The 72,089-nt window shown below is 44.6% G+C and overlaps 2 long non-coding RNA genes across 2 annotated transcripts; both read right to left on the bottom strand.

Annotated features, from left to right (window-relative positions):
- Positions 1-33,190: 33,190 nt before the first annotated feature.
- On the bottom strand, positions 33,191-34,865 carry LOC141627848 (uncharacterized). Its single transcript, XR_012537072.1, has 2 exons — positions 34,761-34,865; positions 33,191-33,403 (listed from the first exon to the last, which is right to left on the bottom strand). It is a non-coding gene; the product is annotated as an uncharacterized LOC141627848 (long non-coding RNA).
- Positions 34,866-40,107: 5,242 nt separating this feature from the next.
- Positions 40,108-41,623, bottom strand: LOC141627850 (uncharacterized). Its single transcript, XR_012537075.1, has 2 exons — positions 41,503-41,623; positions 40,108-40,320 (listed from the first exon to the last, which is right to left on the bottom strand). It is a non-coding gene; the product is annotated as an uncharacterized LOC141627850 (long non-coding RNA).
- Between the last annotated feature and the right edge of the window lie 30,466 nt (positions 41,624-72,089).

Consider the following 72,089-nt stretch of genomic DNA (forward strand, 5'->3'; position numbering starts at 1 on the left):
CACCCCCCAAATGTCTTCCGTTCGTGCTAAATATTTGCGTGGCCGCTTTATCTGATCCGAGGAGCTTTCTATGTGATTTCCGGAGAATTTTGTTACGGGACCCCAGAATTCCGAAAAACCGTGTATTATACACTTCAATTTCAGCCGTTCGGAAGGTCGTAACGAATCCTGTTTCTTTTTCTCCCTCGTTTTCAATCACGTGTCCGGGCTCATTTCGGGAATCAACCTGTTCGATATCAGCCTCAAATAACTAGCTTTAACACATTTTTCACGATAATCCGAGTTTCAAATGAATCTTTGGTTTGTGGCACACCGGCACCCCCCAAATGTCTTCCGTTGGTGCTCAAACTTTGCGTGGCCGCTTTATCTGACCCGATGAACTTTCTATGTAATTTCCGGAAAATTTTGTTCCGGAACCCCGGAATCCCGAAAACCCGTGTATTATATACACTTCAATTTCAGCCGTTCGGAAGGTCGTACCGGACCCTGTTTCTTTTTCTCCCTGTTTTTCAATCACGCGTCCGAGCTCATTTCAGGTATCAACCTGTTCGATTTCGGTCTCAAATAACGAACTTTAACACATTTTTCACGATAATCCGAGTTTCGGCGAATGCTGGTTTGTGGCACACCGGCACCCCCCAAATCTCTTCCGTTGGTGCTCAAACTTTGCGTGGCCGCTTTATCTGACCCGAGGATTTTTCTATGTGATTTCCGGAGAATTTTATTTCGGGACCCCGGAATCCCGAAAAACCGTGTATTATATACTTCAATTTCAGCCGTTCGGAAGGTCGTACCAGACCCTGTTTCTTTTTCTCCCTATTTTTCAATCACGCGTTCGAGCTCATTTCAGAAATCAACCTGTTTGATTTCAGCCTCAAATAACGAGCTTTAACACATTTTTCACGATAATCCGAGTTTCGGCGAATGCTGGTTTGTGGCACCCGGCACTCCCCAAATGTCTTCCGTTGGTGCTCAAACTTTGCGTGGCCGTTTTATCTAACCCGAGGAACTTTCTATGTGATTTCCGGAGAATTTTGTTCCGGGACCCCTGAATCCCGAAAAAACCGTGTATTATACACTTCAATTTCAGCCGTTCGGAAGGTCGTAACGAATCCTGTTTTTTTTTCTCCCTCGTTTTCAATCACGTGTCCGAGCTCATTTCGGGAATCAACCTGTTAGGTATCAGCCTCAAATAACTAGCTTTAACACATTTTTCACGATAATCCGAGTTTCAAATAATCTTTGGTTTGGTACACCGCACCCCCAAATGTCTTCCGTTGGTGCTCAAACTTTGCGTGGCCGCTTTATCTGACCCGATTAACTTTCTATGTAATTTCCGGAGAATTTTGTTCCGGGACTACGGAATCCCGAAAAACCGTGTATTATACACTTCAATTTCAGCCGTTCAGAAGGTCGTACCGGACCCTATTTCATTTTCTCCCTGTTTTTCAATCACGCGTCCGAGCTCATTTCAGGAATCAACATGTTCGATTTCGGTCTCAAATAACGAACTTTAACACATTTTTCACGATAATCCGAGTTTCGGCGAATGCTGGTTTGTGGCACACCGGCACCCCCAAATGTCTTCCGTTCGTGCTAAATATTTGCGTGGCCGCTTTATCTGATCCGAGGAGCTTTCTATGTGATTTCCGGAGAATTTTGTTACGGGACCCCAGAATTCCGAAAAACCGTGTATTATACACTTCAATTTCAGCCGTTCGGAAGGTCGTACCGGACCCTGTTTCTTTTTCTCCCTGTTTTTCAATCACGCGTCCCAGCTCAATTCAGAAATCAACCTGTTCGATTTCAGCCTCAAATAACGAGCTTTAACACATTTTTCACGATAATCCGAGTTTCGGCGAATTTTGGTTTGTGGCACACCGGCACCCCCAAATGTCTTCCGTTCGTGCTAAATATTTGCGTGGCGCTTTATCCGATCCGAGGAGCTTTCTATGTGATTTCCGAGAGAATTTTGTTACGGGACCCCAGAATTCCGAAAAACCGTGTATTATACACTTCAATTTCAGCCGTTCGGAAGGTCGTAACGAATCCTGTTTCTTTTTCTCCCTCGTTTTCAATCACGTGTCCGGGCTCATTTCGGGAATCAACCTGTTCGATATCAGCCTCAAATAACTAGCTTTAACACATTTTTCACGATAATCCGAGTTTCAGCGAATGCTGCTTTGTGGCACACCGGCACCCCCCAAATGTCTTCCGTTGGTGCTCAAACTTTGCGTGGCCGCTTTATCTGACCCGATGAACTTTCTATGTAATTTCCGGAAAATTTTGTTCCGGAACCCCGGAATCCCGAAAACCCGTGTATTATACACTTCAATTTCAGCCGTTCGGAAGGTCGTACCGGACCCTGTTTCTTTTTCTCCCTGTTTTTCAATCACGCGTCCGAGCTCATTTCAGGAATCAACCTGTTCGATTTCGGTCTCAAATAACGAACTTTACACATTTTTCACGATAATCCGAGTTTCGCGAATCTTTGGTTTGTGGCACACGGCACCCCCAAATGTCTTCCGTTGGTGCTCAAACTTTGCGTGGCCGTTTATCTGACCCGAGGAACTTTCTATGCGATTTCCGGAGAATTTTGTTTCGGGACCCGGAATCCCGAAAACCGTGTATTATACACTTCAATTTCAGGCCGTTCGAAAGGTCGTACGGACCACTTTTCTTTTTCTCCTGTTTTTCAATCACGCGTCCGAGCTCAATTCAGAAATCAACTTGTTCGATTTCAGCCTCAAATAACGAGCTTTAACACATTTTTCACGATAATCCGAGTTTCGGCGAATGCTGGTTTGTGGCACACCGGCATCCCCCAAATGTCTTCCGTTCGTGCTCAAACTTTGCGTGGCCGCTTTATCTGATCCGAGGAGCTTTCTATGTGATTTCCGGAGAATTTTGTTACGGGACCCCAGAATTCCGAAAAACCGTGTATTATACACTTCAATTTCAGCCGTTCGGAAGGTCGTAACGAATCCTGTTTCTTTTTATCCCTCAATTTCAATCACGTGTCCGAGCTCATTTCGGGAATCAACCTGTTCGATATCAGCCTCAAATAACTAGCTTTAACACATTTTTCACGATAATCCGAGTTTCAGCGAATGCTGGTTTGTGGCACACCGGCACCCCCCAAATGTCTTCCGTTGGTGCTCAAACTTTGCGTGGCCGCTTTATCTGACCCGATGAACTTTCTATGTGATTTCCGGAGAATTTTGTTCCGGACCCCGTAATCCCGAAAAACCGTGTATTATACACTTCAATTTCACCGTTTGGAAGGTCGTAAATCGGACCTGTTTCTTTTTCTCCCTGTTTTTCAATCACGCGTCCGAGCTCATTTCGGAATCAACCTTGTTCGATTCTTGTCTCAAATAACGAACTTTAACACATTTTTCACGATAATCCGAGTTTCGGCGAATGCTGGTTTGTGGCACACCGGCACCCCCCAAATGTCTTCCGTTCGTGCTAAATATTTGCGTGGCCGCTTTATCTGATCCGAGGAGCTTTCTATGTGATTTCCGGAGAATTTTGTTACGGGACCCCAGAATTCCGAAAAACCGTGTATTATACACTTCAATTTCAGCCGTTCGGAAGGTCGTAACGAATCCTGTTTCTTTTTCTCCCTCGTTTTCAATCACGTGTCCGGGCTCATTTCGGGAATCAACCCGTTTCGATATCGACCTCAAATAACTAGCTTTAACACATTTTTCACGATAATCCGAGTTTCAAATGAATCTTTGGTTTGGCACACCGGCACCCCCCAAATGTCTTCCGTTGGTGCTCAAACTTTGCGTGGCCGCTTTATCTGACCCGATGAACTTTCTATGTAATTTCCGGAAAATTTTGTTCCGGAACCCCGGAATCCCGAAAACCCGTGTATTATATACACTTCAATTTCAGCCGTTCGGAAGGTCGTACCGGACCCTGTTTCTTTTTCTCCCTGTTTTTCAATCACGCGTCCGAGCTCATTTCAGGAATCAACCTGTTCGATTTCGGTCTCAAATAACGAACTTTAACACATTTTTCACGATAATCCGAGTTTCGGCGAATGCTGGTTTGTGGCACACCGGCACCCCCCAAATCTCTTCCGTTGGTGCTCAAACTTTGTGTGGCCGCTTTATCTGACCCGAGGATTTTTCTATGTGATTTCCGGAGAATTTTATTTCGGGACCCCGGAATCCCGAAAAACCGTGTATTATATACTTCAATTTCAAATAGTTCGGAAGGTCGTACCAGACCCTGTTTCTTTTTCTCCCTATTTTTCAATCACGCGTTCGAGCTCATTTCAGAAATCAACCTGTTTGATTTCAGCCTCAAATAACGAGCTTTAACACATTTTTCACGATAATCCGAGTTTCGGCGAATGCTGGTTTGTGGCACCCGGCACTCCCCAAATGTCTTCCGTTGGTGCTCAAACTTTGCGTGGCCGTTTTATCTAACCCGAGGAACTTTCTATGTGATTTCCGGAGAATTTTGTTCCGGGACCCCTGAATCCCGAAAAACCGTGTATTATACACTTCAATTTCAAACCGTTCGGAAGGTCGTAACGAATCTGTTTTTTTTCTCCCTCGTTTTCAATCACGTGTCCGAGCTCATTTCGGGAATCAACCTGTTAGGTATCAGCCTCAAATAACTAGCTTTAACACATTTTTCACGATAATCCGAGTTTCAGCGAATGCTGGTTTGTGGCACACCGGCACCCCCCAAATGTCTTCCGTTGGTGCTCAAACTTTGCGTGGCCGCTTTATCTGACCCGATTAACTTTCTATGTAATTTCCGGAGAATTTTGTTCCGGGACGTTTGAATCCCGAAAAACCGTGTATTATACACTTCAATTTCAGCCGTTCAGAAGGTCGTACCGGACCCTATTTCATTTTCTCCCTGTTTTTCAATCACGCGTCCGAGCTCATTTCAGGAATCAACATGTTCGATTTCGGTCTCAAATAACGAACTTTAACACATTTTTCACGATAATCCGAGTTTCGGCGAATGCTGGTTTGTGGCACACCGGCACCCCCCAAATGTCTTCCGTTCGTGCTAAATATTTGCGTGGCCGCTTTATCTGATCCGAGGAGCTTTCTATGTGATTTCCGGAGAATTTTGTTACGGGACCCCGAATTAGAAAACCGTGTATTATACACTTCAATTTCAGCCGTTCGGAAGGTCGTGCAGGACCCTGTTTCTTTTTCTCCTGTTTTTCAATCACGCGTCCCACTCAATTCGTAAATCAACTTTGTTCGATTTCAGCCTCAAATAACGAGCTTTAACACATTTTTCACGATAATCCGAGTTTCGGCGAATGCTGGTTTGTGGCACACCGGCACCCCCAAATGTCTTCCGTTCGTGCTAAATATTTGCGTGGCCGCTTTATCTGATCCGAGGAGCTTTCTATGTGATTTCCAGAGAATTTTGTTACGGGACCCCAGAATTCCGAAAAACCGTGTATTATACACTTCAATTTCAGCCGTTCGGAAGGTCGTAACGAATCCTGTTTCTTTTTCTCCCTCGTTTTCAATCACGTGTCCGGGCTCATTTCGGAATCAACCCGTTCGATATCGCCTCAAATAACTAGCTTTAACACATTTTTCACGATAATCCGAGTTTCAAATCGTTTGTGGCACACCGCACCCCCAAATGTCTTCCGTTGGTGCTCAAACTTTGCGTGGCCGCTTTATCTGACCCGATGAACTTTCTATGTAATTTCCGGAAAATTTTGTTCGAACCCTGAATCCAAAACCCGTGTATTATATACACTTCAATTTCACCGTTCGGAAGGTCGTGCGGACCCTGTTTCTTTTTCTCCTGTTTTTCAATCACGCGTCCGAGCTCATTGCGAGAATCAACCTGTTCGATTTCGGTCTCAAATAACGAACTTTAACACATTTTTCACGATAATCCGAGTTTCGGCGAATGCTGGTTTGTGGCACACCGGCACCCCCAAATCTCTTCCGTTGGTGCTCAAACTTTGCGTGGCCGCTTTATCTAACCCGAGGAATTTTCTATGTGATTTCCGAGAATTTTATTTCGGGACCGGAATCCCGAAAACCGTGTATTATACACTTCAATTTCAAATTCGGAAGGTCGTACTGGGCACCACTGTTTCTTTTTCTCCCTATTTTTCAATCACGCGTCCGAGCTCATTTCAGGAATCAACCTGTTCGATTTCACCTCAAATAACGAGCTTTAACACATTTTTCACGATAATCCGAGTTTCGGCGAATGCTGGTTTGTGGCACCCGACACTCCCCAAATGTCTTCCGTTGGTGCTCAAACTTTGCGTGGCCGTTTTATCTAACCCGAGGAACTTTCTATGTGATTTCCGGAGAATTTTGTTCCGGGACCCCTGAATCCCGAAAAAACCGTGTATTATACACTTCAATTTCAGCCGTTCGGAAGGTCGTAACGAATCCTGTTTTTTTTTCTCCCTCGTTTTCAATCACGTGTCCGAGCTCATTTCGGGAATCAACCTGTTAGATATCAGCCTCAAATAACTAGCTTTAACACATTTTTCACGATAATCCGAGTTTCGACGAATGTTGGTTTGTGGCACACCGGCACCCCCAAATGTCTTCCGTTGGTGCTCAAACTTTGCGTGGCCGCTTTCTCTGACCCGATGAACATTCTATGTAATTTCCGGAGAATTTTGTTACGGGACCCCGGAATCCCGAAAAACCGTGTATTACACACTTCAATTTCAGCCGTTCGGAAGGTCGTACCGGACCCTGTTTCTTTTTCTCCCTTTTTTCAATCACGCGTCCGAGCTCATTTCAGGAATCAACCCGTTCGATTTCAGCCTCAAATAACGAGCTTTAACACACTTTTCACGATAATCCGAGTTTCGGCGAATGCTGGTTTGTGGCACACCGACACCCCCCAAATGTCTTCCGTTCGTGCTCAGACTTTGCGTGGCCGCTTTATCTGACCCCATGAACTTTCTATGTGATTTCCGGAGAATTTTGTTTAGGGACACCGGAATCCCGAAAAACCGTGTATTATACACTTCAATTTCAGCCGTTCAGAAGGTCGTACCGGACCCTGTTTCTTTTTCTCCTGTTTTTCAATCACGCGTTCGAGCTCATTTGAGGAATCAACCTGTTCGATTTCAGCCTAAAAAAACGAGCTTTAACACATTTTTCACGATAATCCGAGTTTCGACGAATGTTGGTTTGTGGCACACCGGCACCCCCCAAATGTCTTCCGTTGGTGCTCAAACTTTGCGTGGCCGCTTTTTCTGACCCGAGGAACTTTCTATGTGATTTCCGGAGAATTTTGTTTAGGGACACCGAATCCCGAAAAACCGTGTATTATACACTTCAATTTCAGCCGTTCGGAAGGTCGTCGACCACTGTTTCTTTTTCTTCCTGTTTTTCAATCACGCGTTCGAGCTCATTTCAGGAATCAACCTGTTCGATTTCGGTCTCAAATAACGAGCTTTAACACATTTTTCACGATAATCCGAGTTTCGGCGAATGCTGGTTTGTGGCACACCGGCACTCCCCAAATGTCTTCCGTTGGTGCTCAAACTTTGCGTGGCCGCTTTACTGACCCGAGGAACTTTCTATGTGATTTCCGGAGAATTTTGTTACGGGACCCCGGAATCCCGAAAAACCCGTATTATACACTTCAATTTCAGCCGTTCGAAGGTCGTCTGGACCACTGTTTCTTTTTCTCCTGTTTTTCAATCACGCGTTCGAGCTCATTTGAGGAATCAACTTTGTTCGATTTCACCTAAAAAACGAGCTTTAACACATTTTTCACGATAATCCGAGTTTCGACGAATGTTGGTTTGTGGCACACCGGCACCCCCCAAATGTCTTCCGTTGGTGCTCAAACTTTGCGTGGCCGCTTTTTCTGACCCGAGGAACTTTCTATGTGATTTCCGGAGAATTTTGTTTAGGGACACCGGAATCCCGAAAAACCGTGTATTATACACTTCAATTTCAGCCGTTCAGAAGGTCGTACCGGACCCTGTTTCTTTTTCTCCTGTTTTTCAATCACGCGTTCGAGCTCATTTCAAGAATCAACCTGTTCGATTTCAGTCTCAAATAACGAGCTTTAACACATTTTTCACGATAATCCGAGTTTCGGCGAATGCTGGTTTGTGGCACACCGGCACTCCCCAAATGTCTTCTGTTGGTGCTCAAACTTTCGTGGCCGCTTTATCTGACCCGAGGAACTTTCTATGTGATTTCCGGAGAATTTTGTTACGGGACCCCGGAATCCCGAAAAACCGTGTATTATACACTTCAATTTCAGCCGTTCGGAAGGTCGTCTGGGACTGTTTTTTTTTTCTCCCTGTTTTTCAATCACGCGTCGGAGCTCATTTCGGGAATCAACCTTTTCGATTTCAGCCTCAAATAACGAACTTTAACACATTTTTCACGATAATCCGAGTTTCGGCGAATGCTGGTTTGTGGCACACCGGCACCCACCAAATGTCTTCCGTTGGTGCTCAAACTTTGCGTGGCCGCTTTATCTGACCCGATGAACTTTCTATGTCATTTCCGGAGAATTTTGTTTAGGGACACCGGAATCCCGAAAAACCGTGTATTATAAACTTCAATTTCAGCCGTTCAGAAGGTCGTACCGGACCCTGTTTCTTTTTCTCCTGTTTTTCAATCACGCGTCCGAGCTTATTTCGGGAATCAACCTGTTCGATTTCAGCCTCAAATAACGAGCTTTAACACAATTTTCACGATAATCCGAGTTTCGGCGAATGCTGGTTTGTGGCACACCGGCACCCCCCAAATGTCTTCCGTTGGTGCTCAAACTTTGCGTGGCCGATTTATCTGACCCGAGGAACTTTCTATGTGATTTCCGGAGAATTTTGTTACGGGACCCCGGAATCCCGAAAAACCGTGTATTTATACACTTCAATATCAGCCGTTCGGAAGGTCGTACCGGACTCTGTTTCTTTTTCTCCCTGTTTTTCAATCACGCGTCCGAGCTCATTTCGGGAATCAACCTGTTTGATTTCAGCCTCAAATAACGAACTTTAACACATTTTTCACGATAATCCGAGTTTCGGCGAATGCTGGTTTGTGGCACACCGGCATCCACCAAATGTCTTCCGTTGGTGCTCAAACTTTGCGTGGCCGCTTTATCTGACCCGATGAACTTTCTATGTCATATCCGGAGAATTTTGTTACGGGACCCCGGAATCCCGAAAAACCGTGTATTACACACTTCAATTTCAGCCGTTCGGAAGGTCGTGGCGGACCCTGTTTCTTTTTCTCCCTGTTTTTCAGTCACGCGTCCGAGCTCATTTCAGGAATCAACCTGTTCGATTTCGGTCTCAAATAACGAGCTTTAACACACTTTTCACGATAATCCGAGTTTCGGCGAATGCTGGTTTGTGGCACACCGGCACCCCCCAAATGTCTTCCGTTCGTGCTCAGACTTTGCGTGGCCGCTTTATCTGACCCGATGAGCTTTCTATGTGATTTCCGGATAATTTTGTTCCGGGACCCCCAGAATCCCGAAAAACCGTGTATTATACACTTCAATTTCAGCCGTTCGGAAGGTCGTACAGGACGCTGATTCTTTTTCTCCCTGTTTTTCAATCACGCGTCCGAGCTCATTTCGGAATCAACTGTTCGATTTCACCTCAAATAACGAGCTTTAACACAATTTTCACGATAATCCGAGTTTCGGCGAATGCTGGTTTGTGACACACCGGCACCCCCCAAATGTCTTCCGTTGGTGCTCAAACTTTGCGTGGCCGATTTATCTGACCCAAAGAACTTTCTATGTTATTTCCGGAGAATTTTGTTCCGGGACCCCGGAATCCCGAAAAACCGTGTATTATACACTTCAATTTCAACCGTTTGGAAGGTCGTACCGGACCCTGTTTCTTTTTCTCCCTGTTTTTCAATCACGCGTCCGAGCGCAATTCAGGAATCAACCTGTTCGATTTCAGCCTCAAATAACGAGCTTTATCATATTTTCACGTTACTCGAGTTTCGGCGAATCTTTGGTTTGGGCACACCGGCACCCCCAAATGTCTTCCGTTGGTGCTCAAACTTTGCGTGGCCGCTTTATCGACCCGAGGAACATTCTATGTGATTTCCGGAGAATTTTGTTTCAGACCCCTAATCCCGAAAAACCGTGTATTATACACTTCAATTTCACCGTTCGGAAGGTCGTACCGGAACCCTTTTTTTTTTCTCCCTGTTTTTCAATCACGCGTCCGAGCTCATTTCAGGAATCAACCTGTTCGATTTCACCTCAAATAACGAGCTTTAACACATTTTTCACGATAATCCGAGTTTCTGAATCTTTGGTTTGTAGCACACCGGCACCCCCAAATGTCTTCCGTTGGTGCTCAAACTTTGCGTGGCCGCTTTCTCGACCCGATGAACTTTCTATGTAATTTCCGGAGAATTTTGTTACGGACCCCGAATCCCGAAACCGTGTATTACACATTTCAATTTCAGCCGTTCGGAAGGTCGTACCGGACCCTGTTTCTTTTTCTCCCTTTTTTCAGTCACGCGTCCGAGCTCATTTCAGGAATCAACCCGTTCGATTTCAGCCTCAAATAACGAGCTTTAACACACTTTTCACGATAATCCGAGTTTCGGCGAATGCTGGTTTGTGGCACACCGGCACCCCCCAAATGTCTTCCGTTCGTGCTCAGACTTTGCGTGGCCGCTTTATCTGACCCGATGAGCTTTCTATGTGATTTCCGGAGAATTTTGTTCCGGGACCCCCAGAATCCCGAAAATTCGTGTATTATACACTTCAATTTCAGCCGTTCGGAAGGTCGTACAGGACGCTGATTCTTTTTCTCCCTGTTTTTCAATCACGCGCCCGACCTCATTTCAGGAATCAACCTGTTCGATTTCAGCCTAAAAAAAACGAGCTTTAACACATTTTTCACGATAATCCGAGTTTCGACGAATGTTGGTTTGTGGCACACCGGCACCCCCCAAATGTCTTCCGTTGGTGCTCAAACTTTGCGTGGCCGCTTTATCTGACCCGATGAACTTTCTATGTGATTTCCGGAGAATTTTGTTTAGGGACACCGGAATCCCGAAAAACCGTGTATTATAAACTTCAATTTCAGCCGTTCAGAAGGTCGTACCGGACCCTGTTTCTTTTTCTCCTGTTTTTCAATCACGCGTTCGAGCTCATTTCAAGAATCAACCTGTTCGATTTCAGCCTCAAATAACGAGCTTTAACACATTTTTCACGATAATCCGAGTTTCGGCGAATGCTGGTTTGTGGCACACCGGCACTCCCCAAATGTCTTCTGTTGGTGCTCAAACTTTCGTGGCCGCTTTATCTGACCCGAGGAACTTTCTATGTGATTTCCGGAGAATTTTGTTCCGGGACCCCCAGAATCCCGAAAAACCGTGTATTATACACTTCAATTTCAGCCGTTCGGAAGGTCGTACAGGACGCTGATTCTTTTTCTCCCTGTTTTTCAATCACGCGTCCGAGCTCATTTCAGGAATCAACCTGTTCGATTTCAGCCTCAAATAACGAGCTTTAACACAATTTTCACGATAATCCGAGTTTCGGCGAATGCTGGTTTGTGACACACCGGCACCCCCCAAATGTCTTCCGTTGGTGCTCAAACTTTGCGTGGCCGATTTATCTGACCCAAGGAACTTTCTATGTTATTTCCGGAGAATTTTGTTCCGGGACCCCGGAATCCCGAAAAACCGTGTATTATACACTTCAATTTCAACCGTTTGGAAGGTCGTACCGGACCCTGTTTCTTTTTCTCCCTGTTTTTCAATCACGCGTCCGAGCGCAATTCAGGAATCAACCTGTTCGATTTCAGCCTCAAATAACGAGCTTTATCATATTTTCACGTTACTCCGAGTTTCGGCGAATGCTGGTTTGTGGCACACCGGCACCCCCCAAATGTCTTCCGTTGGTGCTCAAACTTTGCGTGGCCGCTTTATCTGACCCGAGGAACATTCTATGTGATTTCCGGAGAATTTTGTTCCGGGACCCCGGAATCCCGAAAAACCGTGTATTATACACTTCAATTTCAGCCGTTCGGAAGGTCGTACCGGACTCTGTTTCTTTTTCTCCCTGTTTTTCAATCACGCGTCCGAGCTCATTTCGGGAATCAACCTGTTCGATTTCAGCCTCAAATAACGAGCTTTAACACATTTTTCACGATAATCCGAGTTTCGGCGAATGCTGGTTTGTGGCACACCGGCACCCCCAAATGTCTTCCGTTGGTGCTCAAACTTTGCGTGGCCGCTTTCTCTGACCCGATGAACTTTCTATGTAATTTCCGGAGAATTTTGTTACGGGACCCCGGAATCCCGAAAAACCGTGTATTACACACTTCAATTTCAGCCGTTCGGAAGGTCGTACCGGACCCTGTTTCTTTTTCTCCCTTTTTTCAGTCACGCGTCCGAGCTCATTTCAGGAATCAACCCGTTCGATTTCAGCCTCAAATAACGAGCTTTAACACACTTTTCACGATAATCCGAGTTTCGGCGAATGCTGGTTTGTGGCACACCGGCACCCCCCAAATGTCTTCCGTTCGTGCTCAGACTTTGCGTGGCCGCTTTATCTGACCCGATGAGCTTTCTATGTGATTTCCGGAGAATTTTGTTCCGGGACCCCCAGAATCCCGAAAATTCGTGTATTATACACTTCAATTTCAGCCGTTCGGAAGGTCGTACAGGACGCTGATTCTTTTTCTCCCTGTTTTTCAATCACGCGCCGACCTCATTTCAGGAATCAACCTTTGTTCGATTTCACCCTAAAAAAAAACGAGCTTTAACACATTTTTCACGATAATCCGAGTTTCGACGAATGTTGGTTTGTGGCACACCGGCACCCCCCAAATGTCTTCCGTTGGTGCTCAAACTTTGCGTGGCCGCTTTATCTGACCCGATGAACTTTCTATGTGATTTCCGGAGAATTTTGTTTAGGGACACCGGAATCCCGAAAAACCGTGTATTATAAACTTCAATTTCAGCCGTTCAGAAGGTCGTACCGGACCCTGTTTCTTTTTCTCCTGTTTTTCAATCACGCGTTCGAGCTCATTTCAAGAATCAACCTGTTCGATTTCAGCCTCAAATAACGAGCTTTAACACATTTTTCACGATAATCCGAGTTTCGGCGAATGCTGGTTTGTGGCACACCGGCACTCCCCAAATGTCTTCTGTTGGTGCTCAAACTTTCGTGGCCGCTTTATCTGACCCGAGGAACTTTCTATGTGATTTCCGGAGAATTTCGTTACGGGACCCCGGAATCCCGAAAAACCGTGTATTATACACTTCAATTTCAGCCGTTCGGAAGGTCGTACCGGACTCTGTTTCTTTTTCTCCCTGTTTTTCAATCACGCGTCCGAGCTCATTTCGGGAATCAACCTGTTCGATTTCAGCCTCAAATAACGAACTTTAACACATTTTTCACGATAATCCGAGTTTCGGCGAATGCTGGTTTGTGGCACACCGGCACCCACCAAATGTCTTCCGTTGGTGCTCAAACTTTGCATGGCCGCTTTATCTGACCCGATGAACTTTCTATGTCATTTTTGGAGAATTTTGTTCTCGGACCCCGGAATCCCGAAAAACCGTGTATTATACACTTCAATTTCAGCCGTTCGGAAGGTCATACCAGACCCTGTTTCTTTTTCTCCCTGTTTTTCAATCACGCGTCCGAGCTCATTTCAGGAATCAACCTGTTCGATTTCAGCCTCCAATAACGAGCTTTAACACAATTTTCACGATAATCCGAGTTTCGGCGAATGCTGGTTTGTGGCACACCGGCACCTCCCAAATGTCTTCCGTTGGTGCTCAAACTTTGCGTGGCCGATTTATCTGACCCGAGGAACTTTCTTTGTTATTTTTGGAGAATTTTGTTCCGGGACCCCGGAATCCCGAAAAACCGTGTATTATATACTTCAATTTCAGCCGTTTGGAAGGTCGTACCGGACCCTGTTTCTTTTTCTCCCTGTTTTTCAATCACGCGTCCGAGCTCAATTCAGGAATCAACCTGTTCGATTTCAGCCTCAAATAACGAGCTTTATACAATTTTCACGTTACTCCGAGTTTCGGCGAATGCTGGTTTGTGGATCATCGGCACCCCCCAAATGTCTTCCGTTGGTGCTCAAACTTTGCGTGGCCGCTTTATCTGACCCGATGAACTTTCTATGTAATTTCCGGAGAATTTTGTTACGGGACCCCGGAATCTCGAAAAACCGTGTATTATACACTTCAATTTCAGCCGTTCGGAAGGTCGTACCAGACCCCGTTTCTTTTTCTCCCTGTTTTTCAATCACGCGTCCGAGCTCATTTCAGGAATCAACCTGTTCGATTTCAGCCTCCAATAACGAGCTTTAACACAATTTCCACGATAATCCGAGTTTCGGCGAATGCTGGTTTGTGGCACACCGGCACCCCCAAATGTCTTCCGTTGGTGCTCAAACTTTGCGTGGCCTCTTTCTCTGACCCGATGAACTTTCTATGTAATTTCCGGAGAATTTTGTTACGGGACCCCGGAATCTCGAAAAACCGTGTATTACACACTTCAATTTCAAATAGTTCGGAAGGTCGTCTGGACCACTGTTTCATTTTCTCCCTGTTTTTCAATCACGCGCCCGAGCTCATTTAAGGAATCAACCTGTTCGATTTCAGCCTAAAAAAACGAGCTTTAACACATTTTTCACGATAATCCGAGTTTCGGCGAATGCTGGTTTGTGGCACACCGGCACCCACCAAATGTCTTCCGTTGGTGCTCAAACTTTGCTTGGCCGCTTTATCTGACCCGATGAACTTTCTATGTCATTTCCGGAGAATTTTGTTCCGGGACCCCGGAATCCCGAAAAACCGTGTATTATACACTTCAATTTCAGCCGTTTGGAAGGTAGTACCGGACCTTGTTTCTTTTTCTCCCTGTTTTTCAATCACGCGTCCAAGCTCAATTCAGGAATCAACCTGTTCGATTTCAGCTCAAATAACGAGCTTTATCATATTTTCACGTTAATCCGAGTTTCGGCGAATGCTGGTTTGTGGCACACCGGCACCCCCCAAATGTCTTCCGTTGGTGCTCAAACTTTGCGTGGCCGCTTTATCTGACCCGAGAACATCCAATGTGATTTCCGGAGAATTTTGTTTCGGGACCCCGGAATCCCGAAAAACCGTGTATTATACACTTCAATTTCAGCCGTTCGGAAGGTCGTACCGGACTCTGTTTCTTTTTCTCCCTGTTTTTCAATCACGCGTCCGAGCTCATTTCGGGAATCAAGCTGTTCGATTTCATCCTCAAATAACGAGCTTTAACACATTTTTCACGATAATCCGAGTTTCGGCGAATGCTGCTTTGTGGCACACCGGCACCCCCCAAATGTCTTCCGTTGGTGCTCAAACTTTGCGTGGCCGCTTTCTCTGACCCGATGAACTTTCTATGTAATTTCCGGAGAATTTTGTTCCGGGACCGGAATCCCGAAAAACCGTGTATTATACACTTCAATTTCAGCCGTTCGTAAGGTCGTCTGGGACCACTGTTTCTTTTATCCTCGTTTTCAATCTCGTGTCTGAGCTCATTTCAGGAATCAACCTTTTCGATTTCAGCATCAAATAACTAGCTTTAACATATTTTTCACGATAATCCGAGTTTCAGCGAATGCTGGTTTGTGGCACACTGGCACCCCACAAATGTCTTCCGTTGGTGCTCAAACAATGCGTGGCCGCTTTATCTGACCCGATGAACTTTCTATGTAATTTCCGGAGAATTTTGTTTCGGGACCCCAGAATCCCGAAAAACCGTGTATTACACTTCAATTTCAGCCGTTCGGAAGGTCGTACCGGACCCTGTTTCTTTTTATCCCTCGTTTTCAATCACGTGTCCGAGCTCATTTCGGGAATCAACCTGTTCGATTTCAGCCTCAAATAACGAGCTTTAACACATTTTTCACGATAATCCGAGTTTCGGCGAATGCTGGTTTGTGGCACACCGGCACCTCCCAAATGTCTTCCGTTGGTGCTCAAACTTTGCGTGGCCGCTTTCTCTGACCCGATGAACTTTCTATGTAATTTCCGGAGAATTTTGTTCCGGGACCCCGGAATCCCGAAAAACCGTGTATTATACACTTCAATTTCAGCCGTTCGGAAGGTCGTACCGGACCCTATTTATTTTTCTCCTTGTTTTTCAATCACGCGTCTGAGCTCATTTCAGGAATCAACTGTTCGATTTCACCTCATATAACGAGCTTTAACACATTTTTCACGATAATCCGAGTTTCGGCGAATTCTGGTTTGTGGCACACCGGCACCCCCAAATGTCTTCCGTTGGTGCTCAAACTTTGCGTGGCCGCTTTATCTGACCCGAGGAACTTTCTATGTGATTTCCGGAGAATTTTGTTCCGGACCCCGGAATCCCGAAAACCGTGTATTACACTTCAATTTCGGCCGTTTGGAAGGTCGTCTGACCACTGTTTCTTTTTCTCCCGTTTTTCAATCACGCGTCCGAGCTCAATTCAGAATAAACCTGTTCGATTTCACCTCAAATAACGAGCTTTAACACATTTTTCACGATAATCCGAGTTTCGCGAATCTTTGGTTTGTGGCACACCTGCACCCCCCAAATGTCTTCCGTTGGTGCTCAAACTTTCGTGGCCGCTTTATCTGACCCGAGGAACTTTCTATGTGATTTCCAGAGAATTTTTTTTCGGGACCCCGGAATCCCGAAAACCGTATATTATACACTTCAATTTCATAGTTCGGAAGGTCGTCTGGACCACTGTTTCTTTTCTCCCTGTTTTTCAATCACGCATCCGAGCTCATTTTAGGAATCAACCTGTTCGATTTCAGCCTCAAATAACGAGTTTTATCACATTTTCACGCTAATCCGAGTTTCGGCGAATGCTGGTTTGTGGCAAACCGGCACCCCCAAATGTCTTCCGTTGGTGCTCAAACTTTCCGTGGCCGTTTTATCGACCCGGAGGAACTTTCTATGTGATTTCCGGAGAATTTTGTTCCGGGACCCCGGAATCCCGAAAAACCGTGTATTATACACTTCAATTTCAGCCGTTTGGAAGGTCGTGCGGACCTTGTTTCTTTTTCTCCTGTTTTTCAATCACGCGTCCAAGCTCAATTCGTATCAACTGTTTCGATTTCGATTCAAATAACGAGCTTTATCATATTTTCACGTTAATCCGAGTTTCGGCGAATGCTGGTTTGTGGCACACCGGCACCCCCCAAATGTCTTCCGTTGGTGCTCAAACTTTGCGTGGCCGCTTTATCTGACCCGAGAACATCCAATGTGATTTCCGGAGAATTTTGTTTCGGGACCCCTTAAATCCCGAAAAACCGTGTATTATACACTTCTATTTCAAAGTTCGGAAGGTCGTACTGGACTCTGTTTCTTTTTCTCCCTGTTTTTCAATCACGCGTCCGAGCTCATTTTGGGAATCAACCTGTTCGATTTCATCCTCAAATAACGAGCTTTAACACATTTTTCACGATAATCCGAGTTTCGGCGAATGCTGGTTTGTGGCACACCGGCACCCCCCAAATGTCTTCCGTTGGTGCTCAAACTTTGCGTGGCCGCTTTCTCTGACCCGATGAACTTTCTATGTAATTTCGGAGAATTTTGTTACGGGACCCCGGAATCCCGAAAAACCGTGTATTATACACTTCAATTTCACCGTTCGGAAGGTCGTCATCGGACCTGTTTCTTTTTATCCCTCGTTTTCAATCACGTGTCCGAGCTCATTTCAGAATCAACCTTTTCGATTTCAAACATCAAATAACTAGCTTTAACATATTTTTCACGATAATCCGAGTTTCAAATGAATCTTTGGTTTGTGGCACACTGGCACCCCACAAATGTCTTCCGTTGGTGCTCAAACAATGCGTGGCCGCGTTATCTGACCCGCTGAACTTTCTATGTAATTTCCGGAGAATTTTGTTTCGGGACCCCAGAATCCCGAAAAACCGTGTATTATACACTTCAATTTCAGCCGTTTGGAAGGTCGTACCGGACCTTGTTTCTTTTTCTCCCTGTTTTTCAATCACGCGTCCAAGCTCAATTCAGGTATCAACCTGTTCGATTTCAGCTCAAATAACGAGCTTTATCATATTTTCACGTTAATCCGAGTTTCGGCGAATGCTGGTTTGTGGCACACCGGCACCCCCCAAATGTCTTCCGTTGGTGCTCAAACTTTGCGTGGCCGCTTTATCTGACCCGAGAACATCCAATGTGATTTCCGGAGAATTTTGTTTCGGGACCCCGGAATCCCGAAAACCGTGTATTATACACTTCAATTTCAAATGTTCGGAAGGTCGTCTGGGACTCTGTTTCTTTTTCTCCCTGTTTTTCAATCACGCGTCCGAGCTCATTTCGGGAATCAAGCTGTTCGATTTCATCCTCAAATAACGAGCTTTAACACATTTTTCACGATAATCCGAGTTTCGGCGAATGCTGCTTTGTGGCACACCGGCACCCCCCAAATGTCTTCCGTTGGTGCTCAAACTTTGCGTGGCCGCTTTCTCTGACCCGATGAACTTTCTATGTAATTTCGGAGAATTTTGTTACGGGACCCCGGAATCCCGAAAAACCGTGTATTATACACTTCAATTTCAGCCGTTCAGAAGGTCGTACCGGACCCTGTTTCTTTTTATCCCTCGTTTTCAATCACGTGTCTGAGCTCATTTCAGGAATCAACCTTTTCGATTTCAGCATCAAATAACTAGCTTTAACATATTTTTCACGATAATCCGAGTTTCAAATCTTTGGTTTGTGGCACACCGCACACCCCACAAATGTCTTCCGTTGGTGCTCAAACAATGCGTGGCCGCTTTATCTGACCCGATGAACTTTCTATGTAATTTCCGGAGAATTTTGTTTCGGGACCCCAGAATCCCGAAAAACCGTGTATTACACTTCAATTTCAAATTGCCGTTCGGAAGGTCGTACCGACCACTGTTTCTTTTTATCCTCGTTTTCAATCACGCGTCCGAGCTCATTTCAGGAATCAACCTGTTCGATTTCAGCCTCAAATAACGAGCTTTAACACATTTTTCACGATAATCCGAGTTTCGGCGAATGCTGGTTTGTGGCACACCGGCACCTCCCAAATGTCTTCCGTTGGTGCTCAAACTTTGCGTGGCCGCTTTCTCTGACCCGATGAACTTTCTATGTAATTTCCGGAGAATTTTGTTCCGGGACCCCGGAATCCCGAAAAACCGTGTATTATACACTTCAATTTCAGCCGTTCGGAAGGTCGTACCGGACCCTATTTATTTTTCTCCTTGTTTTTCAATCACGCGTCTGAGCTCATTTCAGGAATCAACCTGTTCGATTTCAGCCTCATATAACGAGCTTTAACACACTTTTCACGATAATCCGAGTTTCGGCGAATGCTGGTTTGTGGCACACCGGCACCCCCCAAATGTCTTCCGTTGGTGCTCAAACTTTGCGTGGCCGCTTTATCTGACCCGAGGAACTTTCTATGTGATTTCCGGAGAATTTTGTTCCGGGACCCCGAAATCCCGAAAAACCGTGTATTACAATTCAATTTCACCGTTTGGAAGGTCGTCGGACCCTGTTTCTTTTTCTCCTGTTTTTTCAATCACGCGTCCGAGCTCAATTCAGAATAAACCTGTTCGATTTCACCTCAAATAACGAGCTTTAACACATTTTTCACGATAATCCGAGTTTCGGCGAATCTTTGGTTTGGGCACACCGCACCCCAAATGTCTTCCGTTGGTGCTCAAACTTTTCGTGGCCGCTTTATCCGACCCGAGGAACTTTCTATGTGATTTCCGAGAATTTTTTTACGGGACCCCTGAATCCCGAAAACCGTATATTATACACTTCAATTTCAGCCGTTCGGAAGGTCGTACCGGACCCTGTTTCTTTTTCTCCCTGTTTTTCAATCACGCATCCGAGCTCATTTTAGGAATCAACCTGTTCGATTTCAGCCTCAAATAACGAGTTTTATCACATTTTCACGCTAATCCGAGTTTCGGCGAATGCTGGTTTGTGGCAAACCGGCACCCCCAAATGTCTTCCGTTGGTGCTCAAACTTTCCGTGGCCGTTTTATCTGACCAGAGGAACTTTCTATGTGATTTCCGGAGAATTTTGTTCCGGGACCCCGGAATCCCGAAAAACCGTGTATTATACACTTCAATTTCAGCCGTTTGGAAGGTCGTACCGGACCTTGTTTCTTTTTCTCCCTGTTTTTCAATCACGCGTCCAAGCTCAATTCAGGTATCAACCTGTTCGATTTCAGTTCAAATAACGAGCTTTATCATATTTTCACGTTAATCCGAGTTTCGCGAATCTTTGGTTTGTGGCACACCGGCACCCCCCAAATGTCTTCCGTTGGTGCTCAAACTTTGCGTGGCCGCTTTATCTGACCCGAGAACATCCAATGTGATTTCCGGAGAATTTTGTTTCGGGACCCCGGAATCCCGAAAAACCGTGTATTATACACTTCTATTTCAGCCGTTCGGAAGGTCGTACCGGACTCTGTTTCTTTTTCTCCCTGTTTTTCAATCACGCGTCCGAGCTCATTTTGGGAATCAACCTGTTCGATTTCATCCTCAAATAACGAGCTTTAACACATTTTTCACGATAATCCGAGTTTTGAATCTTTGGTTTGTGGCACACCGGCACCCCCCAAATGTCTTCCGTTGGTGCTCAAACTTTGCGTGGCCGCTTTCTCTGACCCGATGAACTTTCTATGTAATTTCGGAGAATTTTGTTACGGGACCCCGGAATCCCGAAAAACCGTGTATTATACACTTCAATTTCAGCCGTTCAGAAGGTCGTACCGGACCCTGTTTCTTTTTATCCCTCGTTTTCAATCACGTGTCTGAGCTCATTTCAGGAATCAACCTTTTCGATTTCAGCATCAAATAACTAGCTTTAACATATTTTTCACGATAATCCGAGTTTCAGCGAATGCTGGTTTGTGGCACACTGGCACCCCACAAATGTCTTCCGTTGGTGCTCAAACAATGCGTGGCCGCGTTATCTGACCCGCTGAACTTTCTATGTAATTTCCGGAGAATTTTGTTCCGGGACCCCGGAATCCCGAAAAACCGTGTATTATACACTTCAATTTCAGCCGTTCGGAAGGTCGTACCGGACTCTGTTTCTTTTTCTCCCTGTTTTTCAATCACGCGTCCGAGCTCATTTCAGGAATCAACCTGTTCGATTTCAGCCTCAAATAACGAGCTTTAACACATTTTTCACGATAATCCGAGTTTCGGCGAATGCTGGTTTGTGGCACACCGGCACCACCCAAATGTCTTCCGTTGGTGCTCAAACTTTGCGTGGCCGCTTTCTCTGACCCGATGAACTTTCTATGTAATTTCCGGAGAATTTTGTTCCGGACCCCTAATCCCGAAAACCGTGTATTATACACTTCAATTTCAAATTCGGAAGGTCGTCACCGACCCTATTTCTTTTTCTCTTTGTTTTTCAATCACGCGTCCGAGCTCATTTCAGAATCAATCTGCTTCGATTTCACCTCATATAACGAGCTTTAACACACTTTTCACGATAATCCGAGTTTCGTGAATCTTTGGTTTGTGGCACACCGGCACCCCCAAATGTCTTCCGTTGGTGCTCAAACTTTGCGTGGCCGCTTTATCTGACCCGAGGAACTTTCTATGTGATTTCCGGAGAATTTTGTTCCGGGACCCCGAAATCCCGAAAAACCGTGTATTATACACTTCAATTTCAGCCGTTTGGAAGGTCGTACCGGACCCTGTTTCTTTTTCTCCCTGTTTTTCAATCACGCGTCCGAGCTCAATTCAGGAAACAACCTGTTCGATTTTAGCCTCAAATAACGAGCTTTAACAAATTTTTCACGATAATCCAAGTTTCGGCGAATGCTGGTTTGTGGCACACCGGCACCCCCCAATTGTCTTCCGTTGGTGCTCAAACTTTCGTGGCCGCTTTATCTGACCCGAGGAACTTTCTATATGATTTCCAGAGAATTTTGTTACGGGACCCCGGAATCCCGAAAACCGTGTATTATACACTTCAACTTCAGCCGTTTGGAAGGTCGTCTGGGACCACTGTTTCTTTTTCTCCCTTTTTTCAATCACGCGTCCGAGCTCAATTCAGAATCAACTTTGTTCGATTTCACCTCAAATAACGAGCTTTATACAATTTTCACGTTACTCCGAGTTTCGGCGAATGCTGGTTTGTGGATCATCGGCACCCCCCAAATGTCTTCCGTTGGTGCTCAAACTTTGCGTGGCCGCTTTATCTGACCCGATGAACTTTCTATGTAATTTCCGGAGAATTTTGTTACGGGACCCCGGAATCTCGAAAAACCGTGTATTATACACTTCAATTTCAGCCGTTTGGAAGGTCGTACCAGACCCCGTTTCTTTTTCTCCCTGTTTTTCAATCACGCGTCCGAGCTCATTTCAGGAATCAACCTGTTCGATTTCAGACTCCAATAACGAGCTTTAACACAATTTTCACGATAATCCGAGTTTCGGCGAATGCTGGTTTGTGGCACACCGGCACCCCCAAATGTCTTCCGTTGGTGCTCAAACTTTGCGTGGCCTCTTTCTCTGACCCGATGAACTTTCTATGTAATTTCCGGAGAATTTTGTTACGGGACCCCGGAATCTCGAAAAACCGTGTATTACACACTTCAATTTCAGCCGTTCGGAAGGTCGTACCGGACCATGTTTCATTTTCTCCCTGTTTTTCAATCACGCGCCCGAGCTCATTTAAGGAATCAACCTGTTCGATTTCAGCCTAAAAAAACGAGCTTTAACACATTTTTCACGATAATCCGAGTTTCGGCGAATGCTGGTTTGTGGCACACCGGCACCCACCAAATGTCTTCCGTTGGTGCTCAAACTTTGCTTGGCCGCTTTATCTGACCCGATGAACTTTCTATGTCATTTCCGGAGAATTTTGTTCCGGGACCCCGGAATCCCGAAAAACGTGTATTATACACTTCAATTTCAGCCGTTTGGAAGGTAGTACCGGACCTTGTTTCTTTTTCTCCCTGTTTTTTCCAATCACGCGTCCAAGCTCATTTCAGAATCAACCTGTTCGATTTCAGCTCAAATAACGAGCTTTATCATATTTTCACGTTAATCCGAGTTTCGTGAATCTTTGGTTTGTGGCACACCGGCACCCCCAAATGTCTTCCGTTGGTGCTCAAACTTTGCGTGGCCGCTTTATCTGACCCGAGAACATCCAATGTGATTTCCGGAGAATTTTGTTTCGGGACCCCGGAATCCCGAAAAACCGTGTATTATATACTTCAATTTCAGCCGTTCGGAAGGTCGTCTGGGACTCTTTTCTTTTTCTCCTTTTTTTCAATCACGCGTCCGAGCTCATTTCGGGAATCAAGTCATTTCGATTTCATCCTCAAATAACGAGCTTTAACACATTTTTCACGATAATCCGAGTTTCGGCGAATCTTTGCGCTTTGGGCACACCGCACCCCCAAATGTCTTCCGTTGGTGCTCAAACTTTGCGTGGCCGCTTTCTCTGACCCGATGAACTTTCTATGTAATTTCGGAGAATTTTGTTACGGGACCCGGAATCCCGAAAAACCGTGTATTATACACTTCAATTTCAGCCGTTCGAAGGTCGTCACGGACCTGTTTCTTTTTATCCCTCGTTTTCAATCACGTGTCCGAGCTCATTTCGAATCAACCTTTTCGATTTCAAAGATCAAATAACTAGCTTTAACATATTTTTCACGATAATCCGAGTTTCAGCGAATGCTGGTTTGTGGCACACTGGCACCCCACAAATGTCTTCCGTTGGTGCTCAAACAATGCGTGGCGCGCGTTATCGACCCATTAACTTTCTATGTAATTTCCGGAGAATTTTGTTTCGGGACCCTGATCCCGAAAAACCGTGTATTATACACTTCAATTTCAAATGTTCGGAAGGTCGTGCCGGACTCTGTTTCTTTTTCTCCTGTTTTTTTCAATCACGCGTCCGAGCTCATTTCGGAATCAACTTTTTCGATTTCACCTCAAATAACGAGCTTTAACACATTTTTCACGATAATCCGAGTTTCGGCGAATGCTGGTTTGTGGCACACCGACACCCCCCAAATGTCTTCCGTTGGTGCTCAAACTTTGCGTGGCCCTTTATCTGACCCGAGGAACTTTTTATGTGATTTCCGGAAAATTTTGTTTCGGGGCCCCGGAATCCCGAAAAACCGTGTATTATACACTTCAATTTCAGCCGTTCGGAAGGTCGTACCAAACCCTGTTTCTTTTTCTCCCTATTTTTCAATCACGCGTCCGAGCTCATTTCAAAAATCAACCTGTTCGATTTCGGCCTCAAATAACGAACTTTAACACATTTTTCACGATAATCCGAGTTTCGCGAATGAATCTTTGGTTTGTGCACACCGCACCCCCAAATGTCTTCCGTTGGTGCTCAAACTTTGCGTGGCCGCTTTATCTGACCCGAGGAACTTTCTATGTGATTTCCGGAGAATTTTGTTCCGGGACCCCGGAATCCCGAAAAACCGTGTATTATACACTTCAATTTCAGCCGTTTGGAAGGTCGTACCGGACCCTGTTTCTTTTTCTCCCTGTTTTTAAATCACGCGTCCGAGCTCAATTCAGGAATAAACATGTTCGATTTCAGCCTCAAATAACGAGCTTTAACACATTTTTCACGATAATCCGAGTTTCGGCGAATGCTGGTTTGTGGCACACTGGCACCCTCCAAATGTCTTCCGTTGGTGCTCAAACTTTCGTGGCCGCTTTATCTGACCCGAGGAACTTTCTATGTGATTTCCAGAGAATTTTTTTACGGGACCCCGGAATCCCGAAAACCGTGTATTATACACTTCAATTTCAAATGCTTCGGAAGGTCGTCTGACCACGATTCTTTTTCTCCCTGTTTTTCAATCACGCATCCGAGCTCATTTTAGGAATCAACCTGTTCGATTTCAGCCTCAAATAACGAGCTTTATCACATTTTCACGCTAATCCGAGTTTCGGCGAATGCTGGTTTGTGGCACACCGGCACCCCCCAAATGTCTTCCGTTGGTGCTCAAACTTTGCGTGGCCGCTTTATCTGACCCGAGGAACTTTCTTTGTGATTTTCGGAAAATTTTGTTCCGGGACCCAAAATCCCGAAAAACCGTGTATTATACACTTCACTTTCACCGTTTGGAAGGTCGTCTGGGACCACTGTTTCTTTTTCTCCCTATTTTTCAATCACGCGTCCGAGCTCATTTCGAAATCAACCTTTGTTCGATTTCGGTCTCAAATAACGAGCTTTAACACATTTTTCACGATAATCCGAGTTTCGGCGAATTTTGGTTTGTGGCACACCGGCACCCCCAAATGTCTTCCGTTGGTGCTCAAACTATGCGTGGCCGCTTTATCGACCCGAGGAACTTTCTATGTGATTTCCGGAGAATTTTGTTCGGGACCCCTAATCCCGAAAACCGTGTATTATACTTCAATTTCACCCGTTTGGAAGGTCGTATCGGACCTGTTTTTTTTCTCCTGTTTTTAAATCACGCGTCCGAGCTCAATTCAGAATAAACATGTTCGATTTCACCTCAAATAACGAGCTTTAACACATTTTTCACGATAATCCGAGTTTCGGCGAATCTTTGGTTTGTGGGCACACCGGCACCCTCCAAATGTCTTCCGTTGGTGCTCAAACTTTCGTGGCCGCTTTATCTGACCCGAGGAACTTTCTATGTGATTTCCAGAGAATTTTTTACGGGACCCCTAATCCCGAAACCGTGTATTATACACCTCAATTTCACCGTTCGGAAGGTCGTCTGGGACCACGATTCTTTTTCTCCCGTTTTTCAATCACGCGTCCGAGCTCATTTTAGGAATCAACCTGTTCGATTTCAAATTAAATAACGAGCTTTATCACATTTTCACGCTAATCCGAGTTTCGGCGAATGCTGGTTTGTGGCACACCGGCACCCCCCAAATGTCTTCCGTTGGTGCTCAAACTTTGCGTGGCCGCTTTATCTGACCCGAGGAACTTTCTTTGTGATTTTCGGAAAATTTTGTTCCGGGACCCCGAAATCCCGAAAAACCGTGTATATACACTTCACTTTCAGCCGTTTGGAAGGTCGTACCGGACCCTGTTTCTTTTTCTCCCTGTTTTTCAATCACGCGTCCAAGCTCAATTCAGGAATCAACCTGTTCGATTTCAGCCTCAAATAACGAGCTTTATCATATTTTCACGTTAATCCGAGTTTCGGCGAATGCTGGTTTGTGGCACACCGGCACCCCCCAAATGTCTTCCGTTGGTGCTCAAACTTTGCGTGGCCGCTTTATCTGACCCGAGGAACTTTCTTTGTGATTTTCGGAAAATTTTGTTCCGGGACCCCGAAATCCCGAAAAACCGTGTATTATACACTTCACTTTCAGCCGTTTGGAAGGTCGTACCGGACCCTGTTTCTTTTTCTCCCTGTTTTTCAATCACGCGTCCAAGCTCAATTCAGGAATCAACCTGTTCGATTTCAGCCTCAAATAACGAGCTTTATCATATTTTCACGCTAATCCGAGTTTCGGCGAATGCTGGTTTGTGGCACACCGGCACCCCCCAAATGTCTTCCGTTGGTGCTCAAACTTTGCGTGGCCGCTTTATCTGACCCGAGGAACTTTCTTTGTGATTTTCGGAAAATTTTGTTCCGGGACCCCGAAATCCCGAAAAACCGTGTATTATACACTTCACTTTCAGCCGTTTGGAAGGTCGTACCGGACCCTGTTTCTTTTTCTCCCTATTTTTCAATCACGCGTCCGAGCTCATTTCAAAAATCAACCTGTTCGATTTCAGCATCAAATAACGAGCTTTAACACATTTTTCACGATAATCCGAGTTTCGGCGAATGCTGGTTTGTGGCACACGGCATCCCCCAAATGTCTTCCGTTGGTGCTCAAACTTTGCGTGGCCGTTTTATCTAACCCGATGAACTTTCTATGTGATTTCCGGAGAATTTTGTTCCAAGACCCCGGATTCCCGAAAAACCGTGTATTATACACTTCAATTTCAGCCGTTCGGAAGGTCGTACCGGACCCTGTTTCTTTTTCTCCCTGTTTTTGAATCACGCGTCCGAGCTCATTTCAGGAATCAACCTGTTCGATTTCGGCCTCAAATAACGAACTTTAACACATTTTTCACGATAATCCGAGTTTCGGCGAATGCTGGTTTGTGGCACACCGGCACCCCCCAAATGTCTTCCCTTGGTGCTCAAACTATGCGTGGCCGCTTTATCTGACCCGATGAAATTTCTATTTGATTTCCGCAAAATTTTGTTCTGGGACTCCGGAATCCCGAAAAACCGTGTATTATACACTTCAATTTCAAATGTTCGGAAGGTCGTGCGGACCATATTTCTTTTTCTCTTTGTTTTTCAATCACGCGTCCGAGCTCATTTCAGAATCAACCTGTTCGATTTCACCTCAAATAACGAGCTTTAACACATTTTTCACGATAATCCGAGTTTCGGCGAATTTTGGTTTGTGGCACACCGGCACCCCCAAATGTCTTCCGTTGGTGCTCAAACTTTGCGTGGCCGCTTTATCTGACCCGAGGAACTTTCTATGTGATTTCCGGAGAATTTTGTTCCGGGACCCCGGAATCCCGAAAAACCGTGTATTACACTTCAATTTCAGCCGTTTGGAAGGTCGTACCGGACCCTGTTTCTTTTTCTCCCTTTTTTTCAATCACGCGTCCGAGCTCAATTCAGGAATAAACATGTTCGATTTCACCTCAAATAACGAGCTTTAACACATTTTTCACGATAATCCGAGTTTCGCGAATCTTTGGTTTGTGGCACACTGGCACCCCCCAAATGTCTTCCGTTGGTGCTCAAACTTTCGTGGCCGCTTTATCTGACCCGAGGAACTTTCTATGTGATTTCCAGAGAATTTTGTTACGGGACCCCGGAATCCCGAAAACCGTGTATTATACACTTCAATTTCAAATAGTTCGGAAGGTCGTACCGGACCTCTTTTTTTCTCCTGTTTTTCAATCACGCGTCCAAGCTCAATTCAGGAATCAACCTGTTCGATTTAAGCCTCAAATAACGAGCTTTATCATATTTTCACGTTAATCCGAGTTTCGGCGAATGCTGGTTTGTGGCACACCGGCACCCCCCAAATGTCTTCCGTTGGTGCTCAAACTTTGCGTGGCCGCTTTATCTGACCCGAGGAACTTTCTTTGTGATTTTCGGAAAATTTTGTTCCGGGACCCCGAAATCCCGAAAAACCGTGTATTATACACTTCACTTTCAGCCGTTCGGAAGGTCGTACCGGACTCTGTTTCTTTTTCTCCCTGTTTTTCAATCACGCGTCCGAGCTCATTTCGGGAATCAACCTGTTCGATTTCAGCCTCAAATAACGAGCTTTAACACATTTTTCACGATAATCCGAGTTTCGGCGAATGCTGGTTTGTGGCACACCGGCACCCACCAAATGTCTTCCGTTGGTGCTCAAACTTTGCGTGGCCGCTTTATCTGACCCGAGGAACTTTTTATGTTATTTCCGGAGAATTTTGTTTCGGGACCCCGGAATCCCGAAAAACCGTGTATTATACACTTCAATTTCAGCCGCTCGGAAGGTCGTACCAGATCCTGTTTCTTTTTCTCCCTATTTTTCAATCACGCGTCCGAGCTCATTTCAAAAATCAACCTATTCGATTTCAGCATCAAATAACGAGCTTTAACACATTTTTCACGATAATCCGAGTTTCGGCGAATGCTGGTTTGTGGCACACGGCATCCCCCAAATGTCTTCCGTTGGTGCTCAAACTTTGCGTGGCCTTTTTATCTAACCCGATGAACTTTCTATGTGATTTCCGGAGAATTTTGTTCCAAGACCCCGGATTCCCGAAAAACCGTGTATTATACACTTCAATTTCAGCCGTTCGGAAGGTCGTACCGGACCCTATTTCTTTTTCTCCTTGTTTTTCAATCACGCGTCCGAGCTCATTTCAGGAATCAACCCGTTCGATTTCAGCCTCAAATAACGAGCTTTAACACACTTTTCACGATAATCCGAGTTTCGGCGAATGCTGGTTTGTGTCACACCGGCACCCCCCAAATGTCTTCCGTTGGTGCTCAAACTTTGCGTGGCCGCTTTATCTGACCCGAGGAACTTTCTATGTGATTTCCGGAAAATTTTGTTCCGGGACCCCGGAATCCCGAAAAACCGTGTATTACACTTCAATTTTAGCCGTTTGGAAGGTCGTACCGGACCCTGTTTCTTTTTCTCCCTGTTTTTCAGTCACGCGTCCGAGCTCAGTTCAGGAATAAACATGTTCAATTTCAGCCTCAAATAACGAGCTTTAACAAATTTTTCACGATAATCCGAGTTTCGACGAATGCTGGTTTGTGGCACACTGGCACCCCCCAAATGTCTTCCGTTGGTGCTCAAACTTTCGTGGCCGCTTTATCTGACCCGAGGAACTTTCTATGTGATTTCCAGAGAATTTTGTTACGGGACCCCGGAATCCCGAAAACCGTGTATTATACACTTCAATTTCAACCGTTCGGAAGGTCGTCACTGGGACCACTGTTTCTTTTTCTCCTGTTTTCAATCACGCATCCGAGCTCATTTTAGGAATCAACCTTGTTTCGATTTCACCTCAAATAACGAGCTTTATCACATTTTCACGCTAATCCGAGTTTCGGCGAATCTTTGGTTTGTGGCACACCGCACCCCCCAAATGTCTTCCGTTGGTGCTCAAACTTTGCATGGCCGCTTTATCTGACCCGAGGAACTTTCTATGTGATTTTCGGAAAATTTTGTTCCGGGACCCCGGAATCCCGAAAAACCGTGTATTATACACTTCACTTTCAGCCGTTTGGAAGGTCGTACCGGACCCTGTTTCTTTTTCTCCCTGTTTTTCAATCACGCGTCCAAGCTCAATTCAGGAAACAACCTGTTCGATTTCAGCCTCAAATAACGAGCTTTATCATATTTTCACGTTAATCCGAGTTTCGGCGAATGCTGGTTTGTGGCACACCGGCACCCCCAAATGTCTTCCGTTGGTGCTCAAACTTTGCGTGGCCGCTTTATCTGACCCGAGGAACTTTTTATGTGATTTCCGGAGAATTTTGTTTGAACCCTAATCCCGAAAAACCGTGTATTATACACTTCAATTTCAGCCGTTCGGAAGGTCGTACCGGACCCTGTTTCTTTTTCTCCCTGTTTTTGAATCACGCGTCCGAGTTCATTTCAGGAATCAACCTGTTCGATTTCGGCCTCAAATAACAATCTTTAACACATTTTTCACGATAATCCGAGTTTCGGCGAATGCTAGTTTGTGGCACACCGGCGAGTCCCAAATGTCTTCCGTTGGTGCTCAAACTATGCGTGGCCGCTTTATCTGACCCGATGAAATTTCTATGTGATTTCCGGAGAATATTGTTCCGGACCCCTAATCCCGAAACCGTGTATTATACACTTCAATTTCAAATGTTCGGAAGGTCGTCACGACCTGTTTCTTTTTCTTCCTGTTTTTCAATCACGCGTCCGAGCTTATTTCAGGAATCAACCCGTTCGATTTCAGCCTCAAATAACGAGCTTTAACACACTTTTCACGATAATCCGAGTTTCGGCGAATGCTGGTTTATGGCACACCGGCATCCCCAAAATGTCTTCCGTTGGTGCTCAAATTTTGCGTGGCCGCTTTATCTGACCCGAGGAACTTTCTTTGTGATTTCCGGAGAATTTTGTTCCGGGACCCCGGAATCCCGAAAAACCGTGTATTATACACTTCAATTTCAGCCGTTTGGAAGGTCGTACCGGATCTGTTTCTTTTTCTCCCTGTTTTTCAATCACGCATACGAGCTCATTTTAGGAATCAACCTGTTCGATTTCAGCCTCAAATAACGAGCTTTATCACATTTTCACGCTAATCCGAGTTTCGGCGAATGCTGGTTTGTGGCACACCGGCACCCCCAAATGTCTTCCGTTGGTGCTCAAACTTTGCGTGGCCGCTTTATCTGACCCGAGGAACTTTTTATGTGATTTCCGGAGAATTTTGTTTCGGGACCCCGGAATCCCGAAAAACCGTGTATTATACACTTCAATTTCAGCCGTTCGGAAGGTCGTACCGGACCCTGTTTCTTTTTCTCCCTATTTTTCAATCACGCGTCCGAGCTCATTTCAAAAATCAACCTGTTCGATTTCAGCATCAAATAACGAGCTTTAACACATTTTTCACGATAATCCGAGTTTCGGCGAATGCTGGTTTGTGGCACACGGCATCCCCCAAATGTCTTCCGTTGGTGCTCAAACTTTGCGTGGCCGTTTTATCTAACCCGATGAACTTTCTATGTGATTTCCGGAGAATTTTGTTCCAAGACCCCGGATTCCCGAAAAACCGTGTATTATACACTTCAATTTCAGCCGTTCGGAAGGTCGTACCGGACCCTATTTCTTTTTCTCCTTGTTTTTCAATCACGCGTCCGAGCTCATTTCAGGAATCAACCCGTTCGATTTCAGCCTCAAATAACGAGCTTTAACACACTTTTCACGATAATCCGAGTTTCGGCGAATGCTGGTTTGTGGCACACCGGCGAGTCCCAAATGTCTTCCGTTGGTGCTCAAACTATGAGTGGCCGCTTTATCTGACCCGATGAAATATCTATGTGATTTCCGGAGAATTTTGTTCCGGGACCCCGGAATCCCGAAAAACCGTGTATTACACTTCAATTTTAGCCGTTTGGAAGGTCGTACCGGACCCTGTTTCTTTTTCTCCCTGTTTTTCAATCACGCGTCCGAGCTCAATTCAGGAATAAACATGTTCGATTTCAGCCTCAAATAACGAGTTTTAACACATTTTTCACGATAATCCGAGTTTCGGCGAATGCTGGTTTGTGGCACACCGGCACCCCCCAAATGTCTTCCGTTGGTGCTCAAACTTTCGTGGCCGCTTTATCTGACCCGAGGAACTTTCTATGTGATTTCCAGAGAATTTTTTTACGGGACCCCGGAATCCCGAAAACCGTGTATTATACACTTCAATTTCAGCCGTTCGGAAGGTCGTACCGGACCCTGTTTCTTTTTCTCCCTGTTTTTCAATCACGCATCCGAGCTCATTTTAGGAATCAACCTGTTCGATTTCAGCCTCAAATAACGAGCTTTATCACATTTTCACGCTAATCCGAGTTTCGGCGAATGCTGGTTTGTGGCACACCGGCACCCCCCAAATGTCTTCCGTTGGTGCTCAAACTTTGCATGACCGCTTTATCTGACCCGAGGAACTTTCTATGTGATTTTCGGAAAATTTTGTTCCGGGACCCCGGAATCCCGAAAAACCGTGTATTATACACTTCACTTTCAGCCGTTTGGAAGGTCGTACCGGACCCTGTTTCTTTTTCTCCCTGTTTTTCAATCACGCGTCCAAGCTCAATTCAGGAATCAACCTGTTCGATTTCAGCCTCAAATAACGAGCTTTATCATATTTTCACGTTAATCCGAGTTTCGGCGAATGCTGGTTTGTGGCACACCGGCACCCCCAAATGTCTTCCGTTGGTGCTCAAACTTTGCGTGGCCGCTTTATCTGACCCGAGGAACTTTTTATGTGATTTCCGGAGAATTTTGTTTCGGAACCCCGGAATCCCGGAAAACCGTGTATTATACACTTCAATTTCAGCCGTTCGGAAGGTCGTACCAGACCCTGTTTCTTTTTCTTCCTGTTTTTGAATCACGCGTCCGAGTTCATTTCAGGAATCAACCTGTTCGATTTCGGCCTCAAATAACAATCTTTAACACATTTTTCACGATAATCCGAGTTTCGCGAATCTTTGGTTTGTGGCACACCGGCGAGTCCCAAATGTCTTCCGTTGGTGCTCAAACTATGCGTGGCCGCTTTATCTGACCCGATGAAATTTCTATGTGATTTCCGGAGAATATTGTTCCGGGACCCCGGAATCCAGAAAAACCGTGTATTATACACTTCAATTTCAGCCGTTCGGAAGGTCGTCTCGGACCCTTTCTTTTTCTCCTGTTTTTGAATCACGCGTCCGAGTTCATTTCAGGAATCAACCTGTTCGATTTCGGCCTCAAATAACAATCTTTAACACATTTTTCACGATAATCCGAGTTTCGGCGAATGCTGGTTTGTGGCACACCGGCGAGTCCCAAATGTCTTCCGTTGGTGCTCAAACTATGCGTGTGACACCCCTCGTTGAGGCAACTAAAAATAACTAGTAAATCGTGGCGGAAACACGAGATTTTTTAAAACTTTTAAGACTTCTAATGAAGTCCAACGCGAGGTATCACCAACACGATAAATAAGTTTAGATAGTTAGCTTTAAGTTTACAATACAAGTCTAATTATTGGGGAAAAGATATCCCACGAATTAACATAGATTCGAAAAGTAGGTGAGTCTATTATGTGATAACTAAATAAGGTCCAAGGTAAGAACTCGCTAGCTCACACGGTCTTGCCCACTTAAGCTTCATCACCAACCTGTCATTCATAATAAATATGAAAGCCACGGTCGGTGGGGAGTAACTCGGGTTCTCCCACCACAATATGTAAAAATACAAGTAATTAGGAATGTAATTAAACAAACAAGCATGAGGATAAATACTTACGGTGACGAGAGGATCATGATTAGTATACAAAATGCAATAAGAGTAGTTATGCATAAATGTGAGAAGAATAATTAGGTCCAACGGTCAAATATTGACCCAACTCAAATGTAAGACAAATTACAAAGTATAGACTCAAACAAGACAACCCTCTAGACTCCAACCTCTTGGTAGGACGACGATCATAATACGGTCCTAGTCTAAACCTGGCCAGACTCTCGGGATGGACGACACCCGATTCGACAAACGATACCAAATCGTATCCAAGACTCGAAATATGGTACACCTAACCGTGCCCGAAAGTCGAGTAACCTCAAGCGGAACCTTGTCACCTAACCGTGACCCCCGGTCCGAAAAAGGCGGAAGGAAAAATAGCCCAACTCAGAAACAATGGCACCTAACCGTGACCCAATGTCCGAGGGCAAATAAATAGGGAATGTCGAGTAGTCTCACAATGTAAAAAGTCACACTCGGTTCACAAACAAGAGTAACCACAATGGCATGATCATCACGTAAACATGTCCTAAATTGATCACTTATTAATCACGGAAAAGATACATGCGTGAATCATTGGTTAATATAAGTTATAGGCGAAGAAAAACAATCAGAGGGGTCTCAGCCGGTCAGGGGGCCGGCGGCCGGTCCACCGGCTGGGACTCCTGGCACACATTAAAACTTACAGGGGGTTCCCAGCCGGTCAGGGGACCGGCGGCCGGTCAACCGGCTGAGACCCATGGTTCATTTTTGAAAAATTGCAAAAAGGCCAAATGTTACAGAGGGTTCCCAGCCGGTCAGGGGACCGGCGGCCGGTCAACCGGCTGAGACCCACGACACACTTGAAAATTGAAACAATTTACAGAGGGTTCCCAGCCGGTCAGGGGACCGGCGGCCGGTCAACCGGCTGAGACCCACTGTACGCGTGAATCGCCAAAATCGTCTCTCAAATCATTTGCAAACAACCACAAATCGTTCCACAACAATTATTTACCTGTCCTAACATGATTCTAACCATGAAAAACAACATAATTGAGATAGAAATTCAACCAATACGGATCAAAGACAATAAAGGGTGAAACTTTTCCTTAAACATGTGAGAAATGTTATTCAAGTATTCTAATCAACATCCATTCACCACAAATCATGCAAGACAATAAATTTAACAATCATATGAGTCTAATACTACACAAATCACACAATTTTAACATAAAAGTCGAGTAACCCATCACCGTTACCTTTTTGCACTTCAATCTTCTAAAGACTCGTCAACGATGTAGCTATCCTCCTCCGGGTTGTCCAAGTTCTCCCCTAAACACAAAAATAAAGGTATTAAGTCAAGAATCTACATCCTTGTAAGATGAGAATTTCGAAATAGAGGAAAAGATGGTAACTTTCTTACTTAGAAAGAAGGGAAATGAGAAAAGGAAGAGAATGGCGCGAAAAGGAACGAGATTGGTGAAGAATTGAGTGAGATATGGTGGTTTTAGGGTTAGTAAGGGAAGGTTCAACAATGGTGGGGTGGTTGTTGGGAAATTTCAGAAATTACAAGTGAGGGAGATGAAGTTGTGAGGGTTTTAGTTGAGGTTTTGTGTAGAGAAAAGAGGGGAAAAAGGCCCATGAGTCAAGTTAAGCCCAATAACTCAAAATGAGTCGGTATCCACTAGAATTTTCGTCCCAAGTCTACTATAACTCGAGTCGGAGAATAATATTATTAAAATCTACACTATTATTACCGTTACACGGCTACGGCTATATTTTATGAAAATAAGCTTTAAATAATAATTATTTAATAAAAATTACTTAAAAGTTTATTTAAAAATATAAGGAAAGCGCGGGGTGTTACAATCATCCCACCTTTTAAAAAGTTTCGCCCTCGAAACTTGAAACGAAAAGGTATTACCTTAAGAAAACAAACTAGGGTACTTGGCACGCATGGAAGCCTCCGGCTCCCAAGTCTCTTCTTCTACATCACCACACTTCCACAAAACCTTCACCAAGGGCACCACTTTGCTCCTTAGCTTCTTCTCCTTCTTATCCAAGATACGAATCGGTCTCTCCTCGAAAGAAAGACTAGGCTCAAGCTCGGGAATCTCATTTTGCAACACATGACTAGGGTCGCTAATGTACTTCCTAAGTTGAGAAACATGAAAGACATCATGAACTTTACCCAAACCCGGGGGCAAATCCAATCTATAAGCCACGGCACCAATCCTTTTTATCACCTCATACGGTCCAATGTACTTCGGACTCAACTTCCCTTTGACTCCAAATCTCTTTACTCCTTTCATCGGGGACACCTTCAAGAACACTTTATCTCCAACTTCAAATTCCAAGGGTCGACGGCGAACATCGGCATAGGATTTTTGACGATCTTGGGCGGCTTTCATTCTTTCACGGATGAGCTTCACTTGATCAATCGTCTCGGCTAACTTGTCGGGTCCAAGATCACGAACATCACTTGCTTGGTCCCAACAAATTGGACTACGGCATTTCCTTCCATAAAGGGCTTCATAAGGGGCCATCTTGATAGAAGCATGATAACTATTGTTGTAAGAAAATTCCACCAAAGGTAAGCTCTTCTCCCAACTAGAATGAAAATCAAGGGCACAAGCACGCAACAAGTCTTCTAGAGTTTGAATTGTCCTCTCGGATTGTCCATCGGTAGCGGCATGAAAAGCGGTACTCATCAACAACTTACTACCCATAGCATCTTGCAAAGCTTTCCAAAATCTTGAACAAAACCTTGGGTCACGATCCGAAACGATCTCCTTAGGAATACCATGGTAACGAACGATCTCTTCAACATAAGCACTAGCAAGACGGTCTAAACTCCAAGTCTCTTTGATCGGAATGAACCTAGCACACTTGGTCAACCTATCCACAACAACCCATACGGCATCCTTTCCACCAACGGTCTTAGGCAAAGCCATCACAAAATCCATGGAAATGGACTCCCACTTCCATAAAGGAACATCCAACGGTTGTAGCAAACCACCGGGTCTCTTATGCTCAATCTTCACTTGTTGACAAGTAAGACATCTTCCAACATATGACACAATGTCATTCTTCATGTTAGGCCACCAAAACTGAAGCTTCAAATCTTTATACATCTTGTCTCCTCCGGGGTGAATCGAATAAGGGGATAGATGAGCTTCATCTAGAACTCTCTTCCTCAAGTCAACGGCATCGGGCACATACATGCGTCCTCGGTAACGGAGGTAACCTCTAGCATCAATCTCACAATCCTTTGCTTTCCCTTCAAGAAGCTTGGCTTGAAAACTTTTAAAGGTAGCGTCGTCCACAAGGCTATCTAGAATCTCACGGTGAAGAACGGGCTCGGCAACCATAGCACCAAGATAATCAAAACCACTCTCCACAAGTTGCAAACTCAACTTACGAAACTCGGCACAAAGGTCATCGGGAAGCACACGAATGACACTCAAGGAATGAGTAGACTTCCTACTAAGGGCATCGGCAACCACATTTGCCTTACCTTCATGATACAACAACTCCATGTCATAATCATTCACCAATTCCAACCATCGTCGTTGTCTCATATTCAAATCCTTTTGGGTGAAGATGTACCTCAAACTCTTATGGTCGGAGTAGATACGGCAATGGACTCCAATGAGGTAGTGTCTCCACATCTTCAAAGCATGAACAATGGCGGCTAACTCCAAATCATGAGTGGGATAGTTCACTTCATGAACTCTCAATTGTCGCGAAGCATAGGCAACAACTCTTCTATTTTGCATAAGAACACAACCTAAACCCATCTTAGAAGCATCACAAAACACATCAAAATCAACTCCATCCTCGGGCAAGGTCAACACGGGGGCGGTAGTCAACCTCTTCTTCAACTCTTGGAATGCATCTTCACAAGCTTCGGTCCACACAAACTTGGTCTCTTTCTTCAAAAGTTGAGTCATCGGTCTAGCAAGCTTGGAAAAATCTTTCACAAAGCGACGGTAGTAACCCGCCAAACCCAAGAAACTACGGATCTCACCAACATCGGTTGGACTCTTCCACTCAATCACGGCTTCAATCTTCGAAGGATCTACCATGACACCATCCTTAGATATCACATGGCCTAGGAAAGACACCTTAGACAACCAAAATTCACATTTGGAGAATTTGGCAAACCACTTTTGACGACGGAGGATTCCCAAAATGATACGGAGGTGATCGGCATGCTCTTCTTCGGACTTGGAAAAGATGAGGATATCGTCAATGAAGACCACAACACACTTGTCTAAGAACTCGCTAAAGGTCCGGTTCATTTGGTCCATGAAGATAGAAGGGGCATTGGTTAAACCAAAGGGCATCACCTTAAACTCGAAATGTCCATATCTCGTGCTAAAGGCGGTCTTAGGGATATCGGACTCACGAACGGGGATTTGATGATAACCGGATCTCAAATCAATCTTGGAGAAAGTAGAAGCACCTTTGAGTTGATCAAACAAATCTTCAATTCTTGGTAGAGGATACTTGTTCTTGATGGTAACACGGTTAAGCTCACGGTAGTCAATGCAAAGTCTCATGGATCCATCTTTCTTCTTCACAAAGAGAACGGGAGCACCCCAAGGCGAGGCACTAGGTCTAATGAATCCTTTCTCAATCATCTCATCAAGTTGATTTCTCAACTCCTTCAACTCGGTTGGCGCCATACGGTACGGGGCTTTAGCAATCGGTCCGGTTCCGGGTACAAGGTCGATAGAAAACTCAACATCACGCTCGGGAGGAATTCCGGGCAATTCTTGAGGAAGACATCGGGAACTCACAAACCACGGGCACTTCTTCGATCTTTGGTAAGGAAGGGGAGGTAGAAGTCACCACACAAAGAAAGATTTGGTAACCTTTCCTCCTCATACTCATCAACTTCAAAGCGGAAATCAACTTCACACCTTCTTGGGAACGGACTCCTCTATAGGACACACGAGTGCCTTGCGGACTCTTGAGGCGAATCTTTTGGTCTCTACACTCGAATCTTGCATCATACTTTGACAACCAATCCATACCCAAAATTACATCGAATTCCTCAAGGGGAAAACGAAGTAGGTTAGCGGGGAACAAGGTTCCCGAAATAGAGATAGGAATGTCGGAGAAAGTGAGGGAACAAGAGAACATCTCTCCGGAAGGTAAGGATATAGAAGTTTCCTCACTAGGAATAGGCTCAATGGCTAGTTTTTCGGAGAATTTGGAAGATATAAAAGATAAAGATGCGCCGGTATCAAATAAAATAAGGCAAGGTTGATCAAAAATTGAGAACATACCCGTAATGATATCGGGATGAGCGGCGGCTTCGGCTCGACTCATGACAAAGATAGTTCCTCTTGGCCTAGCATTTGGAGTAGGAGCATTCTTCTTCTCGGGGCAATCGGAAACACGATGTCCGGGCTTCTTACAATGAAAGCAAGTCAAGGGCTTGCCATAGCATCCAACTCCGGGGTGTAGAGCTTGTCTACAATGGTAGCACTTACGGTCCTTCTCAAGTTCATTAGTTGGTGTGGGAACTTGTCCTCTAGGTTCTTGAACTCTCGGTCCTTGTCCTCCATGATCTTGTATCCTTGGCACAAACCTTCTCTTGTTGGCATAGTTGGAAGTAGAAGGCACAAATGGTCTCTTGCCATGAAAGTTAGGACGGTAAGAATGAGAAGAGGAGTGGATTTTGGAATCTTCTTCAATGGCCTTCAAAGAGCTTTCGGCCCAAATGGCATCATCATAAACTTCCACAAAGGTAGTTGAGCTTCTTCTCACCATGCTTTCCACCTTAGGATTCAACTTGTTCTTGTAGAAGTAGACACGATCCTCTTCATCTTTCACGAACTTGGAGGCATAATGAGCAAGTTCATTAAACTTGTCGGTGTAGGCTTGAATTGATAGCTTCCCTTGCTTGAAGTCCATGAACTCCTTCAATCTTTGTTGTTTGAGCTCCTTAGGGTAGAAGCGAGTCTCCACAAGTGACTTGAAGCGGCTCCAATCAAAGTTGGGGTCTTGAGTAGCGGTAGGACCGGTCAAAGTCCACCACCTATCGGCTTCCTTCACAAGAAAGTGAGAGGCTAATCTCACCTTGTCCTCCTCTCGGGCATCAAAGAGAGAGAAGTTCTTCTCCATGTCACGAAACCACTCCGAGAGAGCAACGGGATCCACTTCACCACCATAGGTCCTAGCCTTGTTCCTTGCTAGTTGACTTGCAATCCAAGCATAACTTCCTTGACGGCTAGCTTCGGGTGCAAGGGGAGCGGGTTGAGCATTTTGTTGATTAGCAAGTACTTGAGTGAGGGCTTGCATGATAGCATTTTCCACATTGGTCGCTCGCACCATCTTTTCGCACAAGAGCAAACAAGTTAGAACCTATCACAAAACATACACAAAAAGGCTACCAACTTAGGTCCTTAATTCTACCCGTCTCTCATTCATTATTTAAGGTCAAGTGAGAATTTTAAGTTGGGGTACACGTGTGTGCGTCGGGAGCAATATAGGCTCTGATACCAACTGTGACACCCCTCGTTGAGGCAACTAAAAATAACTAGTAAATCGTGGCGGAAACACGAGATTTTTTAAAACTTTTAAGACTTCTAATGAAGTCCAACGCGAGGTATCACCAACACGATAAATAAGTTTAGATAGTTAGCTTTAAGTTTACAATACAAGTCTAATTATTGGGGAAAAGATATCCCACGAATTAACATAGATTCGAAAAGTAGGTGAGTCTATTATGTGATAACTAAATAAGGTCCAAGGTAAGAACTCGCTAGCTCACACGGTCTTGCCCACTTAAGCTTCATCACCAACCTGTCATTCATAATAAATATGAAAGCCACAGTCAGTGGGGAGTAACTCAGGGTTCTCCCAGCCACAATATGTAAAAATACAAGTAATTAGGAATGTAATTAAACAAACAAGCATGAGGATAAATACTTACGGTGACGAGAGGATCATGATTAGTATACAAAATGCAATAAGAGTAGTTATGCATAAATGTGAGAAGAATAATTAGGTCCAACGGTCAAATATTGACCCAACTCAAATGTAAGACAAATTACAAAGTATAGACTCAAACAAGACAACCCTCTAGACTCCAACCTCTTGGTAGGACGACGATCATAATACGGTCCTAGTCTAAACCTGGCCAGACTCTCGGGATGGACGACACCCGATCGACAAACGATACCAAATCGTATCCAAGACTCGAAATATGGTACACCTAACCGTGCCCGAAAGTCGAGTAACCTCAAGCGGAACCTTGTCACCTAACCGTGACCCCCGGTCCGAAAAAGGCGGAAGGAAAAATAGCCCAACTCAGAAACAATGGCACCTAACCGTGACCCAATGTCCGAGGGCAAATAAATAGGGAATGTCGAGTAGTCTCACAATGTAAAAAGTCACACTCGGTTCACAAACAAGAGTAACCACAATGGCATGATCATCACGTAAACATGTCCTAAATTGATCACTTATTAATCACGGAAAAGATAAATGCGTGAATCATTGGTTAATATAAGTTATAGGCGAAGAAAAACAATCAGAGGGGTCTCAGCCGGTCAGGGGGCCGGCGGCCGGTCCACCGGCTGGGACTCCTGGCACACATTAAAACTTACAGGGGGTTCCCAGCCGGTCAGGGGACCGGCGGCCCGGTCAACCGGCTGAGACCCACTGTACGCGTGAATCGCCAAAATCGTCTCTCAAATCATTTGCAAACAACCACAAATCGTTCCACAACAATTATTTACCTGTCCTAACATGATTCTAACCATGAAAAACAACATAATTGAGATAGAAATTCAACCAATACGGATCAAAGACAATAAAGGGTGAAACTTTTCCTTAAACATGTGAGAAATGTTATTCAAGTATTCTAATCAACATCCATTCACCACAAATCATGCAAGACAATAAATTTAACAATCATATGAGTCTAATACTACACAAATCACACAATTTTAACATAAAAGTCGAGTAACCCATCACCGTTACCTTTTTGCACTTCAATCTTCTAAAGACTCGTCAACGATGTAGCTATCCTCCTCCGGGTTGTCCAAGTTCTCCCCTAAACACAAAAATAAAGGTATTAAGTCAAGAATCCACATCCTTGTAAGATGAGAATTTCGAAATAGAGGAAAAGATGGTAACTTTCTTACTTAGAAAGAAGGGAAATGAGAAAAGGAAGAGAATGGCGCGAAAAGGAACGAGATTGGTGAAGAATTGAGTGAGATATGGTGGTTTTAGGGTTAGTAAGGGAAGGTTCAACAATGGTGGGGTGGTTGTTGGGAAATTTCAGAAATTACAAGTGAGGGAGATGAAGTTGTGAGGGTTTTAGTTGAGGTTTTGTGTAGAGAAAAGAGGGGAAAAAGGCCCATGAGTCAAGTTAAGCCCAATAACTCAAAATGAGTCGGTATCCACTAGAATTTTCGTCCCAAGTCTACTATAACTCGAGTCGGAGAATAATATTATTAAAATCTACACTATTATTACCGTTACACGGCTACGGCTATATTTTATGAAAATAAGCTTTAAATAATAATTATTTAATAAAAATTACTTAAAAGTTTATTTAAAAATATAAGGAAAGCGCGGGGTGTTACAATGCGTGGCCGCTTTATCTGACCCGATGAAATATCTATGTGATTTCCGGAGAATTTTGTTCCGGGACCCCGGAATCCCGAAAAACCGTGTATTACACTTCAATTTTAGCCGTTTGGAAGGTCGTACCGGACCCTGTTTCTTTTTCTCCCTGTTTTTCAATCACGCGTCCGAGCTCAATTCAGGAATAAACATGTTCGATTTCAGCCTCAAATAAGGAGCTTTAACACATTTTTCACAATAATCCGAGTTTCGGCGAATGCTGGTTTGTGGCACACTGGCACCCCCCAAATGTCTTCCGTTGGTGCTCAAACTTTCGTGGCCGCTTTATCTGACCCGAGGAACTTTCTATGTGATTTCCAGAGAATTTTGTTACGGGACCCCGGAATCCTGAAAACCGTGTATTATACACTTCAATTTCAGCCGTTCGGAAGGTCGTCTCGGACCATTTTTTTCTCCCTGTTTTTCAATCACGCATCCGAGCTCATTTTAGGAATCAACCTGTTCGATTTCAGCCTCAAATAACGAGCTTTATCACATTTTCACGCTAATCCGAGTTTCGGCGAATGCTGGTTTGTGGCACACCGGCACCCCCAAATATCTTCCGTTGGTGCTCAAACTTTGCGTGGCCGCTTTATCTGACCCGAGGAACTTTTTATGTGATTTCCGGAGAATTTTGTTTCTAACCCCTAATCCCGAAAACCGTGTATTATACACTTCAATTTCACTGCCGTTCGGAAGGTCGTACTGCACTGTTTTTTTTCTTCCTGTTTTTGAATCACGCGTCCGAGTTCATTTCAGGAATCAACCTGTTCGATTTCGGCCTCAAATAACAATCTTTAACACATTTTTCACGATAATCCGAGTTTCGGCGAATGCTGGTTTGTGGCACACCGGCGAGTCCCAAATGTCTTCCGTTGGTGCTCAAACTATGCGTGGCCGCTTTATCTGACCCGATGAAATTTCTATGTGATTTCCGGAGAATATTGTTCCGGGACCCCGGAATCCAGAAAAACCGTGTATTATACACTTCAATTTCAGCCGTTCGGAAGGTCGTACCGGACCCTGTTTCTTTTTCTCCCTGTTTTTGAATCACGCGTCCGAGTTCATTTCAGGAATCAACCTGTTCGATTTCGGCCTCAAATAACAATCTTTAACACATTTTTCACGATAATCCGAGTTTCGGCGAATGCTGGTTTGTGGCACATCGGCGAGTCCCAAATGTCTTCCGTTGGTGCTCAAACTATGCGTGGCCGCTTTATCTGACCCGATGAAATATCTATGTGATTTCCGGAGAATTTTGTTCCGGGACCCCGGAATCCCGAAAAACCGTGTATTACACTTCAATTTTAGCCGTTTGGAAGGTCGTACCGGACCCTGTTTCTTTTTCTCCCTGTTTTTCAATCACGCGTCCGAGCTCAATTCAGGAATAAACATGTTCGATTTCAGCCTCAAATAAGTAGCTTTAACACATTTTTCACAATAATCCGAGTTTCGGCGAATGCTGGTTTGTGGCACACTGGCACCCCCCAAATGTCTTCCGTTGGTGCTCAAACTTTCGTGGCCGCTTTATCTGACCCGAGGAACTTTCTATGTGATTTCCAGAGAATTTTGTTACGGGACCCCGGAATCCTGAAAACCGTGTATTATACACTTCAATTTCAGCCGTTCGGAAGGTCGTACCGGACCCTGTTTCTTTTTCTCCCTGTTTTTCAATCACGCATCCGAGCTCATTTTAGGAATCAACCTGTTCGATTTCAGCCTCAAATAACGAGCTTTATCACATTTTCACGCTAATCCGAGTTTCGGCGAATGCTGGTTTGTGGCACACCGGCACCCCCAAATGTCTTCCGTTGGTGCTCAAACTTTGCATGGCCGCTTTATCTGACCCGAGGAACTTTCTATGTGATTTCCGGAAAATTTTGTTCCGGACCCCGGAATCCCGAAAAACCGTGTATTATACACTTCACTTTCAGCCGTTTGGAAGGTCGTACCGACCCCTGTTTCGTTTCTCCTGTTTTTCAATCACGCGTCCAAGCTCATATCAGGAATCAACCTGTTCGATTTCAGCCTCAAATAACGAGCTTTATCATATTTTCACGTTAATCCGAGTTTCGCGAATCTTTGGTTTGTGCACACCGGCACCCCCAAATGTCTTCCGTTGGTGCTCAAACTTTGCGTGGCCGCTTTATCTGACCCGAGGAACTTTTTATGTGATTTCCGGAGAATTTTGTTTCGGAACCCCGGAATCCCGAAAAACCGTGTATTATACACTTCAATTTCAGCCGTTCGGAAGGTCGTACCGGACCCTGTTTCTTTTTCTCCCTGTTTTTGAATCACGCGTCCGAGTTCATTTCAGGAATCAACCTGTTCGATTTCGGCCTCAAATAACAATCTTTAACACATTTTTCACGATAATCCGAGTTTCGGCGAATGCTGGTTTGTGGCACACCGGCGAGTCCCAAATGTCTTCCGTTGGTGCTCAAACTATGCGTGGCCGCTTTATCTGACCCGATGAAATTTCTATGTGATTTCCGGAGAATATTGTTCCGGGACCCCGGAATCCCGAAAAACCGTGTATTATACACTTCAATTTTAGCCGTTGAGAAGGTCGTACCGGACCCTGTTTCTTTTTCTCCCTGTTTTTCAATCACGCGTCCGAGCTCATTTCAGGAATCAACCCGTTCGATTTCAGCCTCAAATAACGAGCTTTAACACACTTTTCACGATAATCCGAGTTTCGACGAATGCTGGTTTGTGGCACACCGGCACCCCCAAAATGTCTTCCGTTGGTGCTCAAATTTTGCGTGGCCGCTTTATCTGACCCAAGGAACTTTCTATGTGATTTCCGGAGAATTTTGTTCCGGGACCCCGGAATCCCGAAAAACCGTGTATTATACACTTCAATTTCAGCCGTTTGGAAGGTCGTACCGGACCCTATTTCTTTTTCTCCCTGTTTTTCAATCACGCATCCGAGCTCATTTTAGGAATCAACCTGTTCGATTTCAGCCTCAAATAACGAGCTTTATCACAATTTCACGCTAATCCGAGTTTCGGCGAATGCTGGTTTGTGGCACACCGGCACCCCCCAAATGTCTTCCGTTGGTGCTCAAACTTTGCGTGGCCGCTTTATCTGACCCGAGGAACTTTCTATGTGATTTTCGAAAAATTTTGTTCCGGGACCCCGGAATCCCGAAAAACCGTGTATAATACACTTCACTTTCAGCCGTTTGGAAGGTCGTACCGGACCCTGTTTCTTTTTCTCCCTGTTTTTCAATCACGCGTCCAAGCTCAATTCAGGAATCAACCTGTTCGATTTCAGCCTCAAATAACGAGCTTTATCATATTTTCACGTTAATCCGAGTTTCGGCGAATGCTGGTTTGTGGCACACCGGCACCCCCCAAATGTCTTCCGTTGGTGCTCAAACTTTGCGTGGCCGCTTCATCTGACGCGAGGAACTTTTTATGTGATTTCAAGAGAATTTTGTTTCTGGACCCCGGAATCCCGAAAAACCGTGTATTATACACTTCAATTTCAGCCGTTCGGAAGGTCGTACCAGACCCTGTTTCTTTTTCTCCCTATTTTTCAATCACGCGTCCGAGCTCATTTCAAAAATCAACCTGTTCGATTTCAGCATCAAATAACGAGCTTTAACACATTTTTCACGATAATCCGAGTTTCGGCGAATGCTGGTTTGTGGCACACGGCATCCCCCAAATGTCTTCCGTTGGTGCTCAAACTTTGCGTGGCCGTTTTATCTAACCCGATGAACTTTCTATGTGATTTCCGGAGAATTTTGTTCCAAGACCCCGGATTCCCGAAAAACCGTGTATTATACACTTCAATTTCAGCCGTTCGGAAGGTCGTACCGGACCCTGTTTCTTTTTCTCCCTGTTTTTGAATCACGCGTCCGAGCTCATTTCAGGAATCAACCTGTTCGATTTCGGCCTCAAATAACGAACTTTAACACATTTTTCACGATAATCCGAGTTTCGGCGAATGCTGGTTTGTGGCACACCGGCACCCCCCAAATGTCTTCCGTTGGTGCTCAAACTATGCGTGGCCGCTTTATCTGACCCGATGAAATTTCTATTTGATTTCCGCAAAATTTTGTTCCGGGACTCCGGAATCCCGAAAAACCGTGTATTATACACTTCAATTTCAGCCGTTCGGAAGGTCGTACCGGACCCTATTTCTTTTTCTCCTTGTTTTTCAATCACGCGTCCGAGCTCATTTCAGGAATCAACCCGTTCGATTTCAGCCTCAAATAACGAGCTTTAACACACTTTTCACGATAATCCGAGTTTCGGCGAATGCTGGTTTGTGGCACACCGGCACCCCCAAATGTCTTCCGTTGGTGCTCAAACTTTGCATGGCCGCTTTATCTGACCCGAGGAACTTTCTATGTGATTTTCGGAAAATTTTGTTCCGGGACCCCGGAATCCCGAAAAACCGTGTATTATACACTTCAATTTCAGCCGTTCGGAAGGTCGTACCGGACCCTGTTTCTTTTTCTCCCTGTTTTTGAATCACGCGTCCGAGTTCATTTCAGGAATCAACCTGTTCGATTTCGGCCTCAAATAACAATCTTTAACACATTTTTCACGATAATCCGAGTTTCGGCGAATGCTGGTTTGTGGCACACCGGCGAGTCCCAAATGTCTTCCGTTGGTGCTCAAACTATGCGTGGCCGCTTTATCTGACCCGATGAAATATCTATGTGATTTCCGGAGAATTTTGTACCTGGACCCCGGAATCCCGAAAAACCGTGTATTACACTTCAATTTTAGCCGTTTGGAAGGCCGTACCGGACCCTGTTTCTTTTTCTCCCTGTTTTTCAATCACGCGTCCGAGCTCAATTCAGGAATAAACATGTTCGATTTCAGCCTCAAATAACGAGCTTTAACACATTTTTCACGATAATCCGAGTTTCGGCGAATGCTGGTTTGTGGCACACTGGCACCCCCCTAATGTCTTCCGTTGGTGCTCAAACTTTCGTGGCCGCTTTATCTGACCCGAGGAACTTTCTATGTGATTTCCAGAGAATTTTGTTACGGGACCCCGGAATCCCGAAAACCGTGTATTATACACTTCAATTTCAGCCGTTCGGAAGGTCGTACCGGACCCTTTTTCTTTTTCTCCCTGTTTTTCAATCACGCATCCGAGCTCATTTTAGGAATCAACCTGTTCGATTTCAGCCTCAAATAACGAGCTTTATCACATTTTCACGCTAATCCGAGTTACGGCGAATGCTGGTTTGTGGCACACCGGCACCCCCCAAATGTCTTCCGTTGGTGCTCAAACTTTGCATGGCCGCTTTATCTGACCCGAGGAACTTTCTATGTGATTTTCGGAAAAAAAAATTCCGGGACTCCGGAATCCCGAAAAACCGTGTATTATACACTTCACTTTAAGCCGTTTGGAAGGTCGTACCGGACCCTGTTTCTTTTTCTCCCTGTTTTTCAATCACGCGTCCAAGCTCAATTCAGAATCAACTTTGTTCGATTTCACCTCAAATAACGAGCTTTATCATATTTTCACGTTAATCCGAGTTTCGGCGAATGCTGGTTTGTGGCACACCGGCACCCCCAAATGTCTTCCGTTGGTGCTCAAACTTTGCGTGGCCGCTTTATCTGACCCGAGGAACTTTTTATGTGATTTCCGGAGAATTTTGTTTCGGAACCCCGGAATCCCGAAAAACCGTGTATTATACACTTCAATTTCAGCCGTTAGGAAAGTCGTACCGGACCCTGTTTCTTTTTCTCCCTGTTTTTGAATCACGCGTCCGAGTTCATTTCAGGAATCAACCTGTTCGATTTCGGCCTCAAATAACAATCTTTAACACATTTTTCACGATAATCCGAGTTTCGGCGAATGCTGGTTTGTGGCACACCGGCGAGTCCCAAATGTCTTCCGTTGGTGCTCAAACTATGCGTGGCCGCTTTATCTGACCCGATGAAATTGCTATGTGATTTCCGGAGAATATTGTTCCGGGACCCCGGAATCCCGAAAAACCGTGTATTATACACTTCAATTTCAGCCGTTGAGAAGGTCGTACCGGACCCTGTTTCTTTTTCTCCCTGTTTTTCAATCACGCGTCCGAGCTCATTTCAGAAATCAACCCGTTCGATTTCAGCCTCAAATAACGAGCTTTAACACACTTTTCACGATAATCCGAGTTTCGGCGAATGCTGGTTTGTGGCACACCGGCACCCCCCAAATGTCTTCCGTTGGTGCTCAAACTTTGCGTGGCCGCTTTATATAAACCGAGGAACTTTCTCTGTGATTTCCGGAGAATTTTGTTCCGGGACCCCGGAATCTTGAAAAACCGTGTATTATACACTTCAATTTCAGCCGTTCGGAAGGTCGTACCGGACCCTGTTTCTTTTTCTCCCTGTTTTTCAATCACGCGTCCGAGCTCAATTCAGGAATCAACCTGTTCGATTTGAGCCTCAAATAACGAACTTTAACACATTTTTCACGATAATCCGAGTTTCGGCGAATACTGGTTTGTGGCACACCGGCACCCCCCAATTGTCTTCCGTTGGTGCTCAAACTTTGCGTGGCCGCTTTATCTGACCCGATGAACTTTCTATGTCATTTCCGGAGAATTTTGTTCCGGGACCCCGGAATCCCTAAAAACCGTGTATTATACACTTCAATTTCAGCCGTTCGGAAGGTCGTACCAGACCCTGTTTATTTTTCTCCATGTTTTTCAATCACGCAACCGAGCTCATTTCAGAAATCAACCTGTTCTATTTCAGCCTCAAATAACGAACTTTAACACATTTTTCACGATAATCCGAGTTTCGGCGAATGCTGGTTTGTGGCACACCGGCACCCCCCAAATGTCTCCAGTTGGTGCTCAAACTATGCGTGGCCGCTTTATCTGACCCGATGAAATTTCTATGTGATTTCCGGAGAATTTTGTTCCGGGACCCCGGAATCCCGAAAAACCGTGTATTATACACTTCAATTTCAGCCGTTCGGAAGGTCGTACCGGACCCTGTTTCTTTTTCTCCCTGTTTTTGAATCACGCGTCCGAGCTCATTTCAGGAATCAACCTGTTCGATTTCGGCCTCAAATAACGAACTTTAACACATTTTTCACGATAATCCGAGTTTCGGCGAATGCTGGTTTGTGGCACACCGGCACCCCCCAAATGTCTCCAGTTGGTGCTCAAACTATGCGTGGCCGCTTTATCTGACCCGATGAAATTTCTATGTGATTTCCGGAGAATTTTGTTCCGGGACCCCGGAATCCCGAAAAACCGTGTATTATACACTTCAATTTCAGCCGTTCGGAAGGTCGTACCGGACCCTGTTTTTTTTTCTCCCTGTTTTTCAATCACGCGTCCGAGCTCAGTTCAGGAATCAACCCGTTCGATTTCAGCCTCAAATAACGAGCTTTAACACACTTTTCACGATAATCCGAGTTTCGGCGAATGCTGGTTTGTGGCACACCGGCACCCCTCAAATGTCTTCCGTTGGTGCTCAAACTTTGCGTGGCCGCTTTATCTGACCCGAGGAACTTTCTATGTGATTTCCGGAGAATTTTGTTCCGGGACCCCGGAATCCCGAAAAACCGTGTATTATACACTTCAATTTCAGCCGTTCAGAAGGTCGTACCGGACCCTGTTTCTTTTTTTACCTGTTTTTCAATCACGCGCCGAGCTCATTTCGGGAATCAACCTGTTCGATTTTGTGGACAGCGGGCCGCCCACGGGGGCGCTTGGTGAGAAGCGAAAACAAGCGTTTGCATTTTGTATGGAGTCGCCACCAATTTTTATGGGAAATTGGAACCGTTCGAATACCTCGTGTCATGTCAAGACACAAAGTAGTGACATGAACACTAAGCAATCGTTACCCTTAGCATTCTATGTCTAGAATGACTCTCGTGGATGCCAATGAACACGGGTGCTCACGGAGATCTGGAGTAAGGGGTGAGGGTACGTATTAGGAAGTTCTTTTGATCGAACACCTAATCCCGCCCGCCTCGATAGCGGCCTCTACTAATGATTAGGGAAGTTATTCATACTCGATATATCGTCGGCTATATGCATGCAATGCAACATCCATGTTTTGATCCTAACATGTGAAGATTAGACTAAGTCGGTGAACAATTAGTTAGCATACAATTAATGTCGAAGTTGGGATTTAAGTCAAATTACATGTGAAAACATACAAGAAATAGGATAAATACAATAAAAGAAAATTACAATAATTACATTGGATTAGGCGATTTATGTCGAAAATACCTTTAAAACGGATAATTTGAGAAAACGAATAAAAGAATAAAAGGAGGAAATAAATAAATCAACGAACAGGAATTAGCGTGATAATGCGGATGATAGTTGATTAAACGTAGACTAATTAATTACGTCAAGGCGTAAAAGGAGTTCGAGAGGCGGGAACTCATCCGAACAGCGCAGCAGATCGCCCTCGGAAGAGGCGCAGCGATTCTTGCGCGTCTGTTCCAAGGGTGAATTCTGGCTGTGAAGCCGGAACTGCAAACCGTTAATGTTAATTGTTAATTTGATGATTGATTGAAGTATTTACTCGGATGAAAGTGATTAACAGGTTATTTAACATGTGAATGGGTCATAAAAACAGTAAAACATGAATAAGACGGAATTAAACGAATTAATTACATGATTAATGATATTAATTACAAATTGATGAATTAAACTAATTAAGCTAAACAGGTTACTAATGACGAATATATGATGGATGAACAGATACAAATATATCAACGACGAATTCCAGAGATTCAATATGGGTAAATCGAACCTCTAAAACCCGAATTGACTTTAATGACGAAAACCCGTAAATATTAGATTATTTAGGATTTAAGTCGGATTTATGACGAATTAATTATTAATGATGATGATTAAAATATACATGTGAATTATTAAACTACTGTAATAAACGAATTAAAGAACAAACATATGAAAACAAACAAGAACAAGAACGAATTGCAGAGGACGAAGAAGAAGAAAAGAAGCAGGAACTGCGGCAGCCTCACGAAGAGGCGCAGCAGGAACTGCGCTCCTTCGAAGAGGCGCAGCAGTTGCTGCGTCCTTTCTCGACGGTTACTTACTGGAAATCCGCAAAACAGGTTTTAACAAAGGGTTTTAGAAATCGATTTTAATGGTACTTTCGACGTAAACCTTACAATTGATTATACAATAAATAAAATACAATAAATAAAAGAGAGATTACACCCTCAGACTTACATGTTGACGGAACGAGAAGAACTAAGATATCGACTAGTGAATGCTCGACGCGAATGCAAGGAAAGTGCCCTCGTAAGAGGAAAATGATTGATTAATTAAAGATTGATTGAGTGTAGTTGGTCAAATTGGTCGGTCATACAACGGGGAGGCTGGTACCCGGAAAAGATCCGAGCTTACGTGGTCGGAAGTCCAAGCACGTAGGCGCCAATTAGTAAGAACGAAGTCTAGAATGCAAAGGGAGAAGAGAAGGGCGGACACTCGCGTGAGAAATATGAGGAGCGAAGGCTCCTATTTATACTAATCACGCGGAGGGAAATATGGAAAGAGTTGGATACGGAAGGAAAGATCCGGAAACAACCGACTTAGGTTAAAACACGGAAACTTGGACAAAAAGAAAACCCTGGGAAAAGGCGCAGCAGGTGCTGCGTCCCTTGGAAGAGGCGCAGCACTTGCTGCGTCCTTTCCCGGGTAGGTTCCTCTGCGCGTAGAAAACGCGTTTGACAGCCTGTCGTATTTTAGGCATAACTTTCTGTACAAGACTCGGATTAAGGTGATTTCGGTGGCGTTGGAAAGCTAAAAGAAATATCTAGAACTTTATGTGAAATAGGCCTGACCCAAAAAACTCGTTATCGCCTCGTAAAATGGGCCTAAAGGTCGGGTTGTCATTTTAGCTAAATGAAATGCACATTTTGTAATGTAAACTTTAAGTTTACCCTAATGAAGTGATATGGGACTCAAAATGAGATATAATCTCAACATTTTATGACATCCTAGCCTTAGGTAGACAAGCACATCGCCTTGACTCGGGATTTGACGGTTTTAGGAAATGAAGACGGTTTTTGACCCGGACTCCAAATGTACTCTAATTACTGCCAAAACGACCGTAATGACACGTAGATGACAACTAAGAGGTCGACATTAATATTTGAGCAATCACTTGACGATAATCTTACGAACTGTCACAAATCGTTCCGCGTATCAAACATGCGGCCCAATCATCACTGGGTGGTTTGCGGGAGGTGTAGAAACGAGGTGTCTACAGAGCCCCCACTTTGACTGAGGCTTGGACAAGGCGAAAGTCAAAGTATAGCCATCAGGTCAATCGAAGATTACAACCTGACGACTATGGCGACGCGAGGCGACTCAAGGGGTCTGAGCCAAGGACCTGTCGTCGGGAACATTTTAGAGTCTGTCGACTATCGGGGAGGGTCGTTTAAAGTCCATTAGACTACGTAAGGAAGCTCGACCATAAGAAGAGACCATACCCGAGATACCCCCAGGTGAAACGGATCAAGACGCTTCGGCAAAACTCTTTGGTCTGAAGATAACTTGGTGTCTGAAGGCATTAGGGGTCACAGGGATTCTGAAGAAACTTCTTAATACTTCCGAAGGCTAACTCTGAAGGCTACCTCTCACTAAAGGGAAGGCTGAAGGACAATTCTCTCCAAAGGGAAGGCTGAAGGATACTTCGCTCTAAAGGACTGAAAGGGGACTTAACTGAAAAGATTACTGATCGCCTGGGAGTATCTGCCTGTCTCTGTCCTCAAGCAAACTCTCACTGGGGAACAAAACGATGATTTTGGGGAATCTGCCTGTCTCTGTCCTCAAGCAAACTCTCACTGGGGAATAAAGCGATGACTTTGGGGAATCTGCCTGTCTCTGTCCTCAAGCAAACTCTCACTGGGGAATAAATTGACGACTAGGAACATCTTGATCGTCATGGGAGAAACCTTGAGTGAGCAATACTGCAAAATACTACTGCGCTGGATATAAGGACTTGAGCAATACTGCAAAATACTGCTGCGCTGGATATAAGGATTTGAGCAATACTGCAAAATACTGCTGCTGATACTTACCTGCATGGTTAGTAGACACAAGAATGCAATCTAATATATGCACGTAAGCAATTATCACATGGACCTCGAATGAGGAAACACATAGGTTTTGCAAAAGTTGTTTCTTTATAAAAGTCGTTTAAAACTTGTTCAAAGAAATTTTTCGTTTGTGATGCATTATGCATATTCAATGGGCTTTAGACATAGGACTTGACATGACACAGACCTACTAGGACGCAATGCGAAATGTAGACTTAGGTTGGACTGACGCGATACTAACTTAGATTTGACGCGACATAGGGATGACTTTGACAGACTTTGTTTAAGTATGCGCAACCCCTAGCCAAATATGGGTGACAATGCATATCAGTTCCAAAGGTAGAAGAATTGCAAGAATGATGAAGGCATATTAAAGGCAAGGCATAAGCCATGGATCATCTGTCTACTAGGACTTCTTTCACCACCGTTTGCTGTAAAAGAGACCCCTCTTGAGGCACGATGACTTGGAGAATTGATCTAAGATCTTTGCCATCGTCCAGACCGAGCGCTAGCTAGACTTAAATAAGAGAGGAATAAAGGAAGGGTGCCATCTCGGAAGAGAAGCCCCCAGGATGAGAAGATGACTCTGGAATTTGGTGAAAAAGAGGCTGGGCGACAATAAGGAGCCCCCAGTATAGAGGTGTTGGTTGTGGAAGGGATGTTAATTGAGGTTGGAAGGTTGAAATAGAGGTTGAAAGTTGATGGTTGAGGTGGTTGATAATTGAGATTGAAAGTTGGGAGTGGGGATGGTTGTGTCCTTGAGGACTGCCTACGTATTCACGTGAAGTGAAATCAAACCAGATCGTAGTTCTGAGGTTTGGTTAATTTTGTTTGGGTGTTGTGGTTGTATCTTTCTTGTGTAAGAAAAGACTGCCTACGTATCCACCTGAAGAGGTGAAATCAAACCATGCTCGTAGTTCAAGTGTGTGCCTAAGCTATGTTGTCAGGGCCTTAAAGTGCAGGGGTCACAAGGGTATATTCCTTTGGTGACTCGAAGAATCGATTTGAGATAACTCCCTCTGATCATAGACCAAAGAGGTATAATTAAGTTTGTAAAAATTTCCTTGTCGCGTGAGCACACTTAGTGGACCCTAAGGATGATATGGGTATGTCCCGTCCTAGGTAGCAAAGTATTGAAGACTCCGTGTATGGGTCAAGGTGAAACTGGCTTGGATATTTGGAATGTGGAGCTCGGTAATAAGAGGCTTTGATGAACAAAATCTCTGGAGCTTGATTTTGTGGTGTTAAGGCTTCATGGGGTCATGGCTTGTAATGTGGCTTGGAAATGGGGTCTCTTGGCTTGATGTAGCCTGAGCACATAAAGGTAGGTTAAAATGACGTGGGTTCAAGTTTCCATGTCTTGGCCCTAAAGGATGGGTATATTTGACGAGCTTGAGAGGATTCTCAAAATTCCTAACTATCTCCCCGTAACGGTCTCGAGAAGGACTTAGGGTGTGTGATGTGTGAAATGCTTAGTGGGGTGCTAGCTAACCATCTTGATTCTATATAGATTTCAGCAGTATTCCGTTCAGCATTTGATTTCAGGCTTGTTCTTGATTTAGACTCAGATTCTTGGTATAGAGTATATCTTTGCTTCTTGCTCAGATCTTTGATCAGGTTCTTGAGGATAATTTTGGCTTTTGATATCGACATTGACTTGCTTGATTGAGCCTTATTCTTATGACTCTTTTGTCTTGGATTACGGGCATAATTGCGGCCTTGGATATTGATCTTGGGTATTCATCTTGATTGAGCCTCTGTCTTTGATCGTGGCTCGTATCGTCTTGGACTTGCTTGCTACCATGGATTTGGGTCAGACTAGCACCTTTGGGTGTGAAATGGATTGGTCTTTAGTAAACAGGGGTTGTTTATTGTGGGGAATGGGCTTGCCTTCTGTCATGGATTGTTAACAAGAGAGATGGTTTGGGTTCGTCCTAGAATCTCTTGAGTCAGGCTCGTCCTAAACTGGGGTATATTGTGGTTTCTATTGCCAGACATGGAATAGGTAAGGAAAATGAACACGGAGTTTCAGGTCCTCCACAACTTTAAACGGAACATCGTTTAAGTGTACTCACATTGACTTGGAACATGTGGTTGTTGTTGTTCATTTTAAAAAATGTCTCAAACCAATTCTTGTTGTCACAGGAAAAGGGTAAAGGAAGAGATAGAAGAATATGAATTGAAGAGTGTACTTTTATTGAAATGGATAATAAATATACTTAGCATAGACTCGAGGAGACACGTGACTCGTGGGACAGCCCCCAGATTGTCACTAGAAATGGAAATGGACACAGAGAAAGATACTAGAACAAATATGAGATAGAAAGCCTAAGACTCGGACTCGGACCCGGACTTTGACTCGATCTTAGATCTAGACTCGTAATCATCGGCCCATGATTGAACATTTTCTCTTCCAGCAACTGGCTTCGGCATCTGGCTTTGAGCATTCACCCATTTGAGCACCTCGTCCTCATCATTGGGAACATTGGAAGGATAACAGTCAAGAAGAGTTTCTTGATAAGTGGTATATCCATGAGGATTGTCCAAGCTACCTTGTGGGTTAAAAGTTGAGAGGGACAACCTCCCGCTTTCGATCATATCCTGAATCACATGCTTGAGCTTGTAGCACATCTCAGTATCGTGTCCTTTGCCCCTGTGATACTGGCAATATGAATTTTCGTCCCAGAACTTGGACTTCTTTTCTGGATTAGGTGTAGGCCCTATGGGTTTCAACATTCGTCTCTCTATGAGTCTATAAAGGGCATCAGTGTATCTAATACCAATGTCGGTAAATTTCCTAGGAGGTGTGCCCTTATTTTCGGAAGCCTTCGTAAACGACCTTAGAGAGTTGTTAGGAATAGATCGTTCACTAGTTACTTTCTCCTTAAGACTGTCAAATTGAGGGTTTGTCTGGAAACTTTTCATGTTAAGAGGTTGGGCATCAAGCTTCTTCCCCATTTCGGCAAACTGTTTCTCCATGTTGGAAAGTCGAGAGTTTAGATTATCAATGGCTCCTTCTATTTTGGAGAATTTGTTGTTGAAGGCAATGGAAAGCATGAGCATTCCATTTTGGATATCTTCATCTTCGAGGACATTGATTTCTTCACTACCATGTGGAGCGAGGAGGTGAGAGCAATCTAGAGATGGTTCTTCATCATGTTTATTGATATTAGACCCAAGAGGGTCGATCTTCTTGGATTTCTTGGCGGAAGGTGGCACAGGAAGCTTGCGATCCTCGATCATATCCTGAATAATATGCTTCAGACAAAAGCATTCCTCCGTATCGTGTCCCCTACCTTGATGGTACTGACAATATGAATCGCCCTTCCATCTAGGGAATATCTTTTCAGGGTCTGGGGTTGGACCGATTGGATGAAGTTTTCGTAGAGCTACTTCGTATGTGGTTCCGAGGTCAACGAATTCTCTATAAGCTCGTCCCGGCCTTCTGAGTGGAGTTTGTGAGAGGTTGACTCCCTTTCCTTCGTTGGTCTTCTTAGATGGGTGAGTTGTGTTGAAGCTATAACTTGGCCTTGGGGTATGAGAAGATGGTAAAGGTTTCATCATATCTATCTTCTTTTCCATATTGATGACACGAGCGCTCAAGTCTTCGACGGTGGCCTGGAGCTTAATGACTGCAGTACTTAGTCCCTTGACTTCGACAGATAAATGTTCTTGAATACTTTCATTGGAGATTGCAGAATCCCTACTGAGAAGAAAATGATGCGCATTACAACTTGATTTGACACGGGATCACGCATACTAAGGCAAAAAACAAAGGACATGCAACGAGATGCGGTGACTAGACTCTTGATTTGTGAATCCAGGAAATGTCGTGAGTGACCTCTCGTGTTTGGACTCATGGTGTTTGACTTTGACCTTTAGACTCGAGTGTTGACTTTGACGAAGTGACATTTATATAGTTGACTTTATTGACGGGATTGAAGACACGTGTTGATTCTGGACTCGAGGTTTGCTTATAGGTGTTAAGAAGACTGCTGTAGTTTAGACTCAAATATGAGGCCCATTGAGACTTGTGTGTTGAGCCTCGGAACGTGTGACTCGAGTGTTTAGATCCTAACTGAATTGGGGTATGGAGTCTAAAATGATGGCGTGACGCCTTAGGACTTGACTTGAATTTTGAAAAGACCCAAAATGTAAAGGAAGACGGGTTTATGACTCGACGGAGTTCGGACTAGGACATAGTCCGTTTGAACTTTGACTCTAACTTAGCCCAATTGAATTTACATATTTACATTTACACGGTTTGAAAATATTTTGAATAAAACGTTTTTGTTTTTTTTTTTGGATTTTTTTTTTGTTTTTAGTTTTGAAATGGGTTTTAGGCCCGAAGTTTGACTCGACATACGGACAGAGTTTGGACTGGTTTTGCGCTAATCAATGGCCTATTTTTTCGAAATTTTCATTAAAAGAGGGTTTTGATTTTTGCAAAATCGTCATGGTTTTGTTTAGAAAATGGTGATCACGTAAGGTACAAACATTTATACAAGCATTATAACGGGATGCTGAGTGCATTTAAAAGGGTTTTGGTTTAAAGGGTGGGTTGCCATACCGAACCATCAAACCCGAAGCCTGTGGAGAGGCTCGTACCAAACAAGAGTAAGGCCGATTCCTAGTCCATTTCCTCAAGTAGTGAAGGCTCTTGATACAAACAAGAGTAAGCATCATGGTATGGATGACGTCAATCGCTATCCATCCTTAGGCCCAAATAAGAATTAGGACCGTTTAGACAGGACGATTGGTCGAATGGGTTGGGTTGGGCCTAGGAAGGCCGAATAAACGATCTAGGAAGACCGAGTTATGAAAACCGACAATTGTCTCGTACAAATTATTCCCTAACCTTGTTCAAGTTTCACCCTAGCTACACGTAAGTGTATTATCCCCAGCGGAGTCGCCAAACTGTGGACAGCGGGCCGCCCACGGGGGCGCTTGGTGAGAAGCGAAAACAAGCGTTTGCATTTTGTATGGAGTCGCCACCAATTTTTATGGGAAATTGGAACCGTTCGAATACCTCGTGTCATGTCAAGACACAAAGTAGTGACATGAACACTAAGCAATCGTTACCCTTAGCATTCTATGTCTAGAATGACTCTCGTGGATGCCAATGAACACGGGTGCTCACGGAGATCTGGAGTAAGGGGTGAGGGTACGTATTAGGAAGCTCTTTTGATCGAACACCTAATCCCGCCCGCCTCGATAGCGGCCTCTACTAATGATTAGGGAAGTTATTCATACTCGATATATCGTCGGCTATATGCATGCAATGCAACATCCATGTTTTGATCCTAACATGTGAAGATTAGACTAAGTCGGTGAACAATTAGTTAGCATACAATTAATGTCGAAGTTGGGATTTAAGTCAAATTACATGTGAAAACATACAAGAAATAGGATAAATACAATAAAAGAAAATTACAATAATTACATTGGATTAGGCGATTTATGTCGAAAATACCTTTAAAACGGATAATTTGAGAAAACGAATAAAAGAATAAAAGGAGGAAATAAATAAATCAACGAACAGGAATTAGCGTGATAATACGGATGATAGTTGATTAAACGTAGACTAATTAATTACGTCAAGGCAGAAAAGGAGTTCAGAGGCAGAACTCATCCTGGAACAAAGCGCGGAGATCGCCCTGGGAAGAGCGCAGCGATTCTTTGCGTCTGTTCCAAGGGGTGAATTCTCGGTGTGGCGAATCGCAAAACCGTTAATGTTAATTGTTAATTTGATGATTGATTGAAGTATTTACTCGGATGAAAGTGATTAACAGGTTATTTAACATGTGAATGGGTCATAAAAACAGTAAAACATGAATAAGACGGAATTAAACGAATTAATTACATGATTAATGATATTAATTACAAATTGATGAATTAAACTAATTAAGCTAAACAGGTTACTAATGACGAATATATGATGGATGAACAGATACAAATATATCAACGACGAATTCCAGAGATTCAATATGGGTAAATCGAACCTCTAAAACCCGAATTGACTTTAATGACGAAAACCCGTAAATATTAGATTATTTAGGATTTAAGTCGGATTTATGACGAATTAATTATTAATGATGATGATTAAAATATACATGTGAATTATTAAACTACTGTAATAAACGAATTAAAGAACAAACATATGAAAACAAACAAGAACAAGAACGAATTGCAGAGGACGAAGAAGAAGAAAAGAAGCAGGAACTGCGGCAGCCTCACGAAGAGGCGCAGCAGGAACTGCGCTCCTTCGAAGAGGCGCAGCAGTTGCTGCGTCCTTTCTCGACGGTTACTTACTGGAAATCCGCAAAACAGGTTTTAACAAAGGGTTTTAGAAATCGATTTTAATGGTACTTTCGACGTAAACCTTACAATTGATTATACAATAAATAAAATACAATAAATAAAAGAGAGATTACACCCTCAGACTTACATGTTGACGGAACGAGAAGAACTAAGATATCGACTAGTGAATGCTCGACGCGAATGCAAGGAAAGTGCCCTCGTAAGAGGAAAATGATTGATTAATTAAAGATTGATTGAGTGTAGTTGGTCAAATTGGTCGGTCATACAACGGGGAGGCTGGTACCCGGAAAGATCCGAGCTTACGTGGTCGGAAGTCCAAGCACGTAGGCGCCAATTAGTAAGAACGAAGTCTAGAATGCAAAGGGAGAAGAGAAGGGCGGACACTCGCGTGAGAAATATGAGGAGCGAAGGCTCCTATTTATACTAATCACGCGGAGGGAAATATGGAAAGAGTTGGATACGGAAGGAAAGATCCTAAACAACCGACTTAGGTTAAAACACGGAAACTTGGACAAAAAGAAAACCCTGGGAAAAGGCGCAGCAGTGCTGCGTCCCTTGGAAGAGGCGCGGACACTTGCGCGTCCTTTCCCGGTAGGTTCCTCTCGCGCGTAGAAAACGCGTTTGACAGCCTGTCGTATTTTAGGCATAACTTTCTGTACAAGACTCGGATTAAGGTGATTTCGGTGGCGTTGGAAAGCTAAAAGAAAGATCTAGAACTTTATGTGAAATAGGCCTGACCCAAAAAACTCGTTATCGCCTTGTAAAATGGGCCTAAAGGTCGGGTTGTCATTTTAGCTAAATGAAATGCACATTTTGTAATGTAAACTTTAAGTTTACCCTAATGAAGTGATATGGGACTCAAAATGAGATATAATCTCAACATTTTATGACATCCTAGCCTTAGGTAGACAAGCACATCGCCTTGACTCGGGATTTGACGGTTTTAGGAAATGAAGACGGTTTTTGACCCGGACTCCAAATGTACTCTAATTACTGCCAAAACGACCGTAATGACACGTAGATGACAACTAAGAGGTCGACATTAATATTTGAGCAATCACTTGACGATAATCTTACGAACTGTCACAAATCGTTCCGCGTATCAAACATGCGGCCCAATCATCACTGGGTGGTTTGCGGGAGGTGTAGAAACGAGGTGTCTACAGATTTCTGCCTCAAATAACGAGCTTTATCATATTTTCACGTTAATCCGAGTTTCGGCGAATGCTGGTTTGTGGCACACCGGCATCCCCCAAATGTCTTCCGTTGGTGCTCAAACTTTGCGTGGCCGCTTTATCTGACCCGAGGAACTTTTTATGTGATTTCCGGAGAATTTTGTTTCGGGACCCCGGAATCCCGAAAAACCGTGTATTATACATTTCAATTTCAGCCGTTCGGAAGGTCGTACCGGACCCTGTTTCTTTTTCTCCCTTTTTTCAATCACGCGTCCGAGCTCATTTCAGGAATCAACCCGTTCGATTTCAGCCTCAAATAACGAGCTTTAACACATTTTTCACGATAATCCGAGTTTCGGCGAATGCTGGTTTGTGGCACACCGGCACCCCCAAATGTCTTTCGTTGGTGCTCAAACCTTGCATGGCCGCTTTATCTGACCCGAGAAAATTTCTATGTGATTTCCAGAGAATTTTGTTCCGGGACCCCGGAATCCCGAAAAACCGTGTATTATACACTTCAATTTCAGCCGTTCGGAAGGTCGTACCGGACCCTGTTTCTTTTTCTCCATGTTATTGAATCATGCGTTCGAGCTCATTTCGGGAATCAACCTGTTGGATTTCAGCCTCAAATAACGAGCTTTAACACATTTTTCACGATAATCCGAGTTTCGGCGATTACTGGTTTGTGGCACACCGGCACCTCCCAAATGTCTTTCGTTGGTGCTCAAACTTTGCGTGGCAGCTTTATCTGACCCGAGGAACTTTCTGTGTGATTTCCGGAGAATTTTGTTCCGGGACTCCGTAATCTCGAAAAACCGTGTATTATACACTTCAATTTCAGCCGTTCGGAAGGTCGTACCGGACCCTGTTTCTTTTTCTCCCTGTTTTTCAATCACGCGTCCGAGCTCATTTCGGGAATCAACCTGTTTGATTTCAACCTCAAATAACGAGCTTTAACACATTTTTCACGATAATCCGAGTTTCGGCGATTGCTGGTTTGTGACACACCGGCACCCCCCAAATGTCTTTCGATGGTGCTCAAACTTTGCGTGGCCGCTTTATCTAACCCGGGGAACATTCTGTGTGATTTCCGGAGAATTTTGTTCCGGGACCCCGGAATCCCGAAAAACCGTGTATTATACACTTCAATTTCAGCCGTTCGGAAGGTCGTACCGGACCCTGTTTCTTTTTCTCCCTTTTTTTCAATCACGCGTCCGAGCTCATTTCAGGAATCAACCTGTTCGATTCCAGCCTCAAATAATGAGCTTTAACACAATTTTCACGATAATCCGTGTTTCGGCGAATGCTGGTTTGTGGCACACCGGCACCCCCCAAATGTGTTCCGTTGGTGCTCTAACTTTGCGTGGCCGATTTATCTGACCCGAGGAACTTTCTATGTGATTTCTGGAGAATTTTGTTCCGGGATCCCGGAATCCCGAAAAACCGAGTATTATACAAACTTCAATTTCAGCCGTTCGGAAGGTCGTACCGGACCCTGTTTCTTTTTCTCCTTGTTTTTGAATCACGCGTCCGAGCTCATTTCAGGAATCAACCTGTTCGATTTCGGCCTCAAATAACGAACTTTAACACATTTTTGACGATAATTCGAGTTTCGGCGAATGCTGGTTTGTGGCACACCGGCACCCCCAAATGTCTTCCGTTGGTGCTCAAACTTTGCGTGGCCGCTTTATCTGACCCGAGGAACTTTCTATGTGATTTCCGGAGAATTTTGTTCCGGGACCCCGGAATCCCGAAAAACCGTGTATTTTACACTTCAATTTCAGCCTTTCGGAAGGTCGTACCAGACCCTGTTTCTTTTTTCTCCCTGTTTTTAAATCACGCGTCCGAGCTCATTTCAGGAATCAACCTGTTCGATTTCAGCCTCAAATAACGAGCTTTAACACATTTTTCACGATAATCCGAGTTTCGGCGAATGCTGGTTTGTGTCGCACCGGCACCCCCCAAATGTCTTCCGTTGGTGCTCAAACTATGCGTGGCCGCTTTATCTGACACGATGAAATTTCTATGTGATTTCCGGAGTATTTTGTTCCGGGACCCCGGAATCCCGAAAAACCGTGTATTATACACTTCAATTTCAGCCGTTTGGAAGGTCGTACCGGACCCTGTTTCTTTTTCTCCCTGTTTTTCAATCACGCGTCTGAGCTCATTTCAGGAATCAACCCGTTCGATTTCAGCCTCAAATAACGAGCTTTAACACACTTTTCACGATAATCCAAGTTTCGGCGAATGCTGGTTTGTGGCACACCGGCACCCTCCAAATGTCTACCGTTGGTACTCAAACTTTGCGTGGCCGCTTTATCTGACCCGAGGAACTTTCAATGTGATTTCCGTAGATTTTTGTTCCGGGACCCCGGAATCCCTAAAAACCGTGTATTATACACTTCAATTTCAGCCGTTCGGAAGGTCGTACCAGACCCTGTTTCTTTTTCTCCATGTTTTTCAATCACGCGTCCGAGCTCATTTCAGGAATCAACCTGTTCGATTTCAGCCTCAAATAACGAGATTTAACACATTTTTCACGATAATCCGAGTTTCGGCGAATGGTGGTTAGTGGCACACGGCACCCCCCAAATGTCTTCCGTTGGTGCTCAAACTTTGCGTGGCCGTTTTATCTAACCCGAGGAACTTTCTTTGTGATTTCCGGTGAATTTTGTTCCGGGACCCCGGAATCCCGAAAAACCGTGTATTATACACTTCAATTTCAGCCGTTCGGAAGGTCGTACCGGACCCTGTTTTTTTTTTCTCCTGTTTTTCAATCACGCGTTCGAGCTCGGTTCAGAATCAACCCGTTCGATTTCAGCCTCAAATAACGAGCTTTAACACACTTTTCACGATAATCCGAGTTTCGGCGAATCTTTGGTTTGTGGCACACCGCACCCCCCAAATGTCTTCCGTTGGTGCTCAAACTTTGCGTGGCCGCTTTATTCGACCCGAGGAACTTTCTATGTGATTTCCGGAGAATTTTGTTCTGGGACCCAAGAATCCCGAAAAACCGTGTATTATACACTTCAATTTCAAAGTTCGGAAGGTCGTAAATGGGACCACTGTTTCTTTTTCTCCCTGTTTTTCAATCACGCGTCCGAGCTCATTTCAGAATCAACTTGTTCGATTTCAGCCTCAAATAACGAGCTTTAACACAATTTTCACAATAATCCGTGTTTCGGCGAATCTTTGGTTTGTGGCTCACCAAAGACCCCCAAATGTGTTCTCGTTGGTGCTCTAACTTTGCGTGGCCGATTTATCTGACCCGAGGAACTTTCTATGTGATTTCCGGAGAATTTTGTTCCGGGACCCCGGAATCCCGAAAAACCGTTTATTATACAAACTTCAATTTCAGCCGTTCGGAAGGTCGTACCGGACCCTGTTTCTTTTTCTTCCTGTTTTTGAATCACGCGTCCGAGCTCATTTCAGGAACCAACCTGTTCGATTTCGGCCTCAAATAACGAACTTTAACACATTTTTCACGATAATTCGAGTTTCAGCGAATGTTGGTTTGTGGCACACCGGCACCCCCCAAATGTCTTCCGTTGGTGCTCAAACTTTGCGTGGCCGCTTTATCTGACCCGAGAAACTTTCTATGTGATTTCCGGAGAATTTTGTTCCGGGACACCGGAATCCCGAAAAACCGTGTATTATACACTTCAATTTCAGCCTTTCGGAAGGTCGTACACTGTTTCTTTTTCTCCCTGTTTTTCAATCACGCGTCCGAGCTCATTTTAGGAATCAACCTGTTCGATTTCAGCCTCAAATAACGAGCTTTAACACATTTTTCACGATAATCCGAGTTTCGGCGAATGCTGGTTTGTGGCACACCGGCACCCCCCAAATGTCTTCCGTTGGTGCTCAAACTTTGCGTGGCCGCTTTATCTGACCCGATGAACTTTCTATGTCATTTCCGGAGAATTTTGTTCCGGGACCCCGGAATCCCTAAAAACCGTGTATTATACACTTCAATTTCAGCCGTTTGGAAGGTCGTACCAGACCCTGTTTCTTTTTCTCTATGTTTTTCAATCACGCGTCCGAGCTCATTTCAGAAATCAACCTGTTCGATTTCAACCTCAAATAACGAGCTTTAACAGATTTTTCACGATAATCCGAGTTTCGGCGAATGGTGGTTAGTGGCACACGGCACCCCCCAAATGTCTTCCGTTGGTGCTCAAACTTTTCGTGGCCGCTTTATCTGACCCGAGGAACTTTCAATGTGATTTCCGGAGATTTTTGTTCCGGGACCCCGGAATCCCGATAAACCGTGTATTATACACTTCAATTTCAGCCGTTCGGAAGGTCGTATCGGACCCTGTTTTTTTTCTCCCGGTTTTTCATTCACGCGTCCGAGCTCATTTCAAGAATCAACCTGTTCGATTTCAGCCTCAAATAACGAGCTTTAACACAATTTTCACAATAATCCGTGTTTCGGCGAATGCTGGTTTGTGGCACACCGGCACCCCCCAAATGTGTTCCGTTGGTGCTCTAACTTTGCGTGGCCGATTTATCTGACCCGAGGAACTTTCTATGTGATTTCCGGAGAATTTTGTTCCGGGACCCCGGAATCCCGAAAAACCGTGTATTATACAAACTTCAATTTCAGCCGTTCGGAAGGTCGTACCGGACCCTGTTTCTTTTTCTCTTTGTTTTTGAATCACGCGTCCGAGCTCATTTCAGGAACCAACCTGTTCGATTTCGGCCTCAAATAACGAACTTTAACACATTTTTCACGATAATTCGAATTTCGGCGAATGCTGGTTTGTGGCACACCGGCACCCCCCAAATGTCTTCCGTTGGTGCTCAAACTTTGCGTGGCCGCTTTATCTGACCCGATGAACTTTCTATGTGATTTCCGGAGAATTTTGTTCCGGGACCCCGGAATCCCTAAAAACCGTGTATTATACACTTCAATTTCAGCCGTTTGGAAGGTCGTACCAGACCCTGTTTCTTTTTCTCCATGTTTTTCAATCACGCGTCCGAGCTCATTTCAGAAATCAACCTGTTCGATTTCAACCTCAAATAACGAGCTTTAACAGATTTTTCACGATAATCCGAGTTTCGGCGAATGGTGGTTTGTGGCACAACGGCACCCCCAAATGTCTTCCGTTGGTGCTCAAACTTTTCGTGGCCGCTTTATCTGACCCGAGGAACTTTCAATGTGATTTCCGGAGAATTTTGTTCCGGGACCCCGGAATCCCGAAAAACCGTGTATTATACACTTCAATTTCACCGTTCGGAAGGTCGTATCGGACCCTGTTTTTTTTCTCCCGGTTTTTCATTCACGCGTCCGAGCTCATTTCAGGAATCAACCTGTTCGATTTCAGCCTCAAATAACGAGCTTTAACACAATTTTCACAATAATCCGTGTTTCGGCGAATGCTGGTTTGTGGCACACCGGCACCCCCCAAATGTGTTCCGTTGGTGCTCTAACTTTGCGTGGCCGATTTATCTGACCCGAGGAACTTTCTATGTGATTTCCGGAGAATTTTGTTCCGGGACCCCGGAATCCCGAAAAACCGTGTATTATACAAACTTCAATTTCAGCCGTTCGGAAGGTCGTACCGGACCCTGTTTCTTTTTCTCTTTGTTTTTGAATCACGCGTCCGAGCTCATTTCAGGAACCAACCTGTTCGATTTCGGCCTCAAATAACGAACTTTAACACATTTTTCACGATAATTCGAATTTCGAATCTTTGGTTTGTGGCACACCGGCACCCCCCAAATGTCTTCCGTTGGTGCTCAAACTTTGCGTGGCCGCTTTATCTGACCCGATGAACTTTCTATGTCATTTCCGGAGAATTTTGTTCCGGGACCCCGGAATCCCTAAAAACCGTGTATTATACACTTCAATTTCAGCCGTTTGGAAGGTCGTACAAGACCCTGTTTCTTTTTCTCCATGTTTTTCAATCACGCGTCCGAGCTCATTTCAGGAATCAACCTGTTCGATTTCAGCCTCAAATAACGAGCTTTAACACATTTTTCACGATAATCCGAGTTTCGGCGAATGGTGGTTAGTGGCACACGGCACCCCCCAAATGTCTTCCGTTGGTGCTCAAACTTTGCGTGGCCGTTTTATCTAATCCGAGGAACTTTCTTTGTGATTTCCAGAGAATTTTGTTCCGGGACCCCGGAATCCCGAAAAACCGTGTATTATACACTTCAATTTCAGCCGTTCAGAAGGTCGTACCGGACCCTGTTTTTTTTTCTCCCTGTTTTTCAATCACGCGTCCGAGCTCAGTTCAGGAATCAACCCGTTCGATTTCAACCTCAAATAACGAGCTTTAACACACTTTTCCCGATAATCCGAGTTTCGGCGAATGCTGGTTTGTGGCACACCGGCACCCCTCAAAAGTCTTCCGTTGGTGCTCAAACTTTGCGTGGCCGCTTTATCTGACCCGAGGAACTTTCTATGTGATTTCCGGAGAATTTTGTTCCGGGACCCCGGAATCCCGAAAAACCGTGTATTATACACTTCAATTTCAGCCGTTGGGAAGGTCGTACCAGACCCTGTTTCTTTTTCTCCCTGTTTTACAATCACGCGTCCGAGCTCATTTCAGGAATCAACCTATTCGATTTCAGCCTCAAATAACGAGCTTTAACACATTTTTCACGATAATCCGAGTTTCGCGAATCTTTGGTTTGTGGCACACCGCACCCCCAAATGTCTTCCGTTGGTGCTCAAACTTTGCGTGGCCGCTTTATCTGACCCGATGAACTTTCTATGTCATTTCCGGAGAATTTTGTTCCGGGACCCCGGAATCCCTAAAAACCGTGTATTATACACTTCAATTTCAGCCGTTTGGAAGGTCGTACCAGACCCTGTTTTTTTTTCTCAATGTTTTTCAATCACGCGTCCGAGCTCATTTCAGGAATCAACCTGTTCGATTTCAGCCTCAAATAACGAGCTTTAACACATTTTTCACGATAATCCGAGTTTCGGCGAATGGTGGTTAGTGGCACACGGCACCCCCCAAATTTCTTCCGTTGGTGCTCAAACTTTGCGTGGCCGTTTTATCTAACCCGAGGAACTTTCTTTGTGATTTCCGGAGAATTTTGTTCCGGGACCCCGGAATCCCGAAAAACCGTGTATTATACACTTCAATTTCAACCGTTCGGAAGGTCGTACCGGACCCTGTTTTTTTTTCTCCCTGTTTTTCAATCACGCGTCCGAGCTCAGTTCAGGAATCAACCCGTTCGATTTCAGCCTCAAATAACGAGCTTTAACACACTTTTCACGATAATCCGAGTTTCGGCGAATGCTGGTTTGTGGCACACCGGCACCCCTCAAATGTCTTCCGTTGGTGCTCAAACTTTGCGTGGCCGCTTTATCTGACCCGATGAACTTTCTATGTGATTTCCGGAGAATTTTGTTCCGGGACCCCGGAATCCCGAAAAACCGTGTATTATACACTTCAATTTCGACCTTTCGACAGTCGTACGGACCACTGTTTCTTTTTCTCCCTGTTTTTCAATCACGCAACCGAGCTCATTTCAGGAATCAACCTGTTCGATTTCAGCCTCAAATAACGAGCTTTAACACATTTTTCACGATAATCCGAGTTTGGGCGAATGCTGGTTTGTGCACACCGGCACCCCCCAAATGTCTTCCGTTGGTGCTCAAACATTGCGTGGCCGCTTTATCTGACCCGATGAACTTTCTATGTTATTTCCGGAGAATTTTGTTCCGGGACCCCGGAATCCCTAAAAACCGTGTATTATACACTTCAATTTCAGCCGTTTGGAAGGTCGTACCAGACCCTGTTTTTTTTTTCTCCATGTTTTTCAATCACGCGTCCGAGCTCATTTCAGGAATCAACTTTGTTCGATTTCACCTCAAATAACGAGCTTTAACACATTTTTCACGATAATCCGAGTTTCGGCGAATGGTGGTTAGTGGCACACGGCACCCCCCAAATTTCTTCCGTTGGTGCTCAAACTTTGCGTGGCCGTTTTATCTAACCCGAGGAACTTTCTTTGTGATTTCCGGAGAATTTTGTTCCGGGACCCCGGAATCCCGAAAAACCGTGTATTATACACTTCAATTTCAACCGTTCGGAAGGTCGTACCGGACCACTTTTTTTTTCTCCTGTTTTTCAATCACGCGTCCGAGCTCGGTTCCAGAATCAACCCGTTCGATTTCGGCCTCAAATAACGAGCTTTAACACACTTTTCACGATAATCCGAGTTTCGGCGAATGCTGGTTTGTGGCACACCGGCACCCCTCAAATGTCTTCCGTTGGTGCTCAAACTTTGCGTGGCCGCTTTATCTGACCCGAGGAACTTTCTATGTGATTTCCGGAGAATTTTGTTCCGGGACCCCGGAATCCCGAAAAACCGTGTATTATACACTTCAATTTCAGCCGTTCGGAAGGTCGTACCGGACCCTGTTTCTTTTTTTACCTGTTTTTCAATCACGCGCCGAGCTCATTTCGGGAATCAACCTGTTCGATTTCTGCCTCAAATAACGAGCTTTAACACATTTTTCACGATAATCCGAGTATCGGGGAATGCTGGTTTGTGGCACACCGGCACCCCCCAAATGTCTTTCGTTGGTGCTCAAACTTTTCGTGGCGGCTTTATCTGACCCGAGGAACTTTCTGTGTGATTTCCGGAGAATTTTGTTCCGGAACCCCAGAATCCTGAAAACCCGTGTATTATACACTTCAATTTCAGCCGTTCGGAAGGTCGTACCGGACCCTGTTTCTTTTTCTCCCTTTTTTCAATCACGCGTCCGAGCTCATTTCAGGAATCAACCCGTTCGATTTCAGTCTCAAATAACGAGCTTTAACACACTTTTCACGATAATCCGAGTTTCGGCGAATGCTGGTTTGTGGCACACCGGCACCCCCAAATGTCTTTCGTTGGTTCTCAAACCTTGCATGGCCCCTTTATCTGACCCGCGAAACATTCTATGTGATTTCCGGCGAATTTTGTTCCGGGACCCCGGAATCCCGAAAAACCGTGTATTATACACTTCTATTTCAGCCGTTCGGAACGTCGTATCGGACCCTGTTTCTTTTTCTCCATGTTATTCAATCACGCGTCCGACCTCATTTCGGGAATCAACCTGTTGGATTTCAGCCTCAAATAACGAGCTTTGACACATTTTTCACGATAATCCGAGTTTCGGCGATTACTGGTTTGTGGCACACCGGCACCCCCCAAATGTCTTTCGTTGGTGCTCAGACTTTGCGTGGCGGCTTTATCTGAGCCGAGGAACTTTCTGTGTGATTTCCGGAGAATTTTGTTCCGGGACTCCGTAGTCCCGAAAAACCGTGTATTATACACTTCAATTTCAGCCGTTCAGAAGGTCGTACCGGACCCTGTTTCTTTTTCTCCCTGTTTTTCAATCACGCGTACGAGCTCATTTCGGGAATCAACCTGTTTGATTTCAACCTCAAATAACGAGCTTTAACACATTTTTCACAATAATCCGAGTTTCGGCGATTCCTGGTTTGTGGCACGCCGGCACCCCCAAATGTCTTCCGTTGGTGCTCAAACTTTGCGTGGCCGCTTTATCTGACCCGAGGAACTTTCAAAGTGATTTCCGGAGATTTTTGTTCCGGGACCCCGGAATCCCGATATACCGTGTATTATACACTTCAATTTCAGCCGTTCGGAAGGTCGTACCGGACCCTGTTTCTTTTTCTACCGGTTTTTCAATCACGCGTCCGAGCTCATTTCAGGAATCAACCTGTTCGATTTCAGCCTGAAATAACGAGCTTTAACACAATTTTCACAATAATCCGTGTTTCGGCGAATGCTGGTTTGTTGCACACCGGCACCCCCCAAATGTGTTCCGTTGGTGCTCTAACTTTGCGTGGCTGATTTATCTGACCCGAGGAACTTTCTATGTGATTTCCGGAGAATTTTGTTCCGGACCCCTAATCCCGAAAACCGTGTATTATACAAACTTCAATTTCAGTCGTTCGGAAGGTCGTACCGGACCCTATTTCTTTTTCTCCCTGTTTTTGAATCACGCGTCCGAGCTCATTTCAGGAACCAACCTGTTCGATTTCGGCCTCAAATAACGAACTTTAACACATTTTTCACGATAATTAGAGTTTCGGCGAATGCTGGTTTGTGGCACACCGGCACCCCCCAAATGTCTTCCGTTGGTGCTCAAACTTTGCGTGGCCGCTTTATCTGACCCGAGAAACTTTCTATGTGATTTCCGGAGAATTTTGTTCCGGGACCCCGGAATCCCGAAAAACCGTGTATTATACACTTCAATTTCAGCCGTTCGGAAGGTCGTACCGGACCCTGTTTCTTTTTCTCCCTGTTTTTCAATCACGCGTCCGAGCTCATTTCAGGAATCAACCTGTTCGATTTCAGCCTCAAATAACGAGCTTTAACACATTTTTCACGATAATCCGAGTTTCGGCGACTCGTTTTGTGGCACACCGGCACCCCCAAATGTCTTCCGTTGGTGCTCAAACTATGCGTGGCCGCTTTATCTGACACGATGAAATTTCTATGTGATTTCCGGAGAATTTTGTTCCGGGACCCCGAAATCCCGAAAAACCGTGTATTATACACTACAATTTCAGCCGTTTGGAAGGTCGTCACCTGTTTCTTTTTCTCCCTGTTTTTAATCACGCGTCGAGCTCATTTCAGAATCAACCCGTTCGATTTCAGCCTCAAATAACGAGCTTTAACACACTTTTCACGATAATCCGAGTTTCGGCGAATCTTTGGTTTGTGCACACCGCACCCTCAAATGTCTACCGTTGGTGCTCAAACTTTGCGTGGCCGCTTTATCTGACCCGAGGAACTTTCTATGTGATTTCCGGAGATTTTTGTTCCGGGACCCCGGAATCCCTAAAAACCGTGTATTATATACACTTCAATTTCAACCGTTCGGAAGGTCGTACCAGACCCTGTTTCTTTTTCTCCCTGTTTTTCAATCACGCGTCCGAGCTCATTTCGGGAATCAACCTGTTCGATTTCAGCCTCAAATAACGAGCTTTAACACAATTTTCACGATAATCCGAGTTTCGGCGAATGTTGGATTGTGGCACACCGGAACCCCCCAAATGTCGTCCGTTTGTGCTCTAACTTTGTGTGGCCGATTTATCTGACCCGAGGAACTTTCTAAATGATTTCCGGAGAATTTTGTTCCCGGAATCCCGAAAAACCGTATGAGGTTATGAACTTTCTAAATAACGAGCTTGAACACATTTTTCACGATAATCCGAGTTTCGGCGAATGCTATTTTGTGGCACACCGGCACCCCCAGAATGTCTTCCCTTGGTACTCAAACTTTGCGTGGCCGCTTTATCTGACCCGAGGAACTTTCTATGTGATTTCCGGAGAATTTTGTTCCGGGACCCCGGAATCCCGAAAAACCGTGTATTAAACACTTCAAT

The sequence above is a fragment of the Silene latifolia genome, chromosome 2 (genome assembly GCF_048544455.1).
Source record: "Silene latifolia isolate original U9 population chromosome 2, ASM4854445v1, whole genome shotgun sequence".
Lineage (NCBI taxonomy): Eukaryota > Viridiplantae > Streptophyta > Magnoliopsida > Caryophyllales > Caryophyllaceae > Silene > Silene latifolia.